The sequence below is a fragment of the Cyclospora cayetanensis genome, unplaced genomic scaffold (assembly GCF_002999335.1).
Source record: "Cyclospora cayetanensis isolate NF1_C8 unplaced genomic scaffold, CcayRef3 CcayRef3_contig_6, whole genome shotgun sequence".
Classification (NCBI taxonomy): Eukaryota; Apicomplexa; class Conoidasida; order Eucoccidiorida; family Eimeriidae; genus Cyclospora; species Cyclospora cayetanensis.
The window spans coordinates 446,191-501,851 of NW_020312590.1; the positions used below are offsets into that span (position 1 = coordinate 446,191).

Below are 55,661 nucleotides of genomic sequence, written 5' to 3' on the forward strand. Positions count from 1 at the left end.
GCGGTCAATGCTGCCTTTGACAGTGAAGCAGAAGATGGTAAGGCCATAAAAGAGGCCTCAAAAACTCTTTGGAGGCCCTGGTCTTCCTATCCCTTTTTTATTCCAGTCTACTTTTCTGTCTAAACATCTGAATCATTAGTGGTGGCATAGTCGTGTAACATGCAAACGAATAGACGCTATTTGTTGGGTTCTACGTTGGTGGTAAGGTGAGTGAGCATTACTACCATTCATCAAATCCGTACAACCATTAACAGCAGCTGCAAGACCATCAAGCATCATTAACATCAGCTCGAGGCCCTTCTTTTCCCTTTGATATCATCTTGCAGTTACGTGACGGTTTTGAATGCGATCAGGGCTAATCTTGAAAGTGTCTCGCCTTGGGGTGCACCCGTGAAGGTAGCCCGGATGGGGCCCCCTTTCACAGCTTTTAGAACATTAAATATCAAGTGCATAAGCAATTTTTATACATCACTACCCCCGCCAATCCAGTACTGCTCAACGAGCAGTACAACGCTGGACGCAGCATATTCAACGTCTCTCACCACTTCGTTGTACTGGCTGGCCATTGCCATACGCAGTGGCACTGCTCCTGGTCCTTCTCCCCGTGCTTGTCCTGCAGCTCCTCCGAGTAATTGTGGTTGTGCTTCATCTGAAGCGATTTATGAAGTAGTTTATTTGACTAGCTTTGGGGGGCTGCTTCTGGAGGAACCTTCCGAAACAATGAAACGGTTAATGTGCTTTGTTGCGGTGTGGTTGGTACTCCAGGGTCCGCTAAGGGTTGTGTACCTGACTGCTGTGGCACGAGGCTTGGTCCAGGCCCGAATTCCAGAGCCTAATTTAGCGGAGGGCTTTGGTGAGACGGTTTGGGTTGTAGTTGAGGTGAGAGAAGAACTGCTAGTATGAGTTCCCAAACGTCCCACATAGATTGCTGCTCTAGCTCTCTGAGGGACGTTTGCGAAGAGTTCTCGTGCTGCCATCAGCCGCTCATCTCTCTCTGCCTCCAAATCCATCGGCATGAGGGCAGAGTGATATTGTTTAAGCTCTCTGCTGGGAAAAAACTGTTTGATTCAGCGGGGTCTTTTTGAAAGACACTAGCTAGAAGTACATGCAGCTCTTGGTAAGCCAGTTACCACGGATGACCGCTTACACTGCAAGGTGAACCTCATCATCCATTGGAAGAAGATGGTCCTGTGCTTTGTGCAAAATGGCACTGCGCACTGAAGTCGGAATGTGAAAGCAACGAAGTCCACGTTTTGTTGTGAACCAAAATAGACCATCCTTAACGTGGTAGTGCTTCAGCCTTCTTCCATGCTGGATTTAGGTAATAGTAGCTTATGCATGTGTGTCAAAAGCTAACAATACACGTGCTTCCAAAAGCAACCACGGATCATCACAGACAAGAGCGGTATCACTGCGTGATAGTAAGCTACTCAGGTGACGCGAAAGCGCATCGGCGACCACATTGGTGATGCCCTAACCTACCTCACCTATAAAAATTCTAGTGCGTTGCAGACCTCAACCAGCGAAGAACTCGAAGATTATCAAAGGTATGGACGCTCTTTTAAAGGTACAATAAAGAGTGATGCTTGGTCTGATCAGCGAACTGACGCACACATAAATAGTGCCGGCATCTTTTCCTCCCTACGAAGTTGTTTAGAAAAATTGGTAGACAATCTTCAAATGGACTGTATGCTTGAATATCTTATTTATTGCAGTGTAGTGTTAGCTGGACACAAGAAGAGATATTACTGGGTGCATCTGCCCCAGATACCACGTGCAACCAATTATAAACCCCTAGAGTGCTGAGGGGCGCAGCTCCAGGCACCCCAGCTGCCCTTCTCGCCTCATGCCGTAAACTCCGCGGGTTGAGGGCAGGTAAAAAAGGGGGATTTATCAGGGAAACACTTGACTTTCGATTATGTTAATAATGAGTATGGAGTTGAAGCTCTCCTTTCGAAAATCTTATAAGGTGCATTACTGCGACCGTTACGAGTGCTTTTCCAGAATCTTTTCCCCTTCTTCCTGCCCTCATCACCTGGGATTCTGGCTTTACTGCACCCTGTAAGCACTGTGAGCATTCGCAGCTAGTTATTTAAAAAACATACAGCGCACAGGCATATGCAGCTTTGTTGCATTCGTAGAGCTAGCACAACGCTAAAAGAACGTTACTTAGCGACCGAAAGTAAGGAAGCTTCGCTCATTCTTGTTCTAATATACCTAGCAGTTAAAACTGCCAGAGCGTAGCCTGGTGGGTACAGTATTCGCTCAGGGCTTTGAATTGTGTATTTCTCCGGCGAAGGCGACAGAGGTCCCATGGCCGCATGGCCACTCTCTCAAACATACAGCTCGAACGGTAGGCGTTCGTGTGAATACTCAGATGATGAGCAGGCGTAGACAAACGAAAACAGAGCCATGCCCCCATCGGGTGCGCTATCAATATGCTACCATGCTATAGATGATCCAAGCAAAACAGGAAAGAAGAGATCCATGAATACAAATTTTGAGGGAGAGAAAAAAAGCCTAAAATGGAAAATACGAAAGCTATGTACAGAAGATCCACGCGTATGCGGCAACATAAAACAAACATGGCCTGCATCGGCACGCATGTGGGGCGCGGCCCACAGAGAAGCGAGGCTGAAACACTTACCTGGCTACATATTGACTGTAAGACAAATAAAAATTGAAGGGCTGCAAAGACCCTAAAAGGTGCACAGAAAACAAGCAACATAGAATGGCAACACGAAGAAGATAAGTCATGTGGCTTCCAGTTGTGGACCCCAGAGAGTTTGTGTAGGATAAGAGCATTTTACTGCTCTTCTAAGACGACCGCTTCAGTAAAGCTTATTTTATTCATTGTTTCATTGGTGCAACTCAAGCCTGCTTCTTCTCAATCCGTAAACAATCTCCTTCTCCCTTTTTACTGCGTTTGGATATGGACCTCCAGCGCCGCAAACGCCGCGGGCTAACTGCAGCAGAAAGTCAGCGGCGATTCAGCCGTCGACCAGGATCGGCGGCAGGCAAGAAGGGCCCTTTCGATTCCCAGAGCCCCCATGGCCGGCAGAGAGGGAAGGGAGACGCTGAAGGTCACAGGAGGCAAGCAGCACCTTTCGGCCGCAAGCGGCGGAGGGCAGAGGACGAAGATATAGAATCTGACTCTGCATCTGGCTTGGATGCCCCTCCCTCTTCAGACAGCGATTCAGAAGATGGTAAGCGCCTCTCATGCGTGCTGCTTTAGGTTCGGCAGTTTGGCCGGCACCGACCTTTTGAGACAAAAGTGGCAAGCATGGGGTTAGGGGCTTCATTCAGCTGCTTTGGGGTTTGTCCTTTGCGTGTCTCTGGCGTTGCTGTACAGCGGGAGAAACAGCAGACGAGGTACGTCTCCGCGTGGCCCGTCAATATTTAAAACAGTTTTCTGAGGCGGCGAAAGGCAAGCTACGGGAGGGCGGTACTGCAGAAGCGGCTTCACGGACCGCAGGGGAGCTGGCAGCAGATCCAGCTTTTGATTCGGCTGGGGGTACAGATGACGGCAGTGGGGGCTCGGGCGAAGATGATTCTTCTGATGACTTCTTCCAAGATGAGGATTCCAAAGCCGAAATGGCAGCCAAGCTCCGACAGAGGGCCGATGAGAAAAAGGTGTGTTTTGGACAGAGGAACTAGGGGCGGCCTTTTTGACCGCTTGCTTATGTAGTTTGCACATATAAAGCATAGGGAGCTTCAATGGCTGCACAGCGAGCGTGCAAATGTATGTGCGCAAATTGTTGCAGTTGCAGTCCAGGCCCACAGTGGCTATGGCGTCTCGGACGCGCTTCGGCAGTTCAACGTTCCTTAGAGGCCACAAGCTGGCTGTCACGTGTGTGGCACTGCCTGGAGAGGGCACTGGGGAGGGAGCAGCAAGTCGGCACCTGTACACTGGGAGCAAGGATTGCTGCATCATCAGGTGGGACGTGGATACAGGGAAAAAGGAGGTATTCAAGGGCCAGAGAAACTGTTTTGGAGAGGCTTTGACGCGAGCAAAAGGACGGGGTTCTGGCGTAGGCTCAGGAGGTCACTTCAGACCGGTCTTGAGCGTTTGTGTAGCCGAAGACGAACGTGTTTTCTTTTCTGCTGGGGCCGACCACACCATTAGGGCTTGGGATCCGCGAGCTTCTAATGAAAAGTAGGGATTTATTTCGTTTAATTGTAATTAGCCATCAAGACGCACACGACGCTCCCGTATTGTACTAGAAAGCAGGCTAAGCCTGGAGCCCCTTCATTTCACACTGCACAATGCGATCGGAGTGTATGCATAATGCGTCAGATGGCACACTTGTGTTTTCTTGCTGTGCGCAGGTGTATGTTTGAACTGCGGAGTCACAAGGGCCCCGTAACCGGCATTTGCCTGAATGGGGGAAGCTATGATGGTGCTGGCCAGGGAGATGCCGAGCTTCTTTCTTGCAGCGCTGATAAGTCCCTCAAAAGCTGGAATATCGGCTGCCGCAGCGTTTTGAATCACTTCTACGGGCATGCGACAGAAGTGAACTGCATAGACACTCTACAGCCGAACAAGCCCATCACAGGCGGCAGCGACGGCACCCTCAGGAACTGGAAGGTAGGACGAGTTTTTGTGCAGACTCCAGGGCGAGAAAGGGATGCAGAAGGGAAGAGTTTATGCATGGCTGTTACGGCGATTCGGTAGTTCAAAGGAGGCATAGCGAAGGTGTAATACTCTGGGATTATTCTTTCTATTGCTCTACTTGCGCAAGGCGAGAGTGGCTCCTCACTGCGCGGCCTGTTCTTAATACGCGATTGCTTTCGCGTGTACGTGGCCTCTTCCAAGTTCCTTCAAGTGTCGTCATTATCAGTCGCTCTCATATGCTGTGCTGTTTGCCGTTGTCGCGCCCTCATTCTTCCTTTTACCTTTTCGTCGTTCGGCACTGCCGCTGGACTTCGATGCACGCCAGTTATTTAGGTTCCCATGTCTGCAAAGCCTTCGCTTCCATCCTGTATCGACTGTGTCGGTGTGGAGAGCCACTAAGGCATTTGCTTGCGAATGAACTCACGTCCGTTTTCTCATGGGGTTTTCGACGGTCTCGCTGGAAGTAGGCCGTTTAGGCGTCTCATTGCCTCTGTTGTTGTGTGGACTGTTTGCGTTGCATCAGCTGGTTCAAGACACTCACACGGCCTTTCCCCCCCTCGGATCGTGCGTGGACTCGGTGGCCATGTTGTCACCACATCTCTTTTGCTGCGGAACACAAGGGGGGCTCTTGTCTCTGTTCAACAGCGGATGTAAGAAGCCCTTGGCGTGCGTTCGGGTACACCAGCACGACGGCAGTCCTTCCTCCGATAACGCGTCATTAGACGCGGCAAATGCAACGTATAGCAAGGCTGTTCTAAGGGCCACAGGAGACGCAGCAGGGGTCTCGGCCCTCCGTGCGCTGCCGTTTACAGACGCACTTCTAGTGGGCACTGAAGGGGGGAGCGTGCAGCTCTGGTCGGCAACGCAAAATGACAGTGAGGCTGGCCTTCCCTGCACTCCCTTTTGTAGCGCTGTTATTCTCCTAATTTCCTCCTTCTGCTTTTGTAGCCGGACCTTTGGCCATTTTGGCAGATCGAGGACCCCTCGCAGGCCCCCGCAGCTGCTCCTGGCAATTTAGTTTCCCTTTAACTTGGACAGACCGGTACACCTGTGTGGCGGCAGGCTGTAGCTGCACGCCGTATACAAGGCACCAGTGCTTGCACGTGCGCTTCCTCCTGTGGTTTGTTCGCTTCAGGGAAAGGCGGTTGTGGCAGCTTAAAGCCCGTTGCCAATGCTACAGAACGGGTAGCGGGGGTCGTCACTGGTCTGTGTGTTTCTCCGGACAAGTCCTTTGCAGCCGCTGCTGTCAGCACCGAGAGCCGTTTAGGGCGTTGGTACAAGAGTGATGGTGCCAAGAATGGAATTCAAATCATTCCGATCATGACGGACTAAAGGGATGGCACGAGGCTGCCAACAGCTCGCTTCGTGCGCACTTCATGGCTCTGTCACGCATTTCCTCTCCTAGGAGGGCAATCGAAGACTATGGCGGGGCTGCACACTACAGGAAACGCAAACTGCTTTTGCTACTTGCCCCCCGTAACTATAAGGGGGCTTGCTTTCCTTTGCCGAGGAACACTTCCATTTGCTAGCTGTCGGTACGACTTCTCGACAGTTTTTTTAATGATACTTTACACGAAAGTGTATGTCTGCAGCAGTGTAGAAGCCACTCTCTGTAGCAGAGGTTTAGTCTGTAGGCCTGGCCTGAAGCCCCCAGGCAACAAGCCGTCTCGGCAACCACGGCGAGGCGAAGGAGACAACACACGGAGGGTTGTCAGAAAGCCATACATAAAGGGGCTCCCCGGCTAATGACCGGCTGCACCACTACAGCAAATCCCCGCTTGCTGTTTCTCATGGCTTCCCAATAGATCTATGTGTCCTACGCAAGGCAAAAATATGACTGCGGGACAGCTGCCATGACTTCTATGCCCCTTGCCTCGGAGTTTTCGACGTTGCCGCTATGTTTGACTGCTGCTTGCTCAATGCACGAAAACATCCCCAGATAGCCCGTCCCTAGATCCAAAAGTACCTATACTGTTGTCGTTCCTTCCTGCGAAGTTCTGAGGTATACCAGAGGTACTCCAAGGCCTTGGGGGGCAAGGCGTCCAGCAGCTCGTTGTAACTCAAGAACGCGGAGGGTGAACTGCTGCCACTGACGGTGCCCCTGCTACCTGTATTGCTTGATGCCTGGATATAGCTGAAGCATAGTGCAAAGAGCTTATCGGCCATCATTGCTTGCTCTCTATCTCCCTGAGGATGACACCAGAGCCTCCTGAATCCAAGTCGTTCCATGCGCTTCTCCCGCGGCAACTTCTCCGCTGTCCACACTCTCCGAAGCAGCGCCTCTAGCTCCGCACACGCATTCTCCAAGACGCTAATATCCTCCTCGATCTCCGTGCGCATCGCCTCAACTAGTGTTATCTCATCCTGCAAAGATGAGTGGCCGGCGAAAAGACTGCTGAGAGACTGCGTCCTATCCGGCAGCTGCAATGCGGAAACTGCAGGGGGCTCTTGGTGACGCTGCTGCTTCGGGTGTTGTAGCTGCTTTGACGCCGACAGGGAACCTGGCATATCTGATATTTTGTATGCTTCGGGTATATCCTTCATGTAGCGTGTTTTGCCGCTGCCCGTATGCCCCAATACCATGCCGCTCGTTCTGCTCCCATCATCGACATCGCCTTCTCTGCTGTGCGACCCCACTGCTTGCCGCCTCCGCGCGATCTTATCCTTAATACTTTCTCTTAATTGCTGCTTGTCCCTCTCCAACCTCGCCTTCAAAAGTCTCAATGCCTTGTAAGTCCCAACCTGCTGCGCCAGCTCACTCCAAGAAGGCCGCATACAGACGCCTACGCCCATTGCCGCCAGGGAGGCAATCGATACAAAATCATACTCCGCAAGTCCTCTTGTATCGGTACTGGCTTCGTTGCCGCCGCTGTTGCTGCTTGGGTTACTGTCCAGGGCATGAATCACCTCAAGTCTCTCCCTGAGAAGAAAGGCCCTGTACCGATTCGCGCGAGCACTCAACGAGGAAGCGGCTGGAGGAGGGTCTCTTGAGTGTCTCACTTTTTCTGCTGCTGCACGCGGACCTAGAGGTGCCCCTAAGGGCTCCTCATCAGACCAGAAGAGCTCGGCTAGCGCCAACTTGGGCAGCTGCAAGAGTGCCTCCAGACCCATGACGCGCATGTGTTTTTGTCCGGCACAGTGAGAAGATAAACTCCACTCATCCTCTGTTGATTCGGTTGCCTCACTGTTACCTGCTGCATTTCCTGCAAGACGGTGGTGATCGGGGTCTTCTGCTGTCTCAGGCTCTCCGGTCATAGGAGAAAAGGTTCCTACTGTCGCTGTCGCTTCCCCCCCTCCAAGCACGCCTTCCTGATGATCCTCTTCGTTGGCCTCCTGCAGAATCACGTGAGCGCCGGTGAGTTCCCCTGGTCCATTGGAATAGGAAGACTCGGCAGCTCCCATTTGCGTCGGTTGTAATTCAGGACGAGTCTCACGAGACAAAAGAAGCCATTGCTGACCACAGGATGCGCATGAAAGACTGATTTAGTACACATCTAAAATAGAAAGATGAGAAAGAACTGAGAAAAAGAGCGGGCAGATGGGAGAAGGATGCAGCGATGAGGGCGTAAGTTCCAGCGGACAAGGAGTCCACGAGTTATTGCCTTGTGGAAGCATCACCAACCACAGTACCAAAGCAGACACAGCAAAAAGGCTAATTGAATGGCAGTGTCAACTTTGAATCTAAAGAGAGCAAGGCACGATTCTGTCCAGGACCTCGAATGTGGCCCTGTCGCAGGCCCTCCGTAGGAAGTTCCTGTTGTACCCTTACGCGCAATTTGCAGCTGATAGAAGGAGGAAGCGACATAAAGAGAGAAAATGTCCTAGGAAGGCAGAGGAAAGGATATAGTAGGACGAGAATGCATGCTGCAGTGGCTTGCCTCGATTGACCCGTAGCGTCAGGTTCAGCCAAACACAAAAGTCGCCATTTGTTTCCTTGTAGCCCGTGAGTTTTGCTTCTCTCTATTGAGTGTAATCAATTTATGTGCATCAACTCACCAGATCATGGGGAAAGCCAGTGTGAAGGCAACGCATTGAAGAATTGCACAAGATCGATCATTTCCTTCTGGCCCCCTGCCTGCGGGGTACATTGGTAACTCAAGGACACGCAAATCGGCCTTGAAATGAGTAAAAGTCCTGTTTCTGCTTCGGTGTTGCGGTATTCCGTGCTTTGATTAATGCCTGCTTCGAAAGGAATACACGCACTCCAGATGTGTTGCTTGATGGATGGGGCGTTCTCATGACTCGCCTAAGGTACATATTATGCTCTCACGCGGTAATATGCCACACTGTTAGTGCATGTCATGCGATGGTCGCAATCAGTGTTAATGTAATGTGATTTCTCCCCATTGGTCTTCAATGCCAACGGGATTTTACTTAGTTAACGGCGAACGGAACCATGACGTTCTTTAGGGTTGCCAGATGCCTCGTCATGGAGGTAGCTACTGCAAGAAAGCAGTCTTTCCGCTGTCCAAATCGCCACCACGTGAGGTACCACCAACTATGCCCTTGCATGAAGAAGCCTGCGCGCATATCGGAGTTGTTGAGGGAATGTGTGATCTATGTTTCAATGATCGACTGAGCGGCCTACAAGTCGAATCGATCGGCACTTCTCCGGTATAATTTTCTGTCTCTCTGCGCTTACTAGAAGAATATCGTATCAATAAGGGCGCAATTCAAACAGTGAATCCACACGGAGCTCAATTCTATTGGCTTCATGCTTCATAATTGTGCTACAGCTTTTTATATAAAGCATGGAGGCAATAATAGTCTCAATGATTTTGCTGCTCAAGTTTCGTTGTTCCGTACAAAATCTCACCTTATTACCACATACATTTTTATGGCCAAAGATGACTAAAAGCGGCTACCCTCCTCAGCCACTTCATGCCACCGGCGTTGGATACAAGAAAAGTAACAAATATTTCCGTGCTTTTACGCTCCATCAACGGTTCCACAAGAAGAAATCCTGCCTCGCAACGAAAAAGCGTTTAGTGCCCTTACACAAGCGCTATTTCCTCTTCTCGCCTTCAGCCCGTAGGGTTCTAGCAAAAGAGGGGGGCTTCCACATTGATAACAAATTTAGCTGCACTCCATGAAAAACCTTTCACACTTATATGCATAGAGAAACTTGGTGAACAGCCGCGCACAGCACATTGCTCTAGCGCGGCGCTAACTGACCATACTCTACAACAAATAGTAAATATGAAGAGCCAAACCACCCAGCCCACTCTTCACCTTTCCGTACTCCAGGGCAGTTTCAATCCTGCTGCAGTGCCCCGTTCACGTGACCAATGGAGGACCACGCACACGGAACCAGCAGCCCGTGGAGCACCTTCATATTCGTCCCACTTACCGCCCGCGGTGACTCCGCAGTGATGGTTGCGCGAACATGTTCGTCCACCCCACTATCTTTACTAAGGAGGGTACTTCTGCAGTGAAGATTACGGAGAGCTGGGCATATGACCAGCCGCAGGCATGGGGTCGAAAGGAGGGATACCGGCCGTTGTTGCAAGGGTGTGGCCCCCTTTTTTTGTCGTACCAGCACCGGTGGGGAAACGATAGAGCATCTTGTACTGCATATCTAGAAAACCTTGAGCGAAGTGCAGGTACCGCTATGCTATACAAACATCCCAAGCTTCTAGTAAATATCAGTCAGGAGATCATCTGAAATATTGATCCTGTCTCGGCAGCGCTACATCTCGACACCGGACGTACATATATCTTCCTTCGCTCGTAACCAGGTGCTGCATAGAGTGACAGGAGGCTCGTAATTTGTATACTCTTCAACCCCAACACACCCACGGCATCTCCCATATTGAGCGCTGCAGTGCCCCAGCAACAGGCGGTGGCTTCTTTAGCAGTGAACTCGCCAGCTCCCTAGCCAGCCAAAAGAAACGCCACTGTTGTCATCAGGCAGGCCTAGAAGCGCTATTGTCTCGAACGGGATGGAAGGCGTACAAAGAATGCATACGGGGCAGGGAGGGGGGGACCCAGGGCAGGGGCAAGAAGCTGAACGGATGAAGCGAACGGGGAGGCTACAATTGGTGTGTTTCTTGTGCGCCGTTGGACGGATAGTTGCAGGAGGAACATACAGTCAAGCTGCTTGTTCTCCGATGTACAGCCAGCAGTGAACGTACAAGCCACCCACACAATGCGCTAGTGCACGGTGCCTCTCGTTGCCCCCAGCAGGATGATGCGCACCCGCCCTCTCCGAATTTATAAATCCCAGTTGCTCAGGCGACAAAGGGCTGCATCTGCGCATTGTGGATAGTAACCTGGTAATACGTGTACGCCGAAGCTACTCGAGACTGTACGCGGCGTAAATTCTAGGGGGAATGCAACGGCATGCACATTGATGGAGGCCGTCATGGGCCCTGCTGCTAGAGAGCTGAAGGTGTGCTAAGTTCGGTTCGCTCTCCCCCGGAAACTTGTCCAAGGGCAGAAGGAGATTTTGCGACGCAAAGCCGCGTGGTGCTCAGAAACCCAGCAGATAGCAGTAGCACCTGCACTGCGCCTCCCTACCTCTCGGCTACTCGTGTTGCTTGCTGGCTGGGGCCTCCAACAGGCATAGCAACAAAAAGGGCCGAGAGAGCGACGCGAGCGCACGCATGCACACTCGCAGAGTCTGCATCTTGTGCAAAGCTTCTGCCACATACGGGGTCGTAAACCCAAGGGAGCAGCGAGGACCACGCCAGAGGAAGCCTTGAACCCGGGGGCAGCCAACGCACTTTTGCGGCAAGATTGTTCCTCGCTCTTACTTCTTTCCACCAGCTGCCTTCGCCTTCTCGGTGCCGCGGAGCTAAGCGCATACGCAGTTAACAGACTCGCGACACACTGATGCCTACTTGTGAGAAACCGCGCAACAGCCTGCCCCCAGAATGCCTTAGCCAAGAAAAAGAGAGGAGGCAGGCTGAAGAGAGAGAGAGCGCGCGTACTACCAGTTGCCGGAGGGCTCCCTCCTTATATGTGGAGTGTATCTTCTAGCCACTATAATCGCGACATAAGAACCCGGGGAGTTCAGCTACATCATCTTGCCATGTACCCCTAAAATCACCATCCCCCCTGCACCCTTCGCCACTGCACGCCTGCCTACCTTCTTCCTCCTGTTCTTCAGCTCCTTCACACCCCTGCGACCCTTCTTGGGCTGCGCCTCGAGTAGTCCTGCCCTGACAAGTCTGTACTTGTGCTCGAAGCGCTGAACCGCCTTGAAGTCGTCATATATCCAGGCTTGGCCCCTGCTCCTACCTCCACCGAAGGCAGTGGACAGGTTACCCACGATGATGCAGCGCGGATCCTGGACCTTGAATTGCTGTGTGAGCCGCTGCTGCAGCTCCACGCGGCTCACGTTCGCTCGGCCTAGATGAAGCAAGTCAACGTACATCTGCCTCCGTTGCAGCAGAGGATTTGTCAGCAGCTTGCAAATACGCACGGTGAAGGGAGCCTTGCAGTCCGACATCTTAGCCACAAGTGAGGGAAGGAGCAGTGGGGCCCAACAGGCTGCTGCCGCAGATGCTGTTACGTGTTTAGGATTTCGGACGATCGAAGAGGGGAGTAGACGGGCACCACATAGGAGGGAAGGACCGATGCAAGCGGAAGCAGCAGAGTACAATCAGGTCGAGAAACCCTCCCAAGACAAACTCTAGGGCACCCTAATGCTGCAGGCACCCGCATGAGTGAGTGAGAGAGAGAGAGAGAGGCCTCCCCACAGCAGCGGCAGCAGCCGCTGCTGCAGCCGCTCCCTCGGGGCTGCAGCCGCTGCTCCCCACCCCACGGCTGCACAGGCCGGCGATGAATATACACCTGTGGCGATTAGGAGCCGTAGGCGGGAAATCGAGCCACAAAAGCCTGGGGAGGGATCTTTGGAAAGTGCGAAGTCTGCTGCCTGGTGCTGCGTGAAGATGAGGTGAGCTGCTGGTCTCTGCTGGTCTCGGAGGAGCACCAGAGCACTTCGTGGGGTTCCCATTTTCGGGTTTAGCACCTCGCGTTTAAGGTCTTGCATGCATACATTGGTGCAGATGATCATACTTGTAGCAGTTTTCTTGAAGGAGGCGGGAGGAGCTGGCTCCCACGCGCTCGTAAGGGCTCCCCTGCGAGGAGCCACGAGCGTGAGGGCCGAACGACGGCTGGGGACTAGTATTCTCTTCGACGTTAAAAACGGACGAAGGAGACTCCGGAATATACCAAAATGCGACGCAGTCCGGGAGATGGGATACACAATCATAGCAGCCGAGAGTGTCGGCGTTTTTTTTCGATAAGAGAGGGAACTCTGGGACCTTGCGAGGGTGCGGAGGGAGTCTCTCTCTACTGCGCTGCATCGTACACGTCTAACTTATTGAAATCTCCATGCGCAGTGCAGCTTAGAAAGGACTTCATCGAACAACAGGGGTTCCCGCCTCTTGTTGGAAGCCTCTTGGGGGCATGCGTTCCATGGCTTCCAGCGAAGGGATTCCAGCGCCGCCATTGTATGCCTTAATGCTTGTGCGTTGTCTTGCAGCAAGCTGAGTCAGGAGGCCCTCAATGCGGCGGTTGTCTCCATCCTGCAGGGGGCGCAGGAGAAGAAGAGGAACTTCGTGGAGACTATCGAACTGCAAATCAGTGCGTGATGGTTTGGCGCTGGCCCTCCTTTTGTCTGGTGCCTTCGACTTGTGTTGCTTCGTGCTCTCTGCTGCTTTGGATTCGCTAGTTCTTTTGGGATACGCTGCTCGTCTATTGGTTTATTCGACTGTCGCTTTCTTCTACAGCAGAGACCCCTAGGCTTGAGTGTTTTCCCGCACACATCGGCTCGCTGGACGAATTGCAAGATCCTTGAACCCTCTGACGATGGTTTTCTGCTTCAGGTCTGAAGGATTACGACACACAACGCGACAAGCGTTTCTCAGGGTCTGTCCGCCTTCCCCACGTGCCTCGCCCAAAAGTGAAGGTGCGTACCGCTCGCCGGCGGCTTTGCCTCTTTTGCATTCCCCATTGGACTCGTGTATCTTGCTGTATCAACGGGTTTGCATTTCTTCGCCTCTTAGAGCTCCTGTTTCATGGCGTTTCTACACCCGTGCCACAGCTTTTACGACCCTCAGATGCACTTCTCTCCGTGTGTGTGGCGCTCTTCAGATTTGCGTGTTTGGCGATGCGGTGCATATTGAGGAGGCCAAGGCCCTTGGCCTCGACTGCATGGATATCGAGGACATGAAGAAGATAAACAGGAATAAGAAAATCGTCAAGAAGCTGACAAGAAAGTGCGTGCAAACAACTCACCCATCTTGAGTCTCTGCTACCTTGTATCGGTCTCGCTCCCTTGAGGGCTGCACTGCTCTACCCGTCTGTGGTCACAGTGTTGTGCCTTTGAGTTTATTGTAAGAGGCGTTCTGTTCCATAGACTTCGTGGCTAATGGCTCCTAGCGCCAGCAGTTTTCTTTAATTTTCGTCATGTGTCGCTCCGTGTTCTCGCAACGGATGGGGTGGAATTCCTCCAGAGCCGTCGCTGGCTTCATCACCTGAACGACAGGCAGCGTGCCAGGAGTGCGTTTTTTCGGGGTCCGCAAAAGGTTGCGATTCTTCCCTCCCTTGCGTTTTGTGCTTCCCCCACAGGTATGACGCTTTCCTGGCATCTCAGTCGCTCGTTCCGCAAATCACGAGGTTTCTCGGTCCGGGACTGAGCAAGGCTGGCAAGTTCCCCGCTCAGATTACCCATCAGGACAAGATCGAAGAGAAGATTCTTGAGGTTCGCTCCTCGATCAAGTTTCAGCTGAAGAAGGTCCTCTGCCTGGGCGTCGCTGTTGCCAATGTTGAGATGACTGAAGCACAGGTAGGCAGGACGCGTATGGAGACGTTTGTGGGAAGCCTTATGTCTCGAAGCTCCTGGCTTGCTCTCCTTTCCGACGTGCCTGATTGTGTGTGATAAGATATATTCTTCGCGCGCCGGAGTTCATTCACTTCTTCATCCGTTCTATGTGCAAGTTCTTGTGAACGCGTTGTTTGCTTGTGCGCCGTTCCCTTCCCCCCCACCCCAGCTGCAGTTGCCTAAATCTCTTCTCGCTGTGGCGTGTTGAATCATGGAGGTTCGTTGTAGTTGAGTTGTTCGGTGGCAGGTGCGGTACAACCTGACAATCGCCATCAACTTCTTGGTGTCTTTGCTGAAGAAGAACTGGAACAACGTGAAGCGCCTTCACATCAAGAGCACAATGGGGAAATGCCACACAATTTACGGCTGAGACCGCTTCGCTGTACCAGCGCAATACAGCATCATTGCGCAGCTCGCTCCGTACCCTCACATTCTTCACTCCTCAAAAATGTGCATGCAGTGCCAGCCCCGGAGATGTGGCTTGCCGCCGTTTCTTCGAAAGGGCCGCGAGGTCCTTTGGCGGGTCCGAATGCGGTTGCGTTTGCCCCTGCGAGGGTGGGGTGGAGGAGGTGTTTGGACTGATGGAGGGAGGAGGAGCGTCGTGCCGTCTAACTTAGTGTTCGGATTATCGGCTTATTGAGCGGTGCAGACAGGGCCTCATAGCCAGGCAGCCGATAGTCAAAGAAATGTTAGGGACGGCACTAGCGACTATTTTCAGTGAAACATTGTAGTCCCCAGTTATGATAGAGGTCCTTTATTTTCTATCGCAAGCAGGAGACTGTGTGCGTTTTGCTAAGGGGAGGGAAATGCCGAAATGGGCATTGGACCGCGTGCTGGAGCAGTAACGCTTAGAATCCAGATACTATAAAGCTGCTGTCCTGTCAGTTCACCTCTGCTTAACTGCATTCAACCGGAGAGTCTCTATTAGCGGATAGCTGCCCTTTGTCACTTTCCCGCTGCGGGTAGCGTGCCCGTTAAGTGTTGAAACATCCTGCCCCCACCAATTTGGCCGTACGCGTGGGCTGGACCGCCTACCGGCCGCACTTGCTTTACCTCTTTGTAGAAGAAAGAGACGATAGAGTGCTATCTATCCGGGGGGCGAGGCAAGGCGCGCAAACAAGAAACGCGCATGTAGCATGACCACACCCCGCCGTGGCTGCGGACGGCCAAAAGGCCGACTACAACCGTAACGCGTCACTGTTAGGGAGTCAGACGGGCAAAGCTGTGTGGCTATGTTGCTGTTTGCTATGGCCAGCCTCTGCTGTCTGACTGCTTTTCCGCGCTTCTGCTTCTCCATTGGCCCTTAGCGCCTTTAAAAGCATCTCCAACTGGTGGGCTTTCAGGTGCAGAGGCTCCTGCCACTGAATTTTGCTGACCTGCTCTTTCTGCTGTCGCAATAGCATTCTTCCTTGGAGTCTTCTCCGCAAGACTTCCCGGCGACCCCCCTGACCGCGCGTCACTCGTCGCGTGTGTCGGTACCGCAGACGTAGCTCTCTCTGCACTCCACTCTCTGCCCACAAGCGGGCGAACTGACGAGTTGCAGCCGCGTTCCTGAAGAGAGAAGCAAACGAGGGCGTGAAATCAAGCAGTTTTACACACAATTGCCACTCGAGGAGGCTTGAATGCTGTGATGCGCTTTTGCGGAGGCAAGGAAGGGCAAACAGCATGTGAGGAAACGCGGAGGGAGAGCCGCATGAGCGGCAGCATTGACGAACATCTTTTCGATTTGTTGATCGCTTGTTGCCGCATCCGGGTTAAGCAAGACAGAGAATCCGTTGTGTTGCATCCTCCCCAACCTCCCGCATGCGGTGCGGCCATCCGTTAGTTTCGCAACGCTAAGGTCGACGTTCATCGAAGCCCCCCCCCTCCCAGGACAATATGTGCGGCACCCCTCATGATCTGCTGGGGTGATGAGAGGAGGAAAGAAGCGCTGCTGGCAAGGGAAGCGAGAAACGAAAGAAGCGACGACGCGTACCCCGCCGACAGATTTCCGGCCCACTGTGTGGTGAAGCACCCCGCCTTTATGCTCCCATCGCGAGGTGCCGTGACACCCTAATAGTGAGGTTTCAGACGCCCAGCATACCGATGCAAAAAGAAGAAGCAGCAATAAGAACACAGATGGGATACGCGTCAGATAGGGCACGGAGCCAAGGCAACGCCACCGCGTTGGAAGGATCCTCCACATGTCGCCCCTCCATAGATGACTTCAACAGTTCTTATTGGGCTTAGTACGCAGAGAAGGCACAGATCATCCGGATTCCGCCATTTTTAAGATCGACGACTCCACCAAGGCCACTTACTCCTTACCTGCTGGGCCCTGAGGCAAGAAAACCGAGATGAAGACGCTTTTCATGCGGAAGTAAGAATTCAGAGGGGAAAACCAAGTGATTAACAAATGTCCATGCATACACAATGGGTCACGTAGCCCGCCCATATGCCGGTTAATTCATCTCAGGGCCACCGGGGACCGAGTAATCAGGGAGGAAGGGAACCTTTGACACATGGCTCCAGTTTTACGACCCCAAAATGATTTTTGTTGTATATATGCTTATAAGCCTTGCGGTGGACGGTGTTGGAAAAGAAAATGTTCGAGCGGAAGCCGATTTCAGCTCGATCGGTCACAGCATATGTCCATGCAGACACTGGTTGGTTGCTACCAGGGATATCCTAAAGCGCCATTACTCTGCTTCTCGATGTTCGGACTGCGTTCTCCCCGCGTTTTTGTGTCAAGACATGTGCTCACTAATTTTGACTATCAGGTGGCGTCAGTCGACTGGAAAACGAACAAGCAGTTCGCCTCACGTACGTGGGACTCTACGTCTCCTCAATGTCTTTCTCATCGGACCTTCGTCCTTACAGTCAAAAGCATTAGTACTCTGAAATATAATGGCTATCATGTACACTTCTGCTAAGCTTGTTTCTGCAGTATCTCTTCAGAAGAATTTAACCTGTACTTCCAAAGACGATACTTCCAGCAATGCCAGCTACACGGCAGACTTCAGAGGCAACTTGTCAGCAAGGGTCTGGCTCCCATCGACGGTCGGCTAGAAGACTAATGACCTATTGAGTCGTTGCATATTTACTCATGGACACGCACAAGTTATCAAACCATGAGCCCTTCATTAAGGGTCTCCAAAAGGGGACACCTAAGTCCACACACACTACAAACGTAAATCAAACGAGTGATTGCTACTGCGAGGACGCTCCATTCTTCACCTACCATTGCCCTTAAGGGATCCCACTTCAGTGAAGAGGAAGAACTAGGGTGCACGTGGCTGCACCCTGTTGGCACTCAGAGCATTCACAGCTAGTTGAATTTGGCATCGAGCGCGTCCGAACAACAACGTGTGTTGGGCTAACTCTCCTCTGCAATTAGAAAGTCTAGACTGACTGCAAGTCTACAATTCAATTCTTTACCAATCCTCAATTGGACACAACTAGTGTAGTAGAAAGTAATATCAATGTGAATCATGAGCCACTACATGCACTCAAAGCGCCTCCTGGAAAATGCCGGGTATTGAGGCCTTACTCAATCTTCTTGGATCTCCAGGCCGAACGTAAATGACACGCGATGTCACAACTTTTGTGTTCTGCTGAAATTTGGATCTCTGCCTCCCGCCCACTGCTCGCTGGTGCTCCCAGTTCTTTCATTCAACGAACTCAAGAACAATTAATTCATAGTGGAAGCCCATCCCACACTTCGGAAGCAGAGTGCGACGAGAGCTCAGCACGCCAAAATCATAACTCTTAAGAACACTTCGCTAAATTGGACAGCTACGAATTCTATGGTTTTGCTAGCCATCGTAGAAGCAGGCAACAAATCTGATGCCGTCATTCGTGGCTGGAGCAGACGGGAGTCTGGTATTTTTAGGGCATAAAAGACTCGGTGGGAGCATATATGATCAGATAGTGCCCCCAGTCCCACTTAATCTTGGAAGGGAAAAGAGGAAGACGTTCGGTTAGGGGTATATCTGGGGCTCTGACTCCATGGATGAGATAGGGAGGCCAATCAATAAGGGTTCACATCTTGGCAGCTACTGATCCCTTGCCTCCTGCCATATTTCCCGATCCGGATTGTGTTGCCTGAGGAAACCCCGCCTTTGGCCCCTTAGCACCGACAGGAACCTTAGGTTTCATTGTCTTGTCAAACTTGTTCGGGTCTGGCGGACGGACTGCAGAGGAGGCACAAGGAGAGCAGCTGCACGCTGTTGTGGACCACCGTCCGTCGGTGTGTTTCCATTGCTACTGCCTCAAGATCGTGCGAGAGAAGAGCGATGAATACAAGGAGGCAGCCGACGACGTTGAAAAATAAACAAGGCTGCTAGGAGCACTTATGCAGCCTTAAAGTGCCAGAGAGAAACCGAAGCACCCATAAGAGCAGAGAAGCATGAATGACACGATGAACATTGAACTGAATGGACAGCACAGAGTATAGAGTAGGCAGCTATGCAGAAACCCCGTAAAATGCCGATGATATTTGAGAGCCCATTCCAGCGTCCTTCACACAGGCACCGGAAACGAGAAACGGCTGCGGCCAAAAGGCCAACAGGAGATTAGACTACATAGGGGCAACACGTGCAACACAGGAGGAAGGTGGCTTTTGTTGTCTCACGGCATCCCATTTGAGACAAGATAACGAAAATCAGGAAGACAAGGATCGTCAAGGCCCACTGCAACGAGCGCAACACATACACAACAGAATTTAGTAAGCATGTGCGGCATCCAAAACAAGGCTCAGGCCATAAGAGATCCTATTACGAGGAAACACAAGAACGTTCTGAGCCACGAAGCCTGAAAAAAACCTTTTTTAGGAACTGCCGATGAAGTTCTACAATAGGAGGCGCACACTCCGTTGCATGGGAACCCCTGCTCGGTATACGTTGGGCTCTGGGATTTCGGGGTAAATGAAGAAAGGAAATCTAAGGCCTTCATTTCTTTTGGAATGAATCTCGATACCTGGCAAGCTCTACAAGCAAAATGGTTAGAGACTCATCCTAACAACTTCGAAGAAGGAGACTCAGGGATTAGGGCGGCCTGAATAGGGGATGCAACGGACTTGGAGCCATTCAGGTCTGATGTATTTTGCGATAAAGAACCAGGCATCCATTTCCGGCAGGGGCCTGGACATACTTAACGAGGAGGCAGATACAGCCTGCAAGTACGGGGGGACAAAAGTCACAAGGAACGAGACGGGTTACGGCCAGCAAAACCAGGAATAACAAGGGGATTATGCGCCCCGGCAGCAGCACCAGAGAAAAGCACAGCAGCAGAGCACGCCAGTGTTGTATCGTCCATTTTAGTAGTCACGTGCTTAAGCTGAAGGAGCAGATTTTTAGCACTGCAAGAACTCTCTTTGGAGAGTGACCCAGCAATGCATAGTGCCGCTACGTCGAAAAGGGCGGGATGTGCGTCCGTACTTCAGGACAAAAGCGAAACCATGCACAGCAAAGCAAGGCCATGCAGATCGAGGCACGACCCCCCATTGCTGCTAAGACCCCTTGGCCCCAGCGAGGAAAAACATTCCATCTGATGCAGCGTAAACGGGCAGCAGTTGAGATAACAGCGTAGGTAGAACTGCTGCTTTTGCTCCTCGAGCCCCTCCACTTGTTCTTGTCGCAGATCCTGCTCATTTTGTCCATGGTGTTGGCGTAATTTGAAGAGTCGCTCACTGTTTCCCTCTGTATGCTCATTTTCCCGAAAAGAGCGTATGGACTATTTCGTGGCCACCGACCTCAATATGCGTTTACCCGGGTGCAATATGTCTCTAGCAGACCATGCTTCCATAATATCGCTCCAGGAGAAGTTGAGTGCCTTGAAGTCCGGTACAGGATCAGACAGCGACACGGCCTTGCGGCAGAGGCTTGACTCGGGTGAGGTCTCACCAAGGGGAGCGTTCGGTCTAGACAGCGGCACAGCCAGCGCAAAAATAAACAGAAATGAGAGAGTGCGAGGGTGTTGTCATGTTGCCCAAAGAAACTTGGACCCTTTCGACCCGAAATTCAAAGAAAGATTGCGCGATGCTGCACAAACGGCTAGATGGCTGGTCGGAAGCTCCAGGAAAAACAATCGCCCCGCGAGCTCAAGTATTCAAGCTAAATACAGATGGATCATAAAAACAACCAAATCTTAGCGTTTTTCGCACTTGCCTCAGATAGTTCGTAGGTAGACAACAGGTGAGTTCTTCAAAGGGGGCCCCCGCCTCACTCATTAGTCATGCCGCAGCTGCTGCATGCGGCGAGGGGCCCTCGATTATGTCTTTGTGGCTGCCTTTGCTTTTATTTTCCCAATATATTTTTAGGTTTAGCGCGGGCAGAATTGGCTATTCGGTGCCTTCAGCGTCTGTACCTTTCTCTTTGACGCTTAGCGTACGACCAAAGTATTGCCACAGTTGTCTTCACACTGTGGACCGACCCGCCATTCCGCACTGTGTCATGCACGCTCTAGAAAAAGGCTTTCTAATTATCTTTATTACACTCTCCCTGCTTCAGTTCATGGCTCTGTAGCTTCGGTTCACGACCTCGGTACCTCATCGGCCTGTTGTTCTACCCATTGCGCTCTCCCATCTCTTGGTATAAACCCTACCTAGTGTGAAGACGATGATCGGCAGCGACGCATTCTGGGAAAACGAGCGGGAGGCCCCCTTGCTTAACCGTAACGATAACTTTTTCAGACCGGAAACTGCTGATGAGCTGCTGCAGCGCGCGCAGCAGCTGCTGCAGCTGCTCGATCAGAGGACAGCAACCAAAATAGAATCACAAACCTTAAGTCCCAACTGTGAAGACGAAGCCGCGAAACGCATTTTCGCGCTTGATGCTGAGCGCACGTTCAAGTCGCCTGAATGTAGAGGGAAGCTTGTCGAGGTAAATTTCATACTCGAAGAAGCATTGCCAGAACCCTACACCCTAAATCCAAGAGACGGAAGCCAACTATCTTGCACTAAGGGAGATGTATGGGCATTGGACTCCCTGTCTTTCCAAATTTTGGAGCCAGTGCTGTACAGTGCCTCGCTGCAGCTGCTGTTTCTGCTGCTTTGAGAGCACGCTTTTGGGGTCGCCAAGTCTCCATTTTTCCCACGATTATCTGTGGTTTGCTTGGTGTAGGTCCTTTCTTCCCTGTGGCCAGAGCTAGGGGATTACCATCAGGGCTTAGGATTCGTGGTTTCGTTCTTGTTGTTGGTACTGCCTCCCACCGACGTGCTGCGGGTCTGCATTGGCTTGCATCGGGAATATATGCCAGGCTATTTCAAGGCCGCTCCAGTAGCCTACGTTCGTGACGCTCGGGTGTTTCAGAAAATGCTAAACAAAAGGGAGCCTGAAGTGGGGGCTCATCTAGAGGACTTGGCGTGTGCGGAGGCGTATGCCAGCAAATGGTTCGTCGGCCTCAATGTACACGTATTGACGTTTGAGGCCTTATTTGTGTTCCTTGAGGGGCTTTTAGAAACGGGAGACAGGTATCTTTTCCAGTTCGCTTTTGCACTTATTGCAAACTGCAAAGAGGAGCTCCTGAACGCGAAGAATGCTGCCGACGTACTCGAAATCCTGAGGCTGGATGTAGCCAGGTATACAAACAAGCACAAGGCAACTGGGGAGGACGCGGACGGCTCGTTTTTCATGAAAATTGTTAAGGACGCAAAGGGGATCGTCGTGGAGTGAGTTAGTCACCCAGAGTCTTCTAGAATTCCCTTTTTCCCCGATGCGATAGTTTCCGCTGGCACCATACACGAGCCGCTCTGCAGGCGTACAGCGCTGCTTCGGCCCTGTCTACAGTGTTTCCAGCTTACTGTAGCACTTGCCCATGCAAAGATTTTGTGAAGCCGGTCCTTGGATCTTCCGTTTCCCCTCAGGACGGAAGAACTAGAGAAGCTCCGTGAAGAGGCAATGGAGGATTTGCGCATGGAACAAGAGAGACGAAAGCAGAGAGACAAAGAGGTCTGTCTGTGAATTCGGAAGCGGAATATATAGCCACACTTAGTGCCTCACGTCCGCATGTTCTGGCCTTTAGAATGATGCATTGATAGTACACGGAAGGCTCCAGGGCTCCCCCCAGGAGGCCCTAAGGAAGGTCATAGTTGACGCCTCATTAAAAATTGGCAAGCGTTTAGGGCAGTATTTCGAAGTAGCGTAGAGGGGCTCCCCCTGGGGCAGCTAGCCTGTTCTCTCTCTCCCTATCTCGGTAGTGCATACTTTTGTGCTCCCCCTGTGACGCATGTCTGACTTCTGTCGACTGTCCGTGCAGCTGGGTCTGGACTCGGATGATTCCATCATTTTCTCTGATGAATACGAAGAAGAAGAAGAAGAAGAAGAAGAAGACGAAGAGGAAGACAGTTCGGATGTTGAGACGGGCGTACAGGAAGCACCTAAGGGGGAGACCAAAGCCGTTGCTGTAGGAGATGTAGTTGAGAAGCGCGAATGCGCAGAGTAGCAAAAATCAGAATTACTAAGGGGCACTCGTTTTCATCATCTGCTTTACTTGAAGAGTTGGCAGCTGACAGGGAGGCCGTTTAACTAAGGCTTTGCCGGCAGGCGTGCGTCTCGTGCCCCCTGTACTAGGAAGCTTCGAGGAGGGGGTGTAGTGAGAGGGTAGTCGGGGGCGCAGGCGTGGCGAAGGTCATTGAGCGATTGACTACGGTGCTGGCTTCTTGATGTAAGAAATGGTGCGCCGCGGATTGCGTCGGGAGGCTGCTATTTCCTTTTATAGATTGCATATGCGCGGAATACATAGGAAGTAATAGGGTAACGACCAATTCTCCAAGACATAGGGCTGTCTTCAGCGTTCAGCTGTCATATCAGATGCCCCAGGATCAGAGAAATACATAAAGAGGCTTAACTCCTTCTCTACTCATCTGGGGGGTGGGTGTAGGCAGGCAAAGGAGAATCCACTGTCAGGTACGGCCTTGTATACTTTGAGGCTCTGACGTTGCTACCGGCCATCCGAGGGTCATACGCACTTAGCAGTCAATTGAATAAAGTATCGGCTTTGTAGGTATGCAATCAAGACCCCTTGAGTACTGGTCGGCACACGCAAAAAACACTGACACTGCTCAAGTTCGTACTCTTCGGATTTACAAGTGCTGAGCAAGGCGGTTGCTCCATAGTTATCCTGGTTTTCGGGTGCAGGTGTATTCTGCTTGTAAGAATCTCCTGTATGTTAGAGTCTTAAGCGTTGGACCCATCCATTTTTTTCTTCTGAATAATGTAATTTCAAGGAGCCCTACGGTTAACAATGGACCTGCAGCATGACTACAAGTTCATTTGCTTGGCGTCCGTCTCTACACATGCATATACTGCTGTCTAACATGCCTGGTGTCGCTGATCCGGAGGCAGCACTAGCCAGTCCTAACTCGGGGTAGCGCACTGGGTAATGATTTTGATCGAATGAGACCCTCAATAAGGAGACCCCGAGTCATTTGCAGCCTGACAAATTTTCGGAGAAGCTCGGCAACTATTCTTTTCTAAGGGCCGCCCCTTCTCCCTGTCCTAATTTTAATGCTTCACCTAAGGTCTTCTAAGGGAGACACTGAGCACTAGACTCAATAGAAACTTCACGCAGTTTATTAGAAATTATTTGAAGAAAGCTCTTTCTTTACTGTTAACGCTCCCTCACAGTTCATGACATTAAAGGAGAGGGCCAGCCAGGGTACCCCTAGGTTTGCCATCCAAGCACGCCGAGCATGCACAGCAAGTTGCACAAGGTCCCCCACCTCCGCCCCCCACACCATTTGCGTCTGTGTGTGTCGAATCAGCAACACTGTGCAAGATAATAAGTATCTGAACAGACGAACATTTTAATAAGCTCTTTGACTGCTGTAGTATTGAGTGTTTCAGTGGAGCCTATCCCACTACCACGGGCATTTCTTGCTGTTGTGTGCTCCTCTAGACAATTTCAGGATGGCCAAGGAGCAGTAAAAGCGACACCGAGCCTGGAATTTTGCCTGAATGCGCAGTGAAGATGTTTAGCTCTTGGGTAGAAAACGGTGGGCTAATTTTTAGCAAATGTGGGAATGAGTGCGTTGCGATATCTGCGTCACGGGCTTCTTGGCCACCAGGCGTGACCGGGTGATAGGCGAGGAAGTATTGAGCGAATTAGTACAACACCAGCTGCAGACGATAAGAAATGCCTTTACACAGGCTAGTGCTTTCTTTCTGATCCCGGTGATTTGGGACTGATCTGTGTCGGCAACGTCATCCGTTGTTTGCTTCGTTGCTTCAGGCTTGTTCCCGTTGAAGCGAGGCTTGCTCTCGAGTGAGCCAACGCTTAATAAGATCTGAATTTTAATTACTATGCTAATAGATAAACACAGATTGAAGGAGAAGGGGACACTGATGCCTAGGGCAGCGTGGCCAAACAGACTGCTGCCGAAATTCGGGGTGTCTCTATCTGCGGCTTGATGCTCTCATTGAAAATGGGGGGGAAACGAGCTGTTTTATTGCTTTCAGTTCACTCCATACCAATTTTGAGGTATTGGAACGAAGTTCGAATTAGCTATTGCCACTCGTTTGTTACAAATCCCCGGGTTAGCGAGACACCAGACATATGCGAGGCCCTGAGGACGAAGCGGCGCCTGTGCATTTGTCATTTTCACTGCTGCAATCTCGGCACCACATTGCCCTTTGCATGAAGTTTGCGTTATTTGGTTTTATTGCCTTTGTTTCTGGATATTCTTTCTGAACACTTGCTTTATTTGTGGCGTTCCGCCCGTGCGGTTCGCAGTACGGCCTCCCGCAAGGCGCAACACACCGTAGGTGGCAGTCGCGGCAGGCAACTGTACAGGCCTTGCGTTCCTTCCTTACTGGCTCATTTGAAAATTGGTTTTCAACAGGAGCTACGGTTATTAGGGTCAAAAGGCATTCCTAGCAGCTGTACTGACACTGGTCGGTCGCAAGGGCATCAGTCCACTGGGCTGCCTCGGCCGCCGTATAGGAGCACTCCGGGTGTTGGACTTGGGGTCTGATTCCAGGTTTTTAGTTTAGTCGTCGGAAATGCATTGACCGGATTGAGCGGACAGATATTGCCGCAACTCTCCATCGCATCTGGTGCCAGTCGCCCGCAAACGGCTTCCCAGTTTGCGAGGCAAGCCGGTGCCCTGTGTACAAACGCTTGGGATGCGAGGCCTCCTGTTCGTGTAATTTGGCCTCTCACAAGCTTTTCAGCACCTCCTTTGTGCCCGATGCCGGTGTCCGCCTCGGCAGGGGCCTCTGCCCCTCTGTACAGCCCCCTATCCCGTTCCCGTGGGTGTCTGAAGGCTCTCGGCAGCGTCGCCACACCCCATGCGACTCCCCCTTCCCCTGTTGTTCCTGAACCTCCCGTCATTGGAAAGTGCGAGCTGCTCGCATGGGTGAATCAGGTGCTCGCAGACACCGGCGAGAGCGTTGAGTTTTCGAGTTTGCGATTCGGCGATGTGCTGTTGCGCCTGTTCTCTCTCATCTGGCCAGCCGTGCTGCTGCGAGTTGAACAAGAGGCAAAGCTGCATCCCAAAACGGCGGCAGATGTGTCCACCAACTGGGAACTAATTGAGTGGGCCTTGCAGTGCGTGGGAGTGCCTTCCCACTTTGTGAACCGGCAGCTCATCGCGGAGGAGGATTTCGGGGCATGTTACGAAGCCCTCGTGTTTCTCTACTTTCTCTTTTCTCTAGCCACGCATCATGAGTGCGAGTTCGTGCTCGCGCATCCAGTTGCAAACGCGCTGACGGAGTTCATGTCCTCAGAGGCCCCCCTGGCGTGTCTCGTCGCAGGGGGAGCCGTTCACGTGCCCAAGCCCATCAAGGAAAAAATCCTTACCCCTAAGAACACACCCAGGCTGACAGAGCGGCAGGAGGAGCTTTTGAAGGGCACCAGCGAGATCCAACTCGGCGCAGTCGCTGCCACTGCTGAGGGGGCGGCTTTCGGAGTATCAGGCACAACTCCCCCCTCTCCCCTTCCTGCGGATCCCCCAGAGCAGCCTCACCTGCAGCTGCAAAGGCCTCTCGAACGGCAAGACAGCGCTTTGCAGGCGTCTCCTTCTCCCTGCGTAATGCCTCCAGCCCGCGCAGCAGGCAGAGCCTTCACCCTCACGCCTCCCCCTGCTGCCGGAGTTTCGCAGTCTCCCCCGCGAGTCGTTGGCGGGGCCTTTGCGAGTGATGGCACCTTCTGCAGCGGCAGCGCAGGGGAGACCTCCACTCGGCCTTTAACTGCTGAAAGAAGGGATGTGCGCGTGCAGACGGAAGCCGTGTTTCCTCTAGATATCCAGCAGCAGCATCCGCCGCTGCCGATGGCGTCCCTGCATGCGCTTGTGGAGTGGTCCGGCGAAGGACAGAAGCTCAAGGGCGAGCAGCTGCTCGAAATGCTGCAGTATCAGTGCGAGCTGCTGCAGCAGCAGCTGCAGCAGGCCGTCGAAGAGGCAGACACGGCGAGGCGGCAGCATGCACAGGCGCTCCAGGACGGCAAGGAAGCCGCAGATCTGCGGCTTAACCGCGAGCGAGAGACGTATCGATCGCAACTCCTAGACCTGCAAACAAAGCACGCCGCAGCTCTTCAAGCCATGCGGTACCAGCACGACATGAAAATCAGGCAAATCGAAGACGACGTCACGATCGATATAGAAGTGCTCACCTCACGATCCAGCCTGACGGGCCCAAGGCCATCCACGCGCGCGAAGGAAGAGCTGCAGAAGAAGCAGCGGCAGGAGGCGGCAAGCGGCTACCCAGTAAGCACCTCCTCCGAGGCGCAGCCACACTCGCAACAGAGCGCCTCAGCATCCGCAAGCCAAGAGGCAGCCATGGCAAAAGTGCAGAAGCTGGAGGAGTTGATGACTGAGCGCCTTCGAGCACGCGACTTAGCAGCCAACGAAACAAAGATGCTGCTGCAAGACACGCTGCAACAAGTCGCCGATTACAAGCAGGAGAGCGATGCGCGGTGGAATCAGTGGCGGCGCTGCGAAGCAATCAGACAGAGCATCCTCCAATTCGCGACTCACGCGGAAGGCCTTCCCCCGATGCCTAAGCGCCTTGGACAGGCCGGCACCCCCCCGCAAGGAGACGCTTTGGCGCCTTCTCGCCACGTCATCAACATGCAAGTGCAGCAAATCGTCGAACAAAGCGGAATTTCAGTGCCTCAAGTCTCCCCGCTGGAGCAGAAGCTGCTTACTGCCCTGGCCGAGTTGCTGTACATGCAGGTAGCAACCCGTTTCGCTCAAAGGCCACCCCTCCCCTCCCCCAGCCTGTAGAAAGACACGCGACTGGTGCTGCAGCTGGCTGCAGCACCAGTCGTGCACCTCGCACAGGATAGGATCCCTAAGTGTAGCTCTAATAAGAGAAACTGAAAGCGAATACATGGAAGCCCTGCCTTTTATCGTGGACGGCTGGCTGTCGCGTGCAGATGCAGCGTCCAGCGCTCGATGCGCAGCACGCTGCATCTGCCTTTCAAATAGGTCTGCTTTTGCGAATAATGCCTTTCTGTGCAGCACGCTCAGCAGTCCCGCCATCGGCAGCGGGAGCTGGAGCTGACGAGGCTCCTGCATCAGTGCCAGCAAGGAAGGAAGGGGACCTCAGGGGCCTGTGCGGGGAAGGCGACGCTCGCGGAAATGGGGAAGGAAGTTCTTCTCGAGGAGCAGGTGCGCAGACTGGAGTCGCAGAACCAGCGGCTTCTCCGGACGTCCGAATACTTGAGGTTGAAGGTTGAGCACGTAGGCAAGTGGAGGGCAGAAGACGCGCTTTCCACTCAGCAGCAGCAGCCGCAGCAGCAGCAAGACGGCAAGCCTGAGGGCGGCAGTAGTGGGAAGCCTTCCACAGCGAGCGAGACGGAAGGCGCGGAAGTCTTGCAGCTGACCAGAGGAAGCAGCGAGGCGGGTGTCGCGTCAGGCATGCTGATGTTGCGCGAAGACGATGCCACCATTGAAAGAGACGCAGAACTGCTGCACGTCTTGAAAGGCCTGCACCGCCATCATCACGACAGTCGCTTCACAGATGCGGCAGAGGCAGAGCTGCAAACTGGCAGCCTCCGAAACGTTGAGGAGGCGGCGGATATCTGCATCTCCTATCAAACCAAGAAGCGCCTCGTGCAGCTCTTTTGGATGTTCCTCGGTGACTTTTACAGGTGATAGGCCGCCGTGTCTCGGCTAATGAGGGGCTGCCTTCTTCCTACCCTGAGCAGCCGAAGCACTTGCTGCGGCTTTTTTCGCGAAGCGGACTGCACTCCCCAGCAATTTTTCCACACAGTCACCACGCCTGCAAGGCGGAGAGCCCCTTTATGCAGGCGCTCTCGTGTGCCACCGGTTCAGAGGGTAGAACTTGGGGGAAAACAGGCACGACTCGGGTGCTCTCATGCTGCAAAGTGTTTGAGTCCGCATGCGAACGCGGACGTGAGGGCCTCACACCGTCGGTGCATGCAAAGAAACAAGAAAAATGAGGCCCTTTTTTGTCCTGCTCGCTCGCTTACCATAAAGCAATTTTCACTCGAACGATGTGCTTCCCCGTGTCGTCTCACTTATGCAGGTTTCGAGCAAGACTGGAGGAGGGAGACCGTCAAGTGCGCCTGATGCAGCACCTAGTCCACGAAGGGACGCAAGCGAAGTTGGCTCTTGAGCAGGTAGGGGCAGGGGGCTTTGGTGAATACGGCCAGAGGAGTGGAGGTATCTAAGGGTCGCTTTGCTCACCACATAGTTCCCCTTCAATTCATAGACCCCCAAATATATATATATATATATATGTATCCATGTATCTATGTATATCATTCTCTCCTTTTCCATCTGGCAAGGGCTATTTGAGCACTTCTCACGCATAAGGCAAAGCGTGCTGCTTTTCCCGAGTATTAAGGAAGCAAGCCTCATGGAAAGACGCAGTGCTCTTCGGGGGCATCTCTGTGTGTAGAGGGATCTCCTACACAGTTGTCTGCTGAGGGCCCCCAAAAGCTGCCTTGCAATAGGTGCTTGCGTAGAGGTGATTGTGGTGTCTTGGTTTGTAGGAGGCGGCAAGGATCATGACAGAGAAGGTGTCTTGTTACGAGCAGAAACTGCAAAAGGAGCGAACTCACTACCAGCGCACCCTTGGAAGAACCCTCGTCAAGCTCCTTGTTAGTTGCCGCTCCCAGCTGCTGCTATCTGCCCCTCTTTGTGCAGATGGGTGCGGCAAAGGCTTGGCCAGCACGGCTGTACCACACGCTAGAGGTCGCGTATTACAGCTAGCTCCTTTGCTAGCCGCACCATTTCTATAGAGAGAGGGGAACTTTTAGTGTCTTTAGACGTCACCTGCGTCTGTGCAGGCTGCTCAAGAGCATCTAGACATACTAACACAATCGAAGAAAAAGCTGGAAGAAGATCACGAGGCCCTCCTTCAAGTGCTGCACCAGGCGGACCACAAGCGCTTTAATGTGATGCTCGTAAGCAAGCCCCCTTCTCCAGGGTGCTGCCTCCTCTATCACTGCTCTGAGAATCTCAATGTCTGCCCGCTATCCCTTGCCTTCGCTTCCCTCCAGCGCTTGCAGTTAGACTCTCTACAGCTTCGGCGTGTCTGCTCAGAACAAGCTGCATTCCGTGGAGATGACGAACCGTATCTTGCAGAAGAGGGAGCACTTCTGGAATCAACTAGCGAAGGTCAGCACCCTCTGCCCCTCGGGCAGTGCTCCATCCTCTCACACCACGGGAGGACTCAGAAGATGTCTCTACTGTCCAGTGATTTGCCGCCTTTTTTTGTGACGGTGCTGCCGCATAGAAGCACCGACAGGCTTCCATCCCCCTTCGTCACGCCGCTGCTCAAAGCTGCGTCGCTAGAAATGCTCTTTTCTGAGAGGCTTCGATATCTCAAATGCGGCACGCACGCTGCGCCCTCTATTTTCTGCATGTTTGCAGGCTCTCTCCTCGCAGCTTCGAAGCCCCTCAGAAAGTTCACAACGCGCCATTCAAGACCTTTGGTCTCAGCTCATGGGATCGAAGGTTCTTTTGAACAGCGACTCGCTGCAGCTCAGTGCAGACAGTACGGCCCCGCAGCAGGTGCAGGAGGACCTTGTGAAGCTTTCAAAAGAGACAGGTAACAGCATCGCTGTCACCCGACGCGCTGGTCGGCGTCCTTCCACAGGGGGCAACAACAACCCGACAGCGCTCAGAGACAGACAGCTCGGACGATCCAGCTCTCGAGCCAACGCAAAAAATTTCACTCAGAGCAGCAGCAGCAGCACCTCTGCTGTGCCAACCGACAGCGTTACAAGCTCCGCAACGGCCAAACGTGATGCTCGACGCGCTCGCGAGACACCCGCAGCAGGGGCACCCGAGAATGGGGAACCCCAGACTGCAGAGGATCTCGACTGCGCGGATTCCTTTGCACAATGCCTGCGGGAGATTTGCTGTCAGCAGGGGGCTGACGAGCAGCTGTCCGAAGCGCTTTCGTCGGCAAAGGGCAGCTGGAAGACGGCTTTTGAATGGATCCAGCAGACAAGCGACATGGAGGAGGAGGAGGAGGAAGAAGAAGAACCAGAAGGCGACCTTTCCTCTGGCGCAGGAGCGCGTCCTAGCACCTTGAGGCTGTTGAAAGCTCACTTGTTGAAGGCCAATGAGGCAGGATCAGAGGGGGATGGCATGCCAAAGGACTGGCTTGCGCTCCTTAAAGCCATGATCCAAGAAGCCATGGCGCTTTTCAGGAAACACAGAGCTCTTCGAGATAAAGAAGTAAGCTGATCGATGTGGGGAGAAAACGAATTTATAATGCGCGGCTGTCTCCCGGAGGTGTACAGACACCTGAATTCCGCTGCCGGCACACGACATGGCGTGCGTGCTCTCAGGTAGATGAGCTGAAAAAGGAGAGGGAGATCCACATGGAACAAAGCAAGAAGGTAGGGTCTGATGACTGTGGTCCTCTTCTTTTGCCTTACCGCTTTGTAAGAATGCGGATGGAGGTCAGCACGCACCGGTATATCTGCCGGCTAGCCGCAGCATCCTGAGGGGCGCCTCCCCTTAGGACATATACCATGCGTCGCACAAAACACGAAGGTGTCTCTCTCGAGACTCCTTCTGCTTTACCCAGCATCGAAGATATCTGCTATAGCGCCGCATCTGCACGCTTGCGTTTCAGTGCACCGCCCGCCTTCCTGTTTGTTTGCCTCAGTTAATGTTACAACTCAGCGACCAGGAGACGCTGTGCGCCTCCCTCCGGGAGCAGAAAACATTCTTCCAGAAACAGGTTAGACTCACGCATTGGCCCTCGGGTGCCTCTTTGATTTAATGTGCAGTTTTTCGGATTCCCTGTAAAGCAGAACAGGGGGCGCAAAGCGCTCCATGTCAGGGTACTTTTCATTTCATGACGAGCCTGACTGCAGCTGCTCTCCATCCGTGTGTACTGGCTTTGCGTCTTTTGCTTTTCTGCTATGCGTTGCGTCCTTAGCATCAGCTGGTCCTGGCAGCGCTAGAGCGCTTGCAGCGTGACAAGGCTCAGCTGGAGCAGCAGGAGAAGGCTGCTCAAGACGCCCTGCGCGCGGAGACAGCCATGCTGCGCGCGGGCCAGAAGGAGACGCACCAAGTGCTGAAAACAGTTGCTACTCATGCCACTGACATTCCCTTCATTGTTTCTCTTTGCAAAAACTTTTTGGCGCAAGCGGCAGTAGCAAGTCTGCAGGAGGGAGCAGCGCATCCTGCTTTCACGGAGACATCTCGCGAGGAAATAGCCCCTGAATCCGATACCTCCAACGCAGAAGGCACTGCAAACGTAACTTGCGCGGCGCGACAACATCTGGAGGAAGGTCACCTGGAGAGGGGCGACTATGAAATGACCGCTCTGGTATTGCCTCTTGCTCCACGCCCTCCGAGCCCACGCACTCCACCTCCAGTATCCGTTGCAGCGCAGGCCCCCCTGCAGCCGCTAAAGCAGCACGAAGTAGACGACAGCGAAGCAGGAGACATTTGGAAAACGCCAGCACTCTTGCGGAAAGATAGTTGGAGAAACGGCTTCCAAGTAGACACGCGAGCCTCAACAAATGACGCGGCGGAATGTGAAGTGCCGCCTAGCAGCCGGTGCGGTAACGGGGTTCGCCAGGGCCCCCTAGGCAGTCTTCCCAGTCGGAGCGTCAAGGGGAATGCAGCTAGTTCGGATCGGTCCGAAAGAAGCTTGGCTGGAGAAAAAGAGACAGCACGCGTGTTCGCCTCTTTCTCAGAATCCAGAGGCAGCGGATGTAGCAACAACAGCAATGCGCGTAGAGCTGCCAAGCCCCCCGAGGACGACTCAGATGACATGTGTGGGTTGGAAGACATACACCGCATTCCCAGCACCACGCTTCCGACCCCGCGGTCGCCCCCCAAAGCCTCTCTGGCACCCCTCCTTTCCCCTTCGCGGCTCGTTCAGGCGTTGCGCATGCAAGCGCAAGTGCCGAAGTCCACAGGAGAAGGCAGCCAGGAAGCAGAGCGGCTCACGGGCAGCAGCTGCGCTGCTTTCATGAGCGCTGAAGAGTCTTCGCTCGTGCCCTCAGAGGCTTCCGCGATACAGCAGCCCTCCGCGTGTGCAGGGCTTCATAGCCAGGCTGCGCTTGCAGTGTCTACGACGAACACCATAGCCTGTCAGCCTCCCTCTGCCAAATCCACGAGTTCGCCTGAAGCTGATGACCGCGGGCGGGCGCAGCGGCAGCTCACGGATGCACGAGAATCGGAGGCGGAGTCTCTGAAGACGCAGGACGGGTTTTTTAACTTAGACTCAAAGCAAGACGGCCGGAGGACAAGGCATAGCAGAGCTGCAGCAGAGCAGGCCTGGGAAGCCTTTGTCGGGGAATATGGTCTTCCTCGGAGAAACAAGGTGCACTCACCCACCTCAGCTACGCACTCCCGTCGCCTGCACAGCTGGCGGTCTGCGTACACCCCAAGTAGCAAGGGTGGCGAGTCCTCGCTTTTAGAGCGCAGTTCGGCGGTGCATCAGATACAGGGAAGGCAGCGGGGAATCGAGTGTGAACGGATGACTCTGGGTGGCAGGGAGGCTATGGAGGACGGGGAAGAGGAAGAACACGATGGCCACTTTGGGGTGCTAACGCGGGAGTCGACAGACTGCAGTGTACTGCAGGATGTACTGAACATCGAGCGAGGCCTGCTCGACGAAGAGATCGACGGGGGTGGGCCCCTCTTTAAGGAAAGCGCACAAAAAGGACTGCCGTTTGGAAACGAAAAAAGGGCTGCATTGTTGTCGGATGACCCCGCCCAGCTAGGGGTGTCCACATCTGCTTTCCTTAGAAGGCTTGGAAGCCAGCTGGAAACCCGCATGCAGGCACGGGTCTCATGCAACAGAAAGACAAGTCATTTAAATTGACTACCGGGAAACGAGAACACACGCATTTGAGGAAGGGATGCACGACTCGGAGTTGCGCTGTTTGTGTCTCATAGAGAGAGCGATGCTCCTTGTTGGCAAACGAATGAGATTTCAGAATGGATTTTAAGAGAAAGGCCGCGTTCATTTCACTGTTTCGTAAAATACCTGTGTAGATGGGGCTTGTGTGGGTAGAAATAAGCATTCCTTTTTCTATTGTAAATATGTGTCGCCATTATAAAGTCTAGAGCGCCTCAGAACTAAGTAACGGGTCTGTACATCTTATTTGTTGGACTTCAAGCAATGGAACACAAACGGACTGCGGGAGGTCAACATCAACCGAAGAGTTGGCTCGTTGGCTGCACAGGATGCTGCCGCTCCATACTCGGCCATTACGCTCGGCTTGGCAGCAAATACTTGATGTGCTGATCCTTATATGCTCTCCATAGGGAGGCACTAAACTTCAGACTAGGTACATGCTCAATAGAAAACTACTGCTACCCCTACCAGCGAACTCCAGAGTTCCCGACGTGAGGAGAGAGCGACAGATAGGGTGAACCTAGCTGCAAGCCCTAAGCATCCCAAGCATTCATAGCAAGTTGAACATGCAGTTAGCGTACACGCTTGCGCCATTGCGTTTTGTGTCGAGCTAGCCGTGCTTTTCAATGTATGAGATATGCAGGCAGAAAACATTGGATAAATTCTTTATCAACTATGAGTTAAATATTACTAGTGTAGCGGGAATATTCTTCAATTTGGCTTGGCCCGCCCACTATATCTACGGGCATCTGCCCCCGAACTGCAGGTAGTATTATTCTTTCATCGGTTCCATCGTTCGGAGCATGGCCAGGCCTAATCTTGGAAGCTCCCTTGTGAGAACAAAGAAAAGGTGAGACCCTGCATTTGCTTCAGTCTGTGTCGCAGCACTTAGGCGAGAGAACTTCGGAGTTAACCCGGTGGATAACAGACTGCGATTATTCTGCGAAGAAATATTTGAGTCCCTATTCCCTGGTTTCGGGCTCCCATGAAGCAAGGCGATCACACATCCGAGTGCTAGAATCAAAATGTCGAATTAACGGGTGATGAATCCAAGTAAATCTGCTTTGGGCATGCAGCCAGATGCAAGTTTTGCAAGGGTAGCAGGACCAGTCGGTAGGAGGCTGAGTTGTAACCAGTGGTCACCTGAAGCGGTCTACCGCACATCGTTAACTTGTGCAGATTCCCTTTGGGAGTTTCAACTTAATTGCCTCTAATTTTGAGTGTCTACTCTCCAAAGATATCCTACAACCGACGACTATTTGCATCCTGCTCTCCCTGCCATTGCCGCAGCATGCAGCACCGGTAGGAAGTGGCACCTCCACTTGCGATGGAGAAACGCATCACCCTGCTGTAGCAGCGGTCCACTATTTTAGCTGATTATTCTTTGTGAAACAGTGAATGAAAGGAGGGCTGGCATTTCAATTCACTGACGCCAAAGGCGTAGACGAAGGGGCAGCCTTCGCATCTGGTCGTGACGGTAGCAACACAGTGTATGAGGATAATACTAAAGGATGGTATGCGTGACGGCAGCAGCAGGGGTAGAAAAACCAGCAGCATCAATGAAAGATAGCAACGGTTGCGGCTGTGCCCCGCAGGTGGTTTAAATTCGCAACTCTTCCCACTCTCACACTGAACTTCTGGACACCAAATCAGAAGCCTTGTTTTGTGTTCTTCACCGCTACCTTACTTCTATCACTATTCTTAAGGCATAAAGTGGGCCGGGCGCAGTGATCTAAGCAGCCTCGCGCGTCTTTACCGTTCTATCTCAAGATGCCGACTGGCTTATTCCGTCCAATGGGTCCCGATGCGGACGATGCGGAAGTAGACGATAGCTATGAAAAGGAAATCAACGAGCTTTTACCCTCAATAATTGACTCGCGCAGGCATATGCACTACATCCAGCTTAGCCAAGAAGGATTGGTCGCCACTTTTGTGGGAAAAGGTGATTACACCGATGTTGGGGTGAGGCATAACACGTGTTCGTCTGGTGCCTTTTCTTTATTTTTTCGTTCTCTGTCACAGGCTCTTGCTTCTCCTTTATTCCTTCCCCTGTATGTATACGCATATTTGCATCTTGCTATATCGGCCTGCAGCAGCCGCATCCTTCCAGGTGCCTTTGCCCATCCTGACGAGCTGGTCGTTTGAACCTGAATTCCTGCCTTTTAGTTGCTACGAACGATCTTCAGCACCTTCCCCGCCAGTTTTCATATGACTGACAGTGCGATTGTGCTGCAGGCAGTCCAGTCGGATCATGCCTTCCCTAGAACTTGCCCCATCGCGTATTATGAGATCCGCATTCTGAAAGCTGCAGCCGTCCGACCCCAGATTTGCGTTGGCCTTGCACCGGCCTCTACACTTCTCAATAGGACTCCAGGTCTTGAGCCGAGGTTCGTCTGGTCTTCCCGGTTTATGAGGTTTTTGCGACCAAGCCGACGGTCGAGGGGGAGGATTTGGAGGGAGGGGCCCTTGCTCATTGCCAGCAAGCAAACCAATAAGAAACCCTTCCATTCTTGCATTTTTCTGGATTCGCCGCTGTGTGCTGCATCTTGCGCGGACTCCTCCCCCATGCCCGTGCCCTGCCTCCTAAAGTCTTCTTCTGCGTTTCCCGCAAAAGTTCCTTCTAGGAAACGCTTTTTGTCATCCTACCTCCATTTAAAGCCGTGCGCCCTGTGATTCCCACAGATCGGTCGGTTACCGTGCAGAAGACGGGAGGTGTCACTACCGTAAAGGCCGCACAGGGCCAAGTTCCTCCGACTCTGTCAACTGGGAGCCCTTTGGCCCCGCCTATGGGCAGGGAGATATCGTGGGCTGCGGCATTCTGAATTCTTCGAGAGGTATCTTCTTCACAAAAAATGGAGCCTTTGTTGGCCACGCTTGCAAAGTTTCTGCCCTGTGTGACGTTTTCCCAACCATCAGCATGAAGAATACAGGGGATGCAATCCGTGTAAACTTCACCGGCCCATTCCTCTTCAATCTCAGGCTCCTCTTCCATGTAGGTCGTCCTGTGCGAACTGCTTTCCGCTTGTACTGTCGGAGGGCGTTGGCTGAAGGAATCCATATATAAATACATATCTTCTTTCCTCCACAGTTGGCCTTTTAAAAGCATGACTTGGGCTGGGGATGCAGGTCAGAAAGGACATAGCTCAAGGATCTTGAGGACCTGCGACTTTTTCTCTTAGTTGCGTCCTTGCTTTCTGCCATCTCTGACTGCTGGTGCTGTAGAGAGTTCAACTTGGCACAGGGGATCGAGCATCAGGGCACACTAGTTCACCTTTGCATTGGATTGCTGCTGCAGTCGAGCTTCTCTTCCATTTACTCGCTTATTTTAGCTTTTTCTGCTTGCTAGCGACACTGAACTTAAGGAGATCTCTTTTGATGCTGCCAATCGGCCCTTTACTGCTAAATGCAGCACTGCGTCTGTGCCTGCCTGCCCAGTCCCTTTGTTATTGCCCTACCTCCACCACCGTTCCCGACGTTTCTCGCCCACCTGTTTCCATCCCTGCGCTGTATGTTTGCTCTCGCCGCTATCGCAGCGTCAACTGCTAGAGGAGCGTCAGCTTATCAGGCAAGAGCATCTGCTGCCTTCTGTCCTGCAATCGCTTGTTCGCTCCTATTTGCTCCACAGCGGCTTTTTGAAAACCCTTCGCGCATTCGACAGGGCCACTTCTGAACAGCAAGGCAAGGGTATATATATATATATATCTACGCAGCTAAAGCCACACACTTTTAAACGCTAAGCCCAGCCAAATCTACAGCTCTAACTCGCGCGCGGCTCTCTGTCCCATGAGCGCACATAGCCAGCTGCAAGACGCTCACGCAGATCGGTAACAGTCGGAAAGCCCCCTGGCTGCAACGAGGGCAAGGGGCTACTGGGGCCTACCGTCCGTGCTGCTTTATTAGCTTTTGCAAAGCGCTTCCCTGCAACACCCTGCGGATCCGAGGAGGAGGAAGAATAACATCATACCCATACTTCCCAACTCCCTTCCCTTCTCTAGTTTTCGTTTTTCATAGCTACTTCAAAGAGGTTTTTTTGTTCCCTTTTCGCAGTTCGTAGCCTGCTCTCCTTCTTTGTCGGCTCACTCACAGGCGAAGGAGATATTTGCACGGAGGGAGCGCCACAGGATACTGTAAAAGCGATGAGGGAAACTCCGCAAGCGACGGGGGCTCCAGATGAGGAAATGTACAGCCTGGCCAAGAGTATTAATGCAAGAAGCACCACCAACACCCACAGCAACGCTAACAGCGACAAAAGTCAGAGTCCTGAGAGTGCGACTGCAGATTACCTTTCTCAAGAAGTAAGGCTTTGGAAATATCTCTCCTCCGACGGAAGGAGGCGCGAAGGAAGACAGGCACAGCAGATGGAGAGGGCGATACGGGCGCTTGCTGAGATATCTATTCTGTCCATTACTTATTGGCTAGAAAAAAACGGGGGGAAAAAGCACAGCAGACACCGCTGCTTGCTTCTTATGGGCTGCTCTTGCCTTATCAGTCTGGTTGGCTGCCTGCGTGCAACCTTTTTAGGAAGGAGGCGAAGCGTTCCCCAGAGGCAAAGAAGATCAAGAGGCCGTACTAGACATGTGGCCTGCAGCCGTGTCTAGGAGACTGAGCCGCTCCCTCGTGAGGCGAGCCGGTAAGCTACGAGTATTTTCCCACATTTGTCTCGGGTGCAGATACGTCGAGCAAAACACCTAATGGAGGGACACGACCTGAACGCGAGCGGTCCCATGATGCAGTGGATAGTGCCTAGGAGCGCTTATGCAGTTTATTTTAAGCGATGGGAAACAAATCGAAACACAAGGCGTATATACACGTGTGCGTGCTAGGTGGAGCGGCATAAATGGCAACACATAGCTCTTTTCTTTTTTTCCCAGTTTTCTGTTGTCAGCTTCGTTTGGCCATCTATAGACCTGTTTGGCTCCTCACATATTCGCTTTCACTTTGTTTGCTTTATCGTTTCTTTAGATGTTGTGGCGTTGATCATGGAGGGTCGCATCTCCGAGGCGGTATTGTTCCTTGCAGAACATTTTCCTCTCGTTCTCGAACCCACAACTGTAAGTCTTCTATCCTAAAGCCCTACAGCATATTGCACTTCTGCACATCAAGCCGCACCCTAAATCTAGTCCCAGTCCTGCTGCCCAATTTTCAGCCTTCAGCAGCAAGTACAAGGACAGCAAAAATGGTAGGCGTAAGAACGGCTTTTATGACAACGAGGCATCTTGAACTAGAAAACATCTAAACAAACACTGCAGAAAGGCAGCAGCAAAGTGCGCGAGTCGAAAGGGCCTCTGCTATGTGCTTGTTTCAAATAGCCGAGTGCGCAGTTGGGGCCCATTTTAATGAGCCTTTGTTTTCACTAATCTACTTTCGTATTGCCACTTGTTTGTTTCCCTTTTATTTTGTGCGTGGGACATCTTTTCCCTCATGCTTTGTATCGTGTGCCTCCTATGCCATCTAATTCACCTAATACAGTGGGCAGATGAGAATGAGACTATCGACTCGCCGTGTGCTTGTAAAGCCCTTTTGATTTTTAATACTTTTGCTGCCTCGAAGCGGATGCTTCATGGCTACTCATTCGCTCTTGATTTTCCATGCGTTCAGGATGACGCCTCTTGTTTAGCTCGCGCCCTCCTATACACGCAGGAAGTAGTTGAATGCATTCGCCCTCCAAACGGAGATTTTACGGCTGCCATTCGCTGCATGCAAAGTAGAATAGCGCCTCTCACTTCACAGGTTCCTCCTTTTATTCAAAAGGCCATCAAAGTAAGGCTTTACTCGTGGGCTACGAAGGACAGCTCCCATCACTTGCTAGATAGAAACCAGGGAGAAAGTGAAACATTCACCAGTTCTGCAGATTTTGGTCACATAGCAAAGAAACGTTGAGCCTCACCACTTCTGGTGGTTTTGACTGGCTCCGCTCTGGATACCCGAGAACGAGGGAAAGGAAAAGGTTGTGTAGAAAAGCAGTGGTGTAGAATCATTTTTTCTCTTGTGCAAGCGTCGGGCTTCAGAACTGCAGTGCTTGTGCTTATTGATGAAATGCCCACAGGAATGTTTAGGTATAATGGCATACGAGAATCCGAACAGCGGCCCTCTTTGCCACGTATTTCATCCAAGCAGACGAGCCCTCACCGCCGGCTCCGTAAATAAATGCATCCTCAGTGAGTTTTTATATTATGCTCAGGTGTATTCGGTAAAACTACAGGTGCTTCTTCAAACTTTCCGTACGTTTTCTTCTGTGTTCTGCTTCATACTTCGAATTATTTGGCGCGATACGGGCTTTTGCGTGTATCTCTCTCTGCATATTGTTCGTAACAAGCTCTTCGTACAATGTGGTTCTCTCTGTTCCTTCGTTTTCTCCCTACGTTTATTCTGGCGCAGCCAAACATTTGCACGTAAGCGTTTGGTCTCCGCTGGAAGTCCTCATCCGCCACCTCGTTGCATGCAGGTGTGCCCTAGAGATACACTTTGAATGTTGCTCTCGTATTACAGAGTTACATCTTTTGCTATATATTGTCGTTTATGCTGTCTTTCACTGTTCCCTTTTCGAGGTTTTTCTGCCTCTCTCCCCTCTGTGTTCAGATACGTACTGCGCACGCTCGGCGGATCCAGGGGCCCTATTCCCTCGTCAAGAGAATACGCGCACCCCTTGCCGCTGAGGCAGACGATTGAAGCCTTGGAAGCGGAGCTTCTCTGATCTTGCATATTTTAATTATAAGGCCCCCTTTGTTCGTGCATGCAGTGCGAGCACTGAGCGTCCACTGGCTGATTCTCAGCTCTTTTACATTCGGTTCCCTTCCTATACACAGCCTAGGTGTTTAATCCACTAGAATCGGTATTTTAGGGACTCTATAAAGGCAGGATTTGGGGCTGGACAATCCCATGTGGCACAGGGACACCAGTGCAGCACCACTGGAAGCTCGGAAAAGGCTTCAAATCAAGGTGCTAAGTAATTGGGGGCCAGAAATGCGAACCACAATCAGCATAGTGATATAGATGTATGGCAGCGTCCACGTGTAAAGACTAGTGTGCGTATGTTTGTTCTGCTTTGTTATTATCCGGTTAATCTGGCTCTTGACAACACTACAAATAAAAAGGTGCATGCATAATAGTCTAACACAAGTATTGGTGCATGTGATATTGCATAATTGTACACCGGCAATGTTTCTTCTATATTGTGTTGACACCCATAGGGCACTAGCATTTTTCCTTACAGGTTTGCATTGACGCACCGTGCAGCCAAGTGAGCGGTTGAATCTGTTTAGGACAACGTTTCAAATACCCAGAATAATAATCAGAGGGTGTGAGACGCTATTCAAGCTTTATTGTGTGCATCAGAAGCATGGAGGAGGTCCAATTCTCGAGTCGGTCTAAAGTGTCCCGTATCATGGTGCGATCTGTTGAGCAACCCGAAACAGCGCAAGAAAACGTTGCTCTAAGGAAGAAAACGTTGCTTCAAGCAGGAAATTACAATTATAACAAAAAATCTAAAAATAGAGCCTCTACGATAATAAAAGCAGCATAAAGCTGGAGAGTAGAGGTGATGCGGACGTGCTTCTCTTGATTTCTACTAGTGAGTGTCGGCACACCTCGCAGACGACCCCATTATTCTTCACTTCCGTCGTTTCATGTGGTGCGCATCTTCGTATTGAAACCTTTTTGCTGATTTCACAAAGGTATTTTTACTAATAAACGCAGAGATTTCTTGCCAGGGCCCGCCGGCTCCTGTTTTTTGCTGTAACTTACCCCCAAATCGACCCAGCGTGCAGTGCCAACAATGCTAAAAAGTCTTTCTTTAATCTTTGCTTACGGCATCCATAATGCTTTTTCTTATGAAACTCATCACTTAGATGGGAATTCGCGTATGGAGATTTCCCGGATGCGGCACCACAAGAAAGGGGAAATCGATTGGGGAGACGAATCCCTGGGGATGCCGGTGTCAGAAAATCCATTGCTGATCCCAAGGGGAATTCAAGAACACCATAGCGAGCGGTGGTCGCTTGCCCGCCCAGAAATACTTCTGGTTCTCATCTTGCTTGCCCTGGTAGCAACAGTTTTCCGCGCAGGACGTAAACACGAACTCAAGGTGCGCGCAAAGCAACATGATGTTATCCCTTCTCATGCACACAGCAGTGTACATGAAGGTGCATAAACTCATACATGAGGTGGCTGATCACAAATGTGCTCTTGTAGCTCAGCGTTGTGCACAGTCTACTTTGACCACAGGAAATCCTGCAATATATGCGACTGGGTATTGCCTTTTCAAAAGATGATCATGTGGTTTGACTGGAGTGCCTCAGGGAGTAAAACGTCTGGTAGAGGTACGCGGCTGGTGCAGTTCGAGCATCTAGAACTCCTGCCCACATTGCAGACAACGCGAAATTCCGTTATTTGAACCGTGGGAGATGCGCATCAACTACACTTTCTTCCCCTGCCGCCTATTTCTTATATGACTTCCTCCATTGTCACGTTGTTCTCGGCGTTATTTTTGCAAACAGAGAGAAGTGCGTGATAATTCCGAGGCTAGCTACTGCTCTAAATGCAGTGCACAATAATTTAACGTGGTGGGGCCTAAAAGGGGTCTGGGGTGGATCACCACTTAAAAGCCCCCATTGTGTTTCCAGAGTGTTGACGACTTCCAGGTATGCCATAGTGATGCTATTACAAAATCCATCATCTGGGTCATATTCGTAACTGCCGAGGATCTTGGAAAAATCCTGCTCCAAGAAAGTATGTCTATTTGACTTTTCCCCTTTAGTGCTCTCTGAACTCAGAAAGAGCTTTGTGCGGTATATATCCGTCTAGTGCGAATCTGATGAGCATCATTTCTACCATGAAGCATTATGGCCGTTTTATTTGTTGATGGCTACTGCGCCACTGTAAACATCGTGAATAGTAGTACAGTTTACACGCGAAATAATGTGTAATTACTTGGTGAGAATGAGAGTATGTTACATTGCCAACGAGGATACCACAGTCTGTTGCTCCTATGGCTATATCATGGCAGTCCTAACAAGTGTTAATTGGCGATAGATATTTCATCAATTCGTTTTATTCAAAATGCAGTGTGTGAGCAGTGATATAGCTGCATATTCGGCATCTAAGCAGCAACTAGCTAGTTACTGGAGTTTATCAAGGCTGCTACATCTACGTACTTCTTATTGTTTCCTTCTATCGCCGAATATTATATTCTATATATATGGCAATGCAGTTTGTGAGAAATTTGCTTTTTTACAGCATGAAGAAGCATAGCAGTACCTTCAGTACAAACAAACCGCCCAAGAACCCCCGCAATTACTCTTGTGCAAACTCCTATTGCAGTCTCTCTAGAACGACCTGTGGGGTGGCGCATGCTTGCGAGGGTCTTAATCAGCTGTCCTGCAGGGAGTGAGTAGTGAAGATTTATTTGCTGTAGATTATAAAGAAGCAGCGCATTATGTGTGGCGGCAGGGATAACCGACAGGTAGTAATGTCTGAAAAGTAACAGGATGAGAGGAGCCTTGAGCTGCCACCTGCCTGTCAGTCTACCTCATAACGCCTGCCAGCCTTAATAAGCAGCACGGGGGGAAGAGGCTGCTGGTACTGAATGTGGGACATTTGTTCTCCTTTTGCATTTTCACCTAGTAAGCAATGGATATAGCAAAGCGTTATGATGCGATGTAAGGTGGAAACAGCTCATTACAGTCCGTCACGCGGCGCATGGGAGTATTCAGCACTGCTCCTCGAAAACAAATGCATTTCGTCGGAGACAGATTGTAAGAACAAGAAAATTACATCCGTTGGTCTTAAACCCGCGTCAGCCAAAACGGAGCGTTCACAGGAGTATAGGGGCAGAGTTAGAAGGGAGGCAGCACAGCAAATCGAAAAAATTACGTACGAATGCATGATATCAGGAAGTCAGAGAATGGGTGAGCGAACAAAAACAAACACAAGAGAGAACCAGTTGCTCTTTAGGATTTACCCTTTTCTAGAAGTAAGCCAGACCCTGTGGCCGAGTTAGGTAGTACGTGAAACTTTACTATCATTTGGTTTTTTTCAAGCTGCCTATAATGCCTTTGTTTGATCAATTTGGTCGCCGGGATGTTTCGCAGCTGCGACGTCTCCTGTGTATCGTGATTAGACACGTTTTAAAAATTCAGTTTCGTCATCTCTTCGTCATCAAGTAGGAGGTGCGTCTGTAGACCTGAGGGCTGTTCTGACGCAGAACACCCTCCCTGTAAAGAAGTGTACATGGACTCGGAGTCATAGCCCCGTATTGATAGCAACAGAGGAGAGGACATTTGCCGGTTTGATGTAAAAGCTGATGAGAAGCAGGATGGTAACTAGTCATCCCCACTGACTATTACTGCTTCCCCGCAATGCAGCTCTCTCTGTGTTGACACAGTCAAGCAGACAAAACAGGAGCAGGCGCAATAGACGAGAGCATGGGCAGCACATGACATAGGCAATCGCTTACATAGCGAGTACGCCAACAGCCTAGTTTGATGCACACAGTGGCTGCTTGATGCGTGAACCAGTTAGGCACCATGTTGGAAGGATAGACAAAAGTAGTCAATAGACACTCAGGGAAAGGGCAGTCCTGAGAATTTTAATTCGGAAGAGCGACACCGCGTCTTCTGATCTAAAGCATGTGAGCCATGGAGGTTTGGGAGTACAAGGGTTAGCGGCACTTTGCACCTACGGCAGATGAACCACGGAGTGGAGAGGTGCGGACAGCGCTTGCGGATCCGGGCAAAACCTCAAAAGGCAGCAAGGTTGTTGAGACGAGCTGATTCTTATAGCTCAATCATCGTGGCATCTTACAGGCTGTAAGAACAAGTAACAAACTAAGCAGTACACATGCGTATGTCCTGCATCTAACCAACCAGTTCCAGTCATTTAGCCACGTCATAGGCCGCAGCTGGGAGCAAGTAACTAAGGGGTTTCCCGAGGAATCATGTTTATTCTTCCTAGATGGTGCGCATCTTCACGTGACCCATGGCCAGCGCAGAAACGTAGAATGGCGTGTAGTGGCTAAGATTACCAGCACCCCCTTCTAATCATGATAGGAAAGGGAGACACAACGACAGTAGCACTTGTATGTTCTATTAAAGAGAGTTAGCTAGCGCGAGACTGTTTTGCGGCCGTGTTCCCAATGAAACAACTTAAGGCACAGGGATAGTTGAAGTGCCGAAAGAAGGGAGAGGGACGCAAACTTTAGGGAATGCCTCGTTCACCTGTAGAAACTCAATCGGTGTTCCAAGCGTACGCGCAGCTCCGCTGTGTTGTTAGAAACAAAAGACATACTGGTCGTTTCACCTAGTGCAAAAATGCGTGCGATCTGTCAGTTCTAGCCCAACTAGTGGTCGAGTGCCATTCCAAATGTCGAGTTTGCGGCTTTATCCTCACGTTGGTACTAAGCCCCTGAAATGAATCCTCCCACTCAGACGGTATGTGCTCAACTACATTTTCCCGTATTTATTGCTCTTCGCCTTGTAGTTGATCGCTGCTGAAAGCAACTGCATTAAGAGTGTACTCATAACAGCTCTCCCTAGGTACTAGCACGCATATCTGTAGAAGACTTTGAGTCAGTGGTATTACTTTTATATTGGTATCTCCTTTTCCCCCTTCCTGCCCATCCCTTGGCATGTTCAAAGAAAAACGAAAACACAGGATTTGGAGCTTGTGCGTCGTTCACAAAAGTATCTTGAGAGTTACATAGCAGCAGAAGGCCTTTACTCAGATATGAACCATGCGAAGCCGCAATACTTTCTCCCTCGTTACTCCCTTTGCTGCCCCCTTTGGATCCAGCTAGATATTTTGTAGCTACATTACTTTCGCCATTTCGGCTTTTCGTATTCTGATTACAGTGTCTGCGTCCGGTGCGCTGGCTCAGAAGGTACGGCGTTCAACAGTAATTTTGCTTTTCTCTTTGGCGAAAAGGCAGAGAAAGCTGCTTAGTTTCTTTCTGCGCGTCCGACTTAAGAGTGTTTTTGGTGCTCTCTAGGGTCTACAGCTGAGCCTGTTGTTTACCCTCCCCTTGGCCTTTCAGTAGGGAAAAGCTCTTGGAATTTTGTTGCCCTTTCCTGTTCATTTCGTTTCCTGGCCGCGGAGCTCAATGCAGGTGTGTGGCGTGTACCCTTTCATTTTGAGGATGTGAGCACTTACTCAACAGTATAGCAACGGGCATTCTTGCAGCAATATATGTTGCATGTTCTTTACATGTTTCTTTGTGTCATAATTAAGCAGTGCCTTTGTGACGCCTGCAATGTGCTCCTCTCTAGTAAACAGAAATAGCTTGGAGGCTATCGCGGTTACGCGGCATAACGGTATAAAACAGCAACAATTTGGCAAAGGTATACACGTCAGGAGTACATACTGCTCTGGATCCGCTGTCTAATTGCTGCCCGTGATATTCCTTCGTCGAAGCAGACAGCGACAAGAGGCAAGCTCTTGAACGGCATGGGACAGATCGTGCGCCACACTATTCATCCTCGAGCTCTCTAAAGCTTCATTTTTCGCCGGTGTTTTCTTAAACTTAAGCTATATGGAAAGCATTTAGTCACTTCGCTGATCGGGCATCCTTTTCCCGTCTCCATTTTCTCTGTTGTCTGCGAAAAGATTGTACGTTAGACAACATTTGAGGACTGCAGGTGCACGGCACGAAGGTGCGAGCATTGGTGCAATATCTTTCACATATACAATGATCACATCTTGATGCAGTTCGATCACTAACAGGAGGTGCGTCAAGCTGGAGTTGGAAAGAAAAAGATACGTTTTATTGAGCTATTTCTCTGTGCTTCTTCCGATGTTCATCACTTATGTCCTCTGTGTCTTCCTCGGCGTCTCACAATAAGTTTCTACTGAATATCAGGGTTTCACCAATAATTGTAATTGATATGAAAGATTGTGTGTCTCGGACTTTCTAGTCGGTATCTACAGAAACAAAACCGCGTCTAAATGCGCCTTTGAGTTTATGTTTATGTCTACGGTGTGTTTGGCTGGCTTCCAGGGCCTCAGCGGGGAGGTGAGCAAGTCAATATACTAGTGCACAATGCAGCGAGCGACATTCAGCGGCAGCAGTTATCATTTCATGGCTTCATGGTGCTGCACATCTGCCGAACTTTAACCTTTGCCCACTCTTGAACTTCGCTGGCGCTGTTTTGTAGGACCTTCCAAGGTCATCGTTGTCATGATGAGCAGCCCTGTTCTTTGTCTGTAAAGGTGTACTAGGTTTGCGACTTTTCTTGCGTATTGATGTCGTCATACTAACTTTACTTACGGGAATGCTTTTTCGCCATTCGCTTTGAGAAATAGGTCCCTTGTCCAGTTGCATTTAGCCTGCTTTTAGGTCGTACGTGCAAAGGCACCTAGTTGCCCTTTTTGTTAGCACCTGCGATGTTCATATCCGTCCTTTTATTCTTTCTCCCTAGCAGTATTCCTTCTGAATGCGATTGATCCCCTGATGTAGTTTTCATTTGTCTCGTCTATGCCTTTGCCTGCTTTATGCGCAAAAGGAGGTGCGGCCCCTGCAGAAGCTGCAAAAAAGTGGCCCATATTCCTAAGCTCCCACGCATACCTGCCGTTCCATTTTGTTCACCAATTTTATTTGCGTTGTTTCTCACTTTTTCTTATGCTCTACTGTTCGCATCCAGGCTCACGCACATTTCAGGGTTTGGCTCTAACTAGCGTACTGTCTGACCCCCGCATGTGTCTGCCCCGTGAATCTCGTATGTTCTCCCCTCTCGCTTTGCACTGGCTAGTAAGCCCCATCTACTTGTGCAATAACCAAGAATAGAGGTTCGCTCATCTCTCTAGAACTGCCACAGATGGTGCGGGCTCATGTTATGTGTCCCTTGTCTACTAGTGGTCTCACTCTTTGCATGCACGTGCTGACAGAGCCGTATGCTTCATGTTCAGAAGCATCTATGCCCACCGCTCGAGATACAAGGTTGCCTCTACCATCCAGCAATGGAGACCTTCAGAGGAGACAATGAGCCGTGGGTCAACAGATATCGAGATGTGGCAGGAGACACTACAAAACCATCCCGTTTCATTATTCGTGCTCCAAAGTTGGTACGACGTCTAGATACTTCTTCCGTAGAAAGCCCTAAAAAGGCTGCATGTGTGCAAAAGGCTGTGTTAACATTTGCCCCGCTTTTTCTTTTTGGCCTCGGAGCTATTTCAAAACACACCTTTGCATTCTTGTTCCAGCAAGTGTGTCTTAGTTTGCAACCGCTTTTTCATTGTTCTGCCGCTTCTGATAAAGGGTTCAGCCAATCGCATGGTATTGCTCAAGCCATGAAAAGCCGGTCGACTTCTGATGTGGTCTGGGAAGTTAGCACACACATAAGAATTGTGCTGGTGTATCCAGTCAGAGAATGTAAGCTGCTGCAGTTAACTCCCATCACCATTGCTCACTTAGCATCCTCTCGTACAAACAACAAAGACATAGATGAGACAGCACTATCTGCATGTAAAAAGGCACCATGCGTCGTGTCTAGTCCCTTGCTGCTCTTCATTGAGTGCTGATGCTCATCTTCTTCTCTACCTAGCCGCCAGTGCGTCCACCCCTGTAGCGCCGGAGCTTCCTGAATTCGATATGCTTATAATCTGCTGAAGAAACTTGGCAATTAAGAAGCAGTACATAGGAATGACACTCAGCTAAATCCTGCAGCTCCTCCCATGGGTGTTGTGCAGCCTAAAAATTCAGCGGCATACACGGAGATACGTCCAAAACGCATATTCAGGATGTGTGCTGCTTCCCCTACCCGTGAATCTGTATATTTCTTTTGCCGAACCAGCTCCCTTCCAATGCCACTGCCTACAGCTTGACCAGCAATCTTGGTAACTAATAAAGCATTAAAACTTATGTGGCACTTTGGGACCTCAAACTCTGCACAGCACAGAACTCTAAAACATCCTTCTAGCCACTAGCTCTACCCGTCTTGCATTGAATTTTCAAGCTGGTGAGACGAATAGGCGAACGGTGTGAGGTATTGACGGGCATTTGGCCCTGTTGTAATGGCTAGCAGGTAACGACACAGCAAGTAAAAGCGAAGCAATCAGTGGGCGAGGTTTGCTTTAAAAAGTAGGGCAAGTCGTCTTGGACATGCCATGTGCATGGGCATGCATCATGGCAATATGATTGGCATGCGTATTTGCTCAACAGGACCATACAAATGGCTCACATAGATGCAAAATAACATGAATTTACATAATGGTGTACACATTTTTGTACGCCCATAAAATTCGATGTACACGCATAGATATGCACACATGTAAATGCACATGCCAATTTTGTACGCGCATGGAGGCGTGTGCATGTGAGTCGGCACTAGAGTTGGCAAGTGCAATCGGGTGTGTATACACCATCACATCTACGCAGAGTCATGTAGGCCGTATCAGAGCCTTTCTTGCGTATGTTATTTGTCGGTACTACAACAGGACCAGGCAGTGCGTGCGCGTGTGGTGTTAGAGTGCTCTTGTAGTCGACACTTGCTTCCCGACTCCCCTTGTTTCACTGTTGTTGGCCCTTGAAGGCACTGCCTATTCTTCGTCTTCCAGCCCACATAAGTACAGGCAGTGAGCTTGGAGAGCGATCAAATATGAGTCCGATATTCTAAGTATGGCGTGTCGTTTGCGGACGACCTCAAGCATGTTCGAGGGCCAAGAGAGCACGTATATTCTTTTGTAGTCTTACACGCCTATCCCTTTTTTTCATTTGAAACATTTAAAGAAGCGCTAGTTTGCCCAGAATTATGTGCTCATAACGCTTATGAATCAACCGTTTGAACTAAACAATGTTACTGCTGGTTTGGTCCTTGTATGTCCAAAGAAAGTACGGCTACTCCAGGTGTGTAGGAATACCCAGTCTCACAAAAAGAGAAAGATCCATTCATAAGACACCTTCATGGGCGTAAGTAGTCGTGATATACGCTTTGGGTCCGCGTATATGCAAGATACACCAACCAGATGTATGGAAGGCGGCTGCAGTTTCTTCTCTGCAGCGCGCATCCACCTCGTGCACCTTACCACAGTTGCAAATCATAAGAACCATGAAGCCACGCTCCAGCCTCTTTCTCCTCAGAAAGTAAGCTCCCTACCGCTAAAGAGGTAGGGCCAACCGCTGGTGTGCCGAACCAGGTGCTTGGTTTGTCCCCTGTGGTGCCCCTGTCTCTGCTGCAGCCCTGTGCCACCAACAGGCCTCTTCTTCTGCTGTAGACAAAACAAACGTACCCACTTAATACACGGCTAGGCAACTGTTTTTCCCCCCTAGAAGGTAGTACGTATACCAGTACTCCGCATCAGGCAGGTACTACGGCGAATTTTACTCTCACGTCGGGAATATCGAGCTCCTACGCTTTAGAACCATAAGCAATCTTGCAAACGTACCAGCAAAGTGCCAGCAGGGCTTTATTGGTATTGTCACCGCGCTGATTGGATAAGTTGGTATGTCTAGGGAGACACTCTTTTTCATGCGACAACCTGCTGAATGCGAGCTGAACCTGACACTTTGGTAAGGATTGCAGAGGGCCCCTCGAGCCAGTGGTCGGCATATGCGAGACTCTTATGGGGATACAAGGGAGACGATTGGGCTAAGCTTTAGACAACGCACACATTAATGTGGATACAGAGGTGTAATCCGCAGGAATAGAGATGCCGAAGAGCCTGAACATTACCACTTATGTGCTACTTGTTTTGATGGTGTGCTGTTCTGTATACTGCTTCATTCAGGAGCGAACAGTGAGTCATGTAGCCTTCGCTGTAGCGCCGCATAAACTAAGTCTAGCGTGCATGCCCGAAGTCTTGTTGTTTAGCTTCCCTGCCCTCGCATGCTTGCATCTCTGTGGCACATTCTCTGTCTATTTCTGCTCGTGATGCGTGAACACCTTTGCCTCCCTGTTAATGGACTACTGAATATCTGTGATTGTGAGCTTCTGCATCAGAGAGAGCTCGCCAAGTTTCCTCGGAACTCCCGCGTCCGCAAGCGGTGGTCGCACGCTATTGTTTCGCAAGTTGACTTTGAGGGTTCCCTCGACGATTCGTCGTCTGAGTCTGGAGTGAAAGAGGCCGAGATTAATGGCCTAGAGGCAGAAAAAGAATACTATAAGTTCTGGGATAGCCCCAAGAAGAGATATTTGATTAAAGGAGACCCTAAGGGGTACAAGAAGCTGCAGGACACAGAGGACTATGCCGGTGACACAGCACCAGAGGCAAATGCCCAACATGCAGGAGACAGCGGATGGCCGTAGCCTAGCTGTTCAATGTCTGGAGAAGCATTTCAGTGAGAGGATCACGTTGGCTGGAGGGAGAGAGGCCGGCTGCCCTTTGCAGCGGCTGGGACTGTAACCAAAAAGTCCAACCGCCAGTGCAGCCAGAGACGGATGGATTTTTGGGATTGAGCCGAAGTCAGGGACCTCTTGACAGCCTTTGCATAGGTCCCTAGATGTAGTACAGCCAAAAACTCTTGTATCTTCTTGTGTTTAGCTGATGTCCCCCCTACAGTACGCACGTGTCATTGAGGTATGCATGAACGCAAAGGACTTGGGCGCAGAAAAGCGCAGAAGTAAGCACCCGATAATGTGGCTGTAGTGTCTGTTTCAAAAGCTCTGGTTTTGATCTTCGCGTTTCGCGGCTGGTCAACATGATAATTGCTGTTCGCTGGGGGTCTAATTTTAGCAGCACTGGGTAGTGCTGGCCGATCTCGTACCTGTGTGCTCCATGAAATGCAATGATCTGTGACTTATGCTGTACATTAAAATAGAATAATCCTTCCTCTACTTCTTTTTGGTGCATTTTTACTGTTCCATGGAGTGAATGTGGGTTCGTCGCTAGTGCGTTGCGCCACTCTGAATGCAAACTAAAATAGATGTTAGTTACCATTTTCTGAGAACCCAGGCAACAGCAGTGTTTCAGGACTTCTTGAATATGTGTCGCTTTTCGCGTAGGCGCGTATTTAGTAGAACCGCACATTAGGTAACGCTATCTGTTACGGCCTGTATTCGGCAAAACAACCAGCAACCTGGCTAGATCCTAAATGCTCTAGTGTTATAGAACCTTAGTTGAAGGGGCATTGCAGCGATACAATTCCTTACTACTATACAGAAGAGTTTTTGCGCTGCATCCGAGACGCCTACTGCATTGCTTAAACGCGTGTTAAACAGCACGTTTAGGAAACACACGGTCAGATGCGTGATGCGCCCACAGATTATCAGCAATCTCACGGGAGATTCTTACAAGCCCTTATCATCAGCAAAGATGCCGAATGGCCTACCTTTAGGCATGGCACGCTGATGCTGGGAACAGAAACTAAAGGAAGATTGGCTCCAGGATTGTATCAAACTCAGGAGGACAGTGATATATGGCAACCTGTGTCATGCGGTTTGCGATCTTCCGTGCAAGGCGTTCCGCTGCATTGATGAGTGTTCCAATAGCGTATTCCCAGTATACAAACAGCGCAAGTGCGCTGTATACAAAGAGGTAAGAACGATCAGTGTCATACAGTGCAGCTCGATGGATTTAGCACCTTGATTTACCCTCGGGGGATTACTGAGGACCCTAACGTGAAGTGAAGCAACACGTACATGTTCTCTGGGCAGTGCAGCGCTTTGCCCGCCGGATCGAGCTGCACCTTTCTAAAACAGCATGCAGCACCATAGAAAAAGGAATAAGCTGAGTTTTACTCGGGTCCTCTCGACAAACAGGCGCGCCAAAAACCTTAAAGCATGCGGTTCTCAGGGAAGTCTGTGGACGTGGCTGATATGAGCTGGTGATTCTGTCGTAGCATTCGCCTCATGTGTACATCCCTTAGTTTCATGCACAGGGCTCTGTGTCAGCTAAACATTACTGTTCCCGTATAATACTCTGGTATCACGCGCACGCTTTGTGGTGGACTAGATCAAATAATCGGGACGGTCAGATTCCAGATATCAGCTTTGTTCACAGCGCTCTCTGCCTTGGTTCTTAGCACAGATCTTTCGTCCTCCTAAAAGAAGGGCTCATTAGCTCGAGAAGAATTGTTCGTAGGGCCACTAGCTGTCGCAGAATTATTCCGAAAATTGGGTGGCGCCCAGGCTACCACACACACTAATGGCAGCAGCGCTGTTCTACGCTGTGCTTTAGGTTGTTCTGGAGAAATAGTTAAGGGGTGGAATACACTCTCGAAACAAAAACGCAGTCGCTCTATAATTTAATGGGGAAGCTTTCTGGCGTAATCACTCATCTGAGTTCCACACCAGTGCACGAGCGAAACTACAGCAGTTTTACAAGGTGCACATCTCTTCAGCCAAGAAGAGGATCCGTTTTGGTAGAGCAGGTTTTCGTGTCTGCCCTTGGCCCTTATGGATTACCCCACTTGAAAACCTCACTGCACATTGAGCTCATTGCAGGGACAGAGCGCATTGAAGACATTCTTACCCTCTAGCTTCGTTTCCCCCGTATGGAACCGAACCAACGCCCACCTTAAACCCTGCTTTGTAGGCGGAGGGCCATTCGATGTTTCGCTGTCACCCTATAAACGCGGTTAAATGTTCACAACGGCAGAGCTGCAGCAGTGAGCCGGTTCGCCAGGCCATGCCCACCCACCCCTGTACTCCCATACCCCTCGCTAAACTCCATCTTAATGCACTATCTGTGCTACGCCCTGATTCGGATGGAGCAGCCGCTCTCCTCACACAGTCTCTGCCTTCCTCTTCCTAAGGGGACCCTCTGTAAGATACGAAGGCGTTACCGCAAATAAACGAAACACCCTACTGTAGCGGGTCCGAAGGTTTGCAGGGGGCCTTACAGGCAGCCGCTGTCTCTGATCCAATACGCGAACATGGTCAAGTAGCGAGCCAATCTTTCCCTCACTCTTGACACCGGATATGAGAGGCCCGCCTCCGTTGACGGCTGACAGCACAAGGAGGCAGGCCTTGAGGGATCCACACTCTTCCAGCTTTCTGCAACAGGAACAGTAGGAAAAAGATCATTTGTACGCTGTTGCCGTCGTCTCTGCTTGCGGCTCTAAGGCTTCGCTGCCCCTTCAAAGTGGCCAACAGAGTCTGAGGAGTTCGATAGCGGCCGAATCACCGCTGACGACAGCCCTTCCTCTGCGACTTTTGCTACCGAGAGTACACCACCGACGCGCGGAAGACGCAGAGATACCCGCCAGAAACACCTTATAGGATACCTCGAGTGGAAACCTTAGGGGCAAGTTAAACTGCACGGAGGACGCACACGGATATGGCACATGCAGGGAGGGGCGTGCAGCTTTGCCGGACTATAGGGCTTACTGAGTGCAACTTGAGAATGAGTCAACGTGTACGCACTCACTGCTTGTAAGAGAAAATTCGCCGGATCTTTAGGCACCAAGTGGGTGCTCCGCTGCGCTCACGTTGCGTAGAACCTTCGCTTGCTAACGGCCTAGAGCTCATGCCACTGTTGCCCTGGAGGGCAGACTGCCCCCTCTGCAGAGCAGCATTCCCCAGGGATACCGCATCCCAGGTTGCAGGCTTCCCAGAGAGCCGCTTTGGAGGAGGAGGGCGCCCTTTGAGGTTTAGCTTGGGCTTGGTTATGTTCGTTTGTTGAGTTTCGCGCTGCATGCGACTTACACAGGAACCCCCCCTGACCTGATCTGTGTAGCTGAACTCCCCGTCGCATTCAGACTCGAAGCGCCGAGACAGCTGAAGGCCGGAGGAGAGGCAGAGGATTTCCCGCGCCGGGTGAGAACAATGTACTAGAGAGGGTCCCTAAAAATCCTCATATCGTCGTCGCTGTGAAGAGGAGAAGGGGAGAAAACGCTAGGCCATAGGAACCCTACGGTAAGTACGCCCAATGCCAAAACGCGCATCTGCAATACAGCATGAACGACATGGAGGAATTTGGGGAAATTTGCACAGGGGGGCAACGCGAAGCGATCTTAAGCGCGTGGCATCAGGACTATGCAGCACAATGTAGTCGACAGCAGCACACAGATACGACGTGCTGTCGAAATAAAAAGAATTACTGGACTATGGACGAAATAGGAGCATGCTGAAGAAAGGATGCGCCATGCAGTCCGTGGAGATGAGCGTTAGGCGAGAGGCCATATGCATACGTCTTCAGAAAGCGAGGAAAACACGCTTGCAACAAGTGTTCAAAGGACTACGCACGAAAAACTGGTGACGCATCTGTACAGCTGCGCACCGCCAGGTGCCCATGCACCCAAGGTCGTAAAGAGAGAGACATAAGATGTTGTTCTCAGTTATATAGGGTGGCTCCTAAGCAATGGATCGCCACTGCGGCGTCTTCTTTTCGAAAGCAATAAGTGTGTGTGCTTCTGTGGTTATGTGTGTGTGGGTGTGTTTCACGAAGACGCGCAGCAGCTAGAAGCCATGCACATAGTTACACACACATGCATGTACAAATGTATACAAGTGCACAGGGGTAGAGGACGGTTTAAAGAAGCGCTGATGGCGAGGACGGGCGAAAGGAGAAGGAAAGTCGGGCACAAAGAGGAAGTGGGGGCAATGAGAGATACCAGTTGATGGCGAACGTCGTTTGGGAGGTGTTTAATGCAGAAAAGGTTCATGAGCTGTCATTGGCCAGTAGCGGCAACAGCAACAAGGCCTACAGCCACCACACCAACGCCCATATCGAGAATCGGCGGCTGACTGCTCTGTTCCTGCTGCATCAGCTCTTCTCTCGCTGCCCGCTGTGCTGCACTGCCTGTCAATACGGTGTCTAATGACGCCATAAAAGGGCCCTCTAAATATTCGCCGCTCACAAAAGAGCAGGAGCACCCGTTCAGACCAGCTGTTGTCAAGGCAACCAACCATCTGCGTGGCGGCACACACACACACACACACACACACACACACACACACACACACACACACAAACTCGGCAGCGCACACGTCAGAACCCCACCCCAACGAACATCTCGTACGCCTGCCTCAGCTTGAAAAAAAAAAATGATCACACCCCACATGTC

The 55,661-nt window shown here is 51.2% G+C and overlaps 7 protein-coding genes across 7 annotated transcripts; 4 read left to right on the top strand and 3 right to left on the bottom strand.

Moving 5' to 3' along the window:
* Nucleotides 1–2,412: 2,412 nt before the first annotated feature.
* LOC34620931 (U3 small nucleolar RNA-interacting protein 2) lies at nucleotides 2,413–5,947 on the top strand. The gene is made up of 7 exons (XM_022734162.2): nucleotides 2,413–2,664; nucleotides 3,062–3,206; nucleotides 3,353–3,633; nucleotides 3,765–4,156; nucleotides 4,330–4,588; nucleotides 5,139–5,490; nucleotides 5,751–5,947. Exons 1-7 carry the CDS (start codon nucleotides 2,413–2,415, stop codon nucleotides 5,945–5,947), a joined length of 1,878 nt encoding a protein of 625 aa, XP_022586973.2.
* A 618-nt stretch (nucleotides 5,948–6,565) lies between these two features.
* LOC34620932 lies at nucleotides 6,566–8,017 on the bottom strand. Its single transcript, XM_022734163.1, has one exon. The coding sequence runs from the start codon at nucleotides 8,015–8,017 to the stop codon at nucleotides 6,566–6,568; it is 1,452 nt and encodes a 483-aa protein (XP_022586974.1).
* Nucleotides 8,018–11,366: 3,349 nt separating this feature from the next.
* LOC34620933 (40S ribosomal protein S24-1) lies at nucleotides 11,367–12,068 on the bottom strand. The gene is made up of 2 exons (XM_022734164.2): nucleotides 11,706–12,068; nucleotides 11,367–11,411 (listed from the first exon to the last, which is right to left on the bottom strand). Exons 1-2 carry the CDS (start codon nucleotides 12,066–12,068, stop codon nucleotides 11,367–11,369), a joined length of 408 nt encoding a protein of 135 aa, XP_022586975.2.
* Nucleotides 12,069–12,221: 153 nt separating this feature from the next.
* On the bottom strand, nucleotides 12,222–16,233 carry LOC34620935. The gene is made up of 4 exons (XM_026335152.1): nucleotides 16,163–16,233; nucleotides 15,700–15,998; nucleotides 12,325–12,347; nucleotides 12,222–12,236 (listed from the first exon to the last, which is right to left on the bottom strand). Exons 1-4 carry the CDS (start codon nucleotides 16,231–16,233, stop codon nucleotides 12,222–12,224), a joined length of 408 nt encoding a protein of 135 aa, XP_026190937.1.
* Nucleotides 16,234–21,043: 4,810 nt separating this feature from the next.
* On the top strand, nucleotides 21,044–22,868 carry LOC34620936 (putative GTPase-activating protein AN11010). Its single transcript, XM_026335153.1, has 4 exons — nucleotides 21,044–21,307; nucleotides 21,548–22,095; nucleotides 22,291–22,375; nucleotides 22,683–22,868. Exons 1-4 carry the CDS (start codon nucleotides 21,044–21,046, stop codon nucleotides 22,866–22,868), a joined length of 1,083 nt encoding a protein of 360 aa, XP_026190938.1.
* Nucleotides 22,869–23,742: 874 nt separating this feature from the next.
* LOC34620937 lies at nucleotides 23,743–33,694 on the top strand. The gene is made up of 13 exons (XM_026335154.1): nucleotides 23,743–23,792; nucleotides 25,190–25,283; nucleotides 25,405–26,652; nucleotides 26,722–27,597; nucleotides 27,886–28,517; nucleotides 28,916–29,009; nucleotides 29,385–29,492; nucleotides 29,682–29,798; nucleotides 29,938–30,012; nucleotides 30,268–31,080; nucleotides 31,444–31,591; nucleotides 31,812–32,789; nucleotides 32,934–33,694. The coding sequence occupies exons 1-13, from the start codon at nucleotides 23,743–23,745 to the stop codon at nucleotides 33,692–33,694; spliced, it is 5,994 nt and encodes a 1,997-aa protein (XP_026190939.1).
* Nucleotides 33,695–35,500: 1,806 nt separating this feature from the next.
* On the top strand, nucleotides 35,501–39,610 carry LOC34620938. Its single transcript, XM_026335155.1, has 8 exons — nucleotides 35,501–35,692; nucleotides 35,966–36,117; nucleotides 36,413–36,533; nucleotides 37,264–37,414; nucleotides 37,778–38,173; nucleotides 38,277–38,360; nucleotides 38,693–38,781; nucleotides 39,200–39,610. The coding sequence occupies exons 1-8, from the start codon at nucleotides 35,501–35,503 to the stop codon at nucleotides 39,608–39,610; spliced, it is 1,596 nt and encodes a 531-aa protein (XP_026190940.1).
* Nucleotides 39,611–55,661: the final 16,051 nt, after the last annotated feature.

Excerpts from the sequence above, each read along its gene's own strand:
- LOC34620931 (XM_022734162.2), top strand. The coding sequence starts at position 2,413 with ATGCCCCCATCGGGTGCGCTATCAATATGCTACCATGCTATAGATGAT. Across the intron at positions 4,157-4,329 it reads CCGCGAGCTTCTAATGAAAA|GTGTATGTTTGAACTGCGGA; the intron begins GTAGGGATTTAT and ends TGCTGTGCGCAG. Across the intron at positions 4,589-5,138 it reads GCACCCTCAGGAACTGGAAG|CTGGTTCAAGACACTCACAC; the intron begins GTAGGACGAGTT and ends GCGTTGCATCAG.
- LOC34620932 (XM_022734163.1), bottom strand. The coding sequence starts at position 8,017 with ATGGGAGCTGCCGAGTCTTCCTATTCCAATGGACCAGGGGAACTCACC.
- LOC34620933 (XM_022734164.2), bottom strand. The coding sequence starts at position 12,068 with ATGTCGGACTGCAAGGCTCCCTTCACCGTGCGTATTTGCAAGCTGCTG. Across the intron at positions 11,412-11,705 it reads TGAAGAACAGGAGGAAGAAG|CTCCGCGGCACCGAGAAGGC; the intron begins GTAGGCAGGCGT and ends GTATGCGCTTAG.
- LOC34620935 (XM_026335152.1), bottom strand. The coding sequence starts at position 16,233 with ATGCAACACAACGGATTCTCTGTCTTGCTTAACCCGGATGCGGCAACA. Across the intron at positions 15,999-16,162 it reads GATCAACAAATCGAAAAGAT|GAACGCGGCTGCAACTCGTC; the intron begins GTTCGTCAATGC and ends TTCTCTCTTCAG. Across the intron at positions 12,348-15,699 it reads CAGTCAGACAGCAGAGGCTG|CGGCTGCAGCAGCGGCTGCT; the intron begins GCCATAGCAAAC and ends GCCCCGAGGGAG.
- LOC34620936 (XM_026335153.1), top strand. The coding sequence starts at position 21,044 with ATGATCGGCAGCGACGCATTCTGGGAAAACGAGCGGGAGGCCCCCTTG. Across the intron at positions 21,308-21,547 it reads GTAGAGGGAAGCTTGTCGAG|GTCCTTTCTTCCCTGTGGCC; the intron begins GTAAATTTCATA and ends TGCTTGGTGTAG. Across the intron at positions 22,096-22,290 it reads GCAAAGGGGATCGTCGTGGA|GACGGAAGAACTAGAGAAGC; the intron begins GTGAGTTAGTCA and ends GTTTCCCCTCAG.
- LOC34620937 (XM_026335154.1), top strand. The coding sequence starts at position 23,743 with ATGCCTGGTGTCGCTGATCCGGAGGCAGCACTAGCCAGTCCTAACTCG. Across the intron at positions 29,799-29,937 it reads AGCGCTTTAATGTGATGCTC|AACAAGCTGCATTCCGTGGA; the intron begins GTAAGCAAGCCC and ends GTGTCTGCTCAG. Across the intron at positions 31,081-31,443 it reads GAGCTCTTCGAGATAAAGAA|ATATCTGCTATAGCGCCGCA; the intron begins GTAAGCTGATCG and ends CCAGCATCGAAG.
- LOC34620938 (XM_026335155.1), top strand. The coding sequence starts at position 35,501 with ATGCCGACTGGCTTATTCCGTCCAATGGGTCCCGATGCGGACGATGCG. Across the intron at positions 36,118-36,412 it reads ACTCCAGGTCTTGAGCCGAG|ATCGGTCGGTTACCGTGCAG; the intron begins GTTCGTCTGGTC and ends TGATTCCCACAG. Across the intron at positions 38,782-39,199 it reads TCGTTCTCGAACCCACAACT|TGGGCAGATGAGAATGAGAC; the intron begins GTAAGTCTTCTA and ends CACCTAATACAG.